Source organism: Lathyrus oleraceus, chromosome 6 (genome assembly GCF_024323335.1).
Source record: "Lathyrus oleraceus cultivar Zhongwan6 chromosome 6, CAAS_Psat_ZW6_1.0, whole genome shotgun sequence".
Taxonomy (NCBI): domain Eukaryota; kingdom Viridiplantae; phylum Streptophyta; class Magnoliopsida; order Fabales; family Fabaceae; genus Lathyrus; species Lathyrus oleraceus.
Window position 1 is genome coordinate 144,852,691 of NC_066584.1, and position 72,089 is coordinate 144,924,779.

Genomic DNA, 72,089 nt, shown 5'->3' on the forward strand with positions numbered 1-72,089 from the left:
AAGCTGGCAGAACCCCAAAATGCGATTATACACTACAGAACCTCCAAAATCATCCTAAATTCGACCCCAAACATCCAGAAACTTATAGCACATGAATACCACACAATAACATGTTAATTCCTATTAATGTAACATGTTATTATACTGATTTAACTAAAAAAACAGAATTATTCATGCTTTAAAAATCCCAATCTCGAAACAAAACTCATGTTTATGAACATATAACATACAAAATAATTACCCCAAATAAAGTACACGAATTCGTAAGTAATCATAGCAGAACTAAAAATCATGTTATTCATCATATTTATTATAACCCAAAGGAAGAACAAACCATATGGGAGGTTAAGGGTACTGAAGCTAGCAGAAATATACTCGAACATATCGCACGGTCGAACATACAACAGAGTCGCCATCGAACTTTATTTATTCCAAAAGGAAAGGGAAAACATCGATAAAACCCGGGGGAAAGAGATATGTTGGGTAAGGAAGTCGGTCATGCAAGGGGAAGGTATTAGCACCTTTGACATCCACGGTACTCCATGGGAACCGTTTTGATTGTTCTCGCTCAAATAGGTGTGATATCTAAGATTACTCACAAAAGAATGGGGAAAAAGGGAAAGAAATAGATAAAGTGCTCGGTGAGGATTGGGGCCCTCATGCCTACGTATCCTCATAGTGCAATGAGGAATTCAGAGCTTCGTAGTTCAAGGAACTAGAGGTGGAAGATGAAAAGAATTGTGACCAAAGTATGGTCTGAACCAAAGAATTGTGTTGTTTTGAACTCCAACAAGGGTGACACACTAACCCAAGAGTAAACAGGTATGAACCAACAAGTGAGGGCCTACAACACAGTATCACTGTATTGGAACAATCAGAAAATAAGGAATTAAGTGTTTGGGTACAAGCCAAACAACTCTTGATTCACAAAGAGATACAAGATGGAGCACAAAGAGATCGTGTATTTGGCTCAGAATAGGGAATATTGAAGGAGAAGGGCGATCCTAAACGCAACGGAATATAAAATTTCTCCTTTAATGATCCTTACGAATGGGCATGATCAGTGATAGAATTGTTACCTCTTGTGGCGATTGTAACCTTTGATGCAGATCTACGGAGCGATCACGAACGTTGAACGATGACAACGCCTCTATTCAGTCCACACGAACGGATTCCTTCAATCTCAGTGCTAGCTGCTACGAATGAAGGCTTTGAGTGAGAGAGAGAGAGAGAGAGAGAGAGAGAGAAACGAAATTGCAACTGCACAAATGCTTCTACACAAGGGTTCTATTTATAGAACCACTTGTGTGGGGTGCAAGCTAAAAAGCCCACTCAAATGTATGTGGCCCATATCTTATAATATGCCAATATCACTTAAGTGCGTGGTACCTTACCATATTTCATATTCTATTTAAGTACACCGTACCTTACGATGTTCTACAATTCACTTAAGTGCACCGTACATTACGATATTCCTTAGTTACTCCATCTCTCATCAATCCGTCCTTTTGTGTGTGACCCTGTAGGTTTTCGCGGCATTGGCAATTATATTAAATCACGTATTTAACATAATAAATAGTGAGTGGTATCTAGCAACACATCACTGCTACCCAAGACACGAAAATGTCATGTGATCTGACAAATCCTTCTGTGATAATACTTATGTGTATAATTACCCTTTTCCCCTTATGTCTATATTGAACACAAGGCATAGACTGTGTCATCCTTGTCCAGTTCAATATTGGGCCCATAGACATTTATCCTGTTACACAGGATGGGAAAATTCCATCTAGGTCACTTATGTCCCTTAGCATGCTTCGTGGAGTACCCATCAACTGTCTTTATGGTCATCCAATTACGGACAATGTTTGATCAGCAATAAGGCACTCGACTCTACATCTAGGGTCCATAGTGGTTTCAGGTCGAAGGGTGGTATACACCATTATCACCATGAGAATAACTTATGACACTGTGCATAACATTCTATATAGTATTCTCATAGCGGGTCAATCCAGTATAAATATTACTCTTAATATTCATACCTATGTTTAAGACTTGATAACTCCTTATCCATGATCCATGAGATGTGATCATCAGTCTATATACATAATAGTCTTAATGCTTTAATGTTATCCCACTTCACAATAAAGCTCGATGACGGATACTTTAAGAATAGTGTCCTTATGTTTAATGTGATCTCATGATTAAGTGACACTTGATACATTAAACGGACTATCTATTCTAGGGACTTTATTAAACAAACATAATAAAGAAAAAGCCTTTTATTATTAATAAATAATTTAATACAAGTACCAAAAATATTGGCCTCTAGGGCTTAAACCAATAAATATCACATGAAGTGAATGAGGATAGAGTATGAATGCATCATGGAGATGAACGGAATGAAGTGACCAAAGTCACAGAATTGAATATTCGGGAATAAGTGACTGAAGAAGTATTATTTTAAATCGAAGGTCAGATATACATCGGAATCCATAAGAGAAATGGAATTTGTACCATAGAGAGAAGGTGGCACGAACTACAAGTGAGGGCCTACATCACTGTATCACTATATGGTTGAGCCGAAAAAAGAAGGAATTAAATGTTTGGGGATATTCCAAACAACTATAGGTACAAATGCAGACTGTCACTATATCGCCCTTAAAGGGTATATATGGGTATCCAAAGAAATATGTATTTTGGTTTCAAAGAAACAATATGTCACTAGGTGAATGGTTCGATGATCGAAGATAGATAATGGATCATGAAAGGTATGAAAGGTGCCCTAAGGAAGAAAGAAGAAGAATAAATAAGTATGCTCGAGGAGGATTCAAAACCTCGTGCCTACGTATTCTCATCGTGCAATGAGAAAATCAGAGCAATCGTAGTTCAGCCTACTACAGCTGAAACAAAAGGGAACGAGATTGATTTCCCAGGGTCCAATACCCTTCAAGGATGAAAAGGAGTGCCAAGGTTCATGACCTTCAAGGTAAGGTATGACTACCAGAGTTTATTACTGATGGTGTCAAAGAATTTAATTTCCAAGGTTTAACACCTCACAAGGCGAAGATAATCAAGTGCCAGAGTCTATGACTCTCAGGGCTGAGAATTGAATCAAATAACCAATGTTTAAAACCTCACAAGGTAAAAGAGATAGATATGCCAGAGTCTATGACTCTCAAGGCGGAGAATCGAATAGGATAGCCAAGGTTTAACACCTCACAAGGAGAAGAGAGTTAGATACCAGAGTCTATGACTCTCAAGGCAAAGATCAAAATCGAAGAGCCAAGGTTTAACACCTTACAAGGCAAAGAAAGTCAGATACCAGAGTTTATGACTCTCAAGGAAAAGATCAAAATCGAAGAGCCAAGGTTTAATACCTCACATGGCAAAGAAAGTTAGATGCCAGAGTCTATGACTCCCAAGGCAAAGAATTGGATTGGAAATCCAAGGTTTAACACCTCATAAGGCAAAGATAGTTAGATGCCAGAGTCTATGACTCTCAATGCGAAGATCAAAATCTAAGAGCCAAGGTTTAACACCTTATAAGGCAAAGAATGGGATTAGAAGAGGGTGTAAGACCACAAGTTGCTGATAGAAAAGGATGCTCCACTATTGGGGTGTTGGAAGATTGATCGATAAAATAGGATAGATTGATAAATAAGGTAGCTCGCGAAGAATCTGGATTCTCCTACCTACGTATCCTTATAGTGAAATAAGGAAATCAGAGCTTTCGTAGTTCAGCCTACTACGGCTGAAACAAAACTGATTAAGGAGGCAAAAGAAAAGATGATAGAATGATTGTATGAAATAGTGGAATAGACTTGATAGTTACTTGATAAGAATCACACTAAAGTCTATGAGTAAAGGTGGATACGATAAGCAACAAGCCAAATGTCTCGCACCCAAAGATATCCAGAATGAGTATAGGAAAGCTCCAGTCTCGTTCCTCATTTACTACTTAAGGCTCATGGCATGTAGTTCTCATCCTAACTTTCAAGTCACGAGAGGAGAATCTTTATTGTTCTTGTATTGATGAAGACCTTATCAATCGTTTGATAGAGGTGAGTACAATGAGCATTGGGTCATTCGTCTCATACCCAAAGATATTCAGAATGGGGGTAGGAATTATCCAGTCTCACTCCTTCTCCATTTCTTAAGGCTCGTGTCGTACAACTTGATTCATGATTGATAAGTTGTTGATGTAGTACTTGCTTGTTGTATTACTGCTTTGTGAAGAGAGACTTTCCAATCGTATGATTCGAATTATGTTAAAGTCTATGAATAGGGGTGAATACGATGAGCACTGGGTCATTCGTCCCATATCCAAAGATATTCAGAATGGGGGTAGGAATTCTCCAGTCCCATTCCTTCTCTATTGCTTAAGACTCATGTGGCACACTTTGAATTACGATCAACAGGTGTTGATACCTTTGTTTTGCTTGAGAAGTAGTCCACTTTGCTATCTATGCTTGATTGATGTTGACTTGAAGTCTTGATCTTGCATTCGAAACTTAAGGTCATGAGCGTATGAGATTCAGCATATCCACGATAGCTTGAGCATAATGAACTTGCCATATCAAGTGACCAAGGGCCTTTTAGTCACTTGAATTAAGCTAGGAGTTTACAACACGATTACAAAGGATTTGGTTGACCAAAGTATCCTTTGGTCAATGCTAATTAATAGGATTAAAATAATAGTTGAATTATATATAATAATATTATTAAATTAATCAACTAAATGACATTAGATGATTTAAAACCCTAAACTAGGGGAACAGGCATTAAATCAAGAGTTTCTAATTAAGAGTCCTAAGTTAAGGGAGCATGTATTAAAATCAATATTTTAAGTCTAGGGGTAAAATGATTAATATTGAATTGAAATTTTAATCATGAAGATCAACAAGCATTAAAAGCTAAACAAATCTTATTATTCTAAAAAATCTAGAGAATTCTCTAGTCTGATTATAAACATAACAAGCTAAGTAATCTCTACTCAAAAAATAATAGTTAATCAAAACACTTCCTTACAATTCTAAAAAAACTATTAACTAATCGAATTTAAGATTTAACTCTAATTAATTCTAATCAATTAAAACTGATCAAAAATTAATATTTCTAAAAACAAACTAATTAAACTAAACAAGATGACAAATCTTAGCTAATCTAATTGAATCTCTAATCAATCTAAATAACACACAAATGTAAAAATAAAATAAGTAATGGGGAAAACCACAACATGGGCTAGAAAAGGGGGTGCAGGCCCAGATTTTGGTTGTATGTTTGGTATATTCGGACTTAGGTATGAGGTATAGGCCCAGAAAATAAGATTAGAGAGGAGGTGCAATCTCGAATATCTGAGGTACATGTGCAAGAAACGTTTGGGCCCGTTTGGACTCAAGGCCCAAGCTCCCACCAATGCAACTGAATCTGAGTCCAACGCTTCTCCATACTGCAAAACAACTTTGGCCATGCTTGTATTACAAACTCTAACTCCCTTTCAATTCCTTCACGATCTCTCAACGGCAAACACGAGCAAGGCCGAAACCGGATCTACCAAACCTATTCGTTCCGCACTTTCGTTTTCCAATGAAGCCATGAGAAACCTCAAATCCGGAACCATCATCATCCAAATTCCAGATTAAAATCCAAATCGATGGAGAGCAGATGAAGAACAAGGTGTCGAGGTTTAATCGATTTCTGAAATCAACATCTATATCTAAATCGGTTCATTATTGTGCGCGCCAAATCGAAAGACGAAACGAGGCGAACGACACAATGAACCGTGACGCAACGAATCAGGGATCGCGAGGAGTTGTGGAAGAGAATTTACCGGACTTCGTGGTGCGAACAGGTACCAATTTCTTCTTCTTTTCTTTGTTTTGATTCTCCCTTCTTCTTCTACATTTCTGCGAATTCTGAGTTCATTGCGTCATGGTACATGGTGCAGAATTGTCGTCGAGTTCTATTGGTGTGGTTCCCTTTCCTTCTTTCGAAGCCTCCTGCTACCGTGCGTATTGAATCGTTTGCGTGAGTGAGGTTAAGAGGATTGCAAGTCGTTTTTCTATTACGTTAATCGCTCATTCTTCTGCTTTGTTGATTCTGATTCGATGTGGGTGTGGTTCTTTACAGGGTGAAGGAGGCTTGGTTGCAGAATCTGGTGAGATTTGGTTGTGGCGATCAGTTGCGGAATGGAGATGTAAAATCCAGAATGAAGAGGAAAAAGATAATTGAGGAAGAAGATGAGGATGATTGAAAATTCTGCAGAATGAAAGGTGAAGTACTATTTATATCTTTCCAAAAATCAGTTAGAAATTCCAACTCAAATTCATCTAAAATTCAACTTAAATTCAGAGTTGGTTAGTAAATTCAATAAGTTAGTTATAAGTGAAATTTAAATTCAAGATGAAATGAATCTAACTTGCATTTGGTTTCAATTTTCTTGTGTTTCCTGAGTCTGGGTGAGTGGTCTGCAAGTGAAGTGTTCTGGTTTTGCTGTAGGTTAGCAGGTTTTTTCAGTTTCACATTGCTGCATTGGAGGCTTGGCTGCAGAATCTGGTGAGATCTGGTTGCGGCGTTCGGAATGGAGATGTAGAATCCAGAATGAGGAGGAAGAAGATGAGGATGATTGAAAATTCTGCAGAATGAAAGGTGAAGTACTATTTATATCTTTCCAAAAATCAATTAGAAATTCCAACTCAAATTCATCTAAAATTCAACTTAAATTCAGAGTTGGTTAGTAAATTCAATAAGTTAGTTATAAGTGAAATTGAAATTCAAAATGAAATGAATCTAACTTGCATTTGGTTTCAATTTTCTTGTGTTTCTTGAGTCTGGGTGAGTGGTCTGCAAGTGAAGTGTTCTGGTTTTGCTGCAGGTTAGCAGGTTTTTTCAGTTTCACATTGCTGCATTGGATGCCTACTTGCTAATGGATATCCAAATTTAAAGTGGTGACCTGGACTTATTAATGGATGTTGGTTGTATTAATGGACATGGTTTGGATATGGATATGAGATGGATTGGATTGTAAATTGGTTTATGGATTATTGAAGGATATTTGAAATGTTAATGGATACTTGAATTGCTTAATGGATAAATGAATATGGACTCAAAAATAATCCAAAGTTAATCTAAATATTAATTTAAAATAAAAAATCAATCAAAATCAATTTGAAAATCCAATAAACATCCATTCATATTTAAAATTAATTTGATGCTAAAGTTCGATAATTTAAAATTTGGTATTAATTTGATATCAATTTAAGGAATCTAGCACTCATTTAAAAATAAAAATCGATTAGAGTTTGAGTCGTTAGATTGAAGATCAATTAGGATTGAATTGAAATTAGATTTAAAAATCGATAAAAACTGAAATTCAACAAAGAAATCCAGAGCACTGTGATCCAAAAAGCCTAGATAATGATCGTTACTAAAGTCGAGACAACATGGACTTAGGAATGGATGGTTAACTTCGGTCAATCGGTTGACCAAGAAGTCAACAATCGACCTCAATCAACCAAGAGGCGTGAATTATGGTTTATATTAACATGAATGCATGATGCATAATGGATGAATGCAGATGAATCACAAGTCATAGATTGAATGAAAAATGTGAAAAAGAGAGGGCAAATTTTAGGGTACGACAGGTACCTCCACTCTACCCCTCCTGCTTTAACACCCATTAGAGAAGTGCATCTCCCCTTACCTTGATTTCTAGCTAGAATTATGAATTGGATGATGTTCTTCTCCTTCAAGCTCTAGCTATCCTCTTGTTCTTCTCTTTTCCCTAACTCTTCCTCTTTTTTTTTTTTTCTCTTTTTCTACGTACTGATATCACTCCCTTCTACAAACTCTCTTTTTAAAATAAAAATCCAATTCCTTCATTAGGATATTCCTACCTTACCCTCGTCTTTCTCTCTAATTCCCAACTTGCCCCCAAAATATCTACAAACTCTTATTCCTTTTTTTATTTTATTATTTATTTAAATAATAAACTAAAATATTATTTTAATTAATTAAATAATTTTAAATAAATCTACCAATTATCAATTCAATTAATTACTCTCCACACTCACATTACACTTATTTATTTATTAAATTAAAATATTCTTTATTCTAATTATCAAGATTCTAAATAGTTTATGTAAACTCCAACAAATCATAACTTATTCTCTACACCTCTATCTATAGGACACACACATACCCTCTTATTTATCTATTCACACACAATAATTAAATAAAACACACATAAATCACAATTAACTTAACTAAAATAATTTAATAAATATTGGGGTGTTACAGATTCAACATGAGAAATCTTGTCGAAATTTGCCGAATCTACCGCCAATTGAATGCAATACGCAACCTTTCAATCTTTCCTCTTTGCCTCCTTGTTTGTGACTCTTTAAGCATTATTTGCATTACTAGCAAGCTCAGGGACGCCATTAGTAACCACTTCAAGGGTTTCATGAAAGGAAAACAAAGATTGCATCTGTTTTCTGTAACACCCCGATTATCGTTAGAATAATTTAAATATTATTTAATATGATTATTTGAAGGTAAAAAGGAATTATTAAATAATATTGGGAATTATTATTATTATTATTATTATTATTATAGGTGTTATTTATTTTAATAATAATTAAATAATAAAATAAATGGAATATGAAGAGTGGAAGGGTAAAAGTGGAAATTTGATAAGAGGCCAAAGGGAGAACTCAGAGTTTTCACGTGTTGTTGCCTCAGAGTCAGAGAAAGGGGAGAAACGCTGAAGAGAAAGAGAAGGAAGAGGAAAAGGCCAAAGATTGCTCAGAGCTTCCTTCAATCCAAAGAGGTAAGGGGTCTGAACCTTATTAAACAATAATATGCTGAAAATGGTGAAATATTGGATGAACGAAATTAGGATTTTAATCGAAGGAATTCGTAGAAATATATGCAATGATGTTAGGATTTGTGAAATCGAATAGGGGACTATTGTATTAGATGATATGAGTGATTTTGTGTGAAATTTGGACTGTGGAGGGATGAATTTGGATAGATCTCGTAGCAGAGGGAGCCATTGCAGATCTGGAATTCTGGTTTCTGGTCATACGCGTATGGCACTAGGCAATACGCGTAAGAGATGGCTGGTACGCGTATGGCGCTAGGCAATACGCGTATGGATGAGGAAGATGATGTTTTGAACGTGTTTTGGTCTCTGTTGGTACGCGTATGGGAATGTGATACGCGTAGCATACGCGTATGGACATGGGTAATACGCGTATGGATTTGGTCAGGCGTGGGCAATACGCGTATGGGCATAGGCAATACGCGTATGTGCAGAATTGTGGTCTTTCCTGGACTGTTGTTGTGCAGTTTTTGTTGTTTAGGCTGAGCGAGGTAACTTAGCTGATGCATAGGATACGAGGGATCATTTCCCGTTGCTTTGAGTGGTATAGATATTAGTAGAGTGTGATAATACTGTGTTTGATTATGTGGCATGATGTGATATGCTTTTATGATAGAATGTGTTAATGATGATGATAACATGACTATATGATGCTGTTGTTGCTATGTTGATTATGATGCATGCTTGGTGTGCATGCATTCATGAAAGGCCGATGCCTAGTGATGAACGGACTGAGTTCCAATGATGTTGTTGACTCCGGGCTTGTTGAGAGGCTTGGTTCCTTACGGGGAACTCGGATTCTATGGTGATGAATCTGGGAGTGGTGATCCTGTAGTTGGTCACAAAATGGGTATACCGAGTCGTGTTGAGTCATGCATGGGTGTGTGCATTGCATTTGATATGTTGTTTTGTTGATGTTCATGAGTATGTTGATTATGATGATTATGATGAACTGTGTTGGCATATGTGAAATATATTTATGTTTATATTTCTGTCGCTATACTATTATTTAATAATGTAATTCTCACCCCTTCTGCATGTGTTTATGTTCATCTATGATGAGCAATGTGCAGATAAAGCGGAGTAGATATTGTTGAGGTTCGAGGAATAAGTGTAGAGTTATTCTACAGAGTCGAGTCAAATGCTCTGGTCATGTGACACCGGGATTATGGGATTCGATAGATACTATAATATTTTTTACGTTGTCTATGATGACTAATGTTGAAATGTTTTGTTTAGATAATGTTGAAACATTATTATGAATTGTTATATGATGAATTATAATATTTGTGTTGTTGTCCGCTGCGAAGATTTAAATATTAAATAATATATGTTATGTTGAAATGGAATAAGTGTTATGTTGTAAGGAATGTAAACTCTTCTACATGTTGTACTCTGATAATATAATTAAATATGTCGTTCGGGTAGAAGGGTGTTACATTAGTGGTATCAGAGCATGGTCAGTCCAGTCGAGTCATAATGTGAGGTTTTCCCTGTTGGTCGATTAGTGTAAATGACACTGTCGATATTTAACGGTTGTGGTTGTGTTGTGCAGAGTATGGCTGGAGAAAATGACCGTGCGATTGCTGAGGCTTTGGCTGCTATGGCGCAGGCTATGCAGGCGCAGCAGAATCCGCCGGTCGACGAGTTTAGGAATTTGGGAAGGTTTCTGAAGAATAACCCTCCTACATTCAAAGGGCGCTATGATCCAGATGGTGCTCAGATTTGGCTGAAGGAAATTGAGAAGATTTTCCGGGTGATGACGTGTACTGAAGCACAGAAGGTGCAGTTTGGTACGCATATGTTATCTGAAGAGGCTGAAAACTGGTGGGATAACACTCGCCAGAGAATTGAAGTACCAGGTGCTGAGATGACTTGGGAAAGGTTCAAGACGGCCTTTCTGGAGAAATATTTTCCTGCTGATGTGCGATGTAAGAAGGAGATGGAATTTCTAGAACTGAAGCAGGGTAACATGTCTGTTGCTGATTACGCTTCGAAGTTTGAGGAGCTGGTGCAGTATTGTCCTCATTATAATAATGCTGATGCTGAGGAATCCAAGTGTGTCAAGTTTGAGAACGGGTTGCGTCCCGAGATCAAACAAGGCATTGGTTACCAGGAGATTCGTAGGTTTCCAACACTGGTTAATAAGTGCAGGATATTTGATGAAGATAGCAAGGCTAGAACTGCTCATTACAAGAGTCTTAGTGAGAAGAAGAATAAGGATCGTGGTAGTCCTTATGCATCTCCGAATGGTAAAGGTAAGCAAAAAGTGGTAGATGAGAAGAAGCCAAGTGGGGGAGGATCTCCCATAGCTGGTAAATGTTTCAAGTGTGGCGAGCCAGGCCACCGTGCTGATAGCTGTACCAAGAAAGTGCTGAGATGTTTCCGATGCGGTCAGGCTGGTCATAGAGTTACGGAATGTAAGGATGCTGGTCCGACATGTTTTAATTGTGGCGAGAAAGGCCATATCAGTTCGCAGTGCTCGAAACCGAAGAAGGCGGCTACTGCAGCTCATACTACTGGTAGGGTGTTTGCTCTGAGTGGGGCTGAAGCTCCTAAAGAAGATAATCTGATTAAAGGTACTTGCTTGATTAATAATGTTGAATTGCTTGCTATTGTTGACACTGGTGCTACTCATTCGTTTATTTCGTATGAGTGTGCGACCAGGATTGGTGTGATTATGTCGTCCCTAGGCGGAAGTATGGTGATAGATACTCCTGCTAATGATTCTGTGAAAACTTCTGTTGTCTGTCGAGGTTGTCATTTGACGATCTTTGAGAGAGAGTTCGTGGTTGATTTGGTGTGCTTGCCCTTGCACCAAATTGATATTATTCTGGGAATGAATTGGCTAGAATTCTATGGCGTGTTTATCAACTGCTATAGGAAGACGGTGCGGTTTTCTGAAGTTGGTGAGAATGATGAGGCAAGATTTCTATCTGCTAGGCAGGTGGGGGAATTTGTGAAAGATGAAGCTCAGATATTCGCTTTATTTGCGTCTCTGCAAACGGATAAGAAAGTGGTGAGTGTAGATTTGCCTGTTGTCTGTGAATTTCAGGATGTGTTTCCGGAGGATGTAAGGGAATTACCTCCAGAACGTGAAGTCGAATTTGCCATTGACTTAGTACCAGGTACGAGTCCGGTGTCGATGTCTCCTTATAGAATGTCGGCAACTGAATTAGTTGAATTGAAGAAGCAACTTGAAGAATTGCTTGAGAAGAAGTTTGTGCGTCCAAGTGTTTCTCCTTGGGGTGCACCAGTATTGTTAGTGAAGAAGAAAGAAGGTACGATGAGGTTGTGTGTCGATTATCGGCAGTTGAATAAGGTGACTATCAAGAATCGGTATCCATTGCCGAGGATTGATGATTTGATGGACCAGTTGGTTGGAGCGCATGTTTTCAGTAAGATTGATTTGCGGTCGGGTTATCATCAGATCCGAGTGAAGTCAGATGATATTGCGAAGACTGCTTTCCGTACGAGGTATGGTCATTATGAATACACTGTGATGCCGTTCGGTGTGTCTAATGCTCCAGGTGTGTTTATGGAATATATGAATCGTATATTTCATCCGTACCTTGATAATTTTGTTGTGGTGTTCATAGATGATATATTGATATATTCTAAGACGGAAGAAGAGCATGCAGGACATCTGAGAATTGTTTTGCAGGTGTTAAGAGAAAAGAAATTATATGCAAAGTTATCTAAATGTGAGTTCTGGTTGAAGGAAGTGAGTTTCCTTGGCCATGTGATTTCGAGTGGTGGGATTTCTGTTGATCCGGCTAAAGTTGATGCTGTATTACAGTGGGAGACTCCGAAGTCTGCTACTGAGATACGCAGCTTTCTGGGGTTAGCTGGTTATTATCGCAGATTTATTGAGGGCTTCTCTAAGTTGGCATTGTCGTTGACGCAGTTGACTAAGAAGGGTCAAGTGTATGTGTGGGATGCAGCTTGTGAAGCGAGTTTTGTGGAGTTGAAGAGGCGGTTGACCAGTGCTCCAGTGTTGATCTTGCCTAATCCTGGTGAGTCCTTCGTTGTTTATTGTGATGCTTCTTTGATGGGTCTTGGTGGTGTTTTGATGCAGAACGGTAAAGTTGTAGCTTATGCTTCTAGACAGTTGAAAGTTCATGAGAGGAATTATCCTACGCATGATCTAGAACTTGCAGCTGTTGTATTTGTGTTGAAAATGTGGAGGCATTATCTGTATGGTTCCAGATTCGAAGTGTTCAGTGATCACAAGAGTCTGAAGTACCTGTTTGATCAGAAAGAGTTAAATATGAGGCAGAGAAGGTGGTTAGAATTACTGAAGGATTTTGACTTTGAATTAAGTTATCATCCCGGTAAGGCTAATGTAGTTGCAGACGCGCTGAGTAGGAAGTCTCTACATATGTCTATGATGATGGTTCGGGAGCTTGAGTTAATTGAACAGTTCCGTGATATGAGTTTGGGTTGTGAAGTTTCCGCTGATAGTGTAAAGTTGGGTATGCTGAAGTTGACTAGTGGAATTCTGGAAGATATTCGGAATGGTCAGCAAGTTGATGTCGCTCTAGTTGATCATATTACTATGGTTAACCAGGGTAATGGTGGTAATTTTGAGATTGATGAGAATGGCATCCTGCGATTTAAAGGTAGAGTTTGTGTTCCTGAGGTGTCTGAATTGAAAAAGAGTATTCTTGAAGAGGGCCATAGGAGTGGATTGAGTATCCATCCAGGTGCAACTAAAATGTATCAAGATTTGAAGAAGTTGTTTTGGTGGACTGGTATGAAAAGAGATGTTGCTAAGTTTGTGTATGCCTGTTTGACTTGTCAGAAGTCAAAGATTGAACATCAGAAACCGGCAGGTATGATGCAACCTTTGAAGATTCCTGAATGGAAGTGGGATAGCATTTCCATGGATTTTGTGACGGGATTGCCGAGAACAGTGAAAGGTAATGATTCTATTTGGGTGATTGTGGATCGATTGACTAAGTCGGCGCATTTCTTGCCGATGAAGATTAATCACTCTTTAGAGAAGTTGGCAGAGTTGTATATTGAGGAGATAGTGAGGCTGCATGGTATTCCATCCAGTATTGTGTCTGATAGAGATCCCAAATTTACTTCTAGATTTTGGGAAAGTTTACAGAAAGCGTTGGGAACTAAGTTGAGGTTGAGTTCAGCTTATCATCCTCAGACTGATGGTCAGACCGAAAGAACTATCCAATCCTTGGAGGATTTGTTGAGAGCTTGTGTGTTGGAGCAGAGTGGTTCTTGGGATAGTTATTTGCCGTTGGTGGAGTTTACTTATAATAATAGTTTTCATGCTAGTATCGGTATGGCTCCATATGAAGCATTGTATGGTAGGAGGTGTAGAACTCCATTGTGTTGGTATGAATCAGGTGAGAGTGTTGTACTCGGACCTGAGATTGTGCAGCAGACGACTGAAAGGGTTAAGATGATTCAGGAGAAAATGAAGATTTCTCAGAGTCGTCAGAAGAGTTATCATGATAACAGGAGAAAGGCACTTGAGTTCCAAGAGGGAGATCATGTGTTCTTGAGAGTTACTCCGACGACGGGTGTGGGTAGAGCTTTAAAGTCTAAAAAGCTTACTCCGAGGTTTGTGGGTCCGTATCAGATTTTGAAGAGGGTTGGGGAAGTGGCGTATCGGATAGCTTTACCGCCGTCGCTTTCTAATCTGCATGATGTGTTTCATGTATCTCAGTTGAGAAAATATATTACGGATCCTTCGCATGTTGTTCAGTTGGATGATATCCAGGTGAGGGATAATTTGACCGTTGAGGTGTTGCCAATTCGGATAGATGACCGAGAAGAGAAGACCCTGAGAGGTAAGAAAATTGCTCTAGTGAAAGTTGTTTGGGGAGGTCCAGCTGGTGAGAGCTTGACTTGGGAGCGTGAAGATCAGATGAAGGAGTCGTATCCGGCTCTATTTGCTTGAGGTATGTTTTCGAGGACGAAAACTCTTTTAGTGGGGGAGAGTTGTAACACCCCGATTATCGTTAGAATAATTTAAATATTATTTAATATGATTATTTGAAGGTAAAAAGGAATTATTAAATAATATTGGGAATTATTATTATTATTATTATTATAGGTGTTATTTATTTTAATAATAATTAAATAATAAAATAAATGGAATATGAAGAGTGGAAGGGTAAAAGTGGAAATTTGATAAGAGGCCAAAGGGAGAACTCAGAGTTTTCACGTGTTGTTGCCTCAGAGTCAGAGAAAGGGGAGAAACGCTGAAGAGAAAGAGAAGGAAGAGGAAAAGGCCAAAGATTGCTCAGAGCTTCCTTCAATCCAAAGAGGTAAGGGGTCTGAACCTTATTAAACAATAATATGCTGAAAATGGTGAAATATTGGATGAACGAAATTAGGATTTTAATCGAAGGAATTCGTAGAAATTATATGCAATGATGTTAGGATTTGTGAAATCGAATAGGGGACTATTGTATTAGATGATATGAGTGATTTTGTGTGAAATTTGGACTGTGGAGGGATGAATTTGGATAGATCTCGTAGCAGAGGGAGCCATTGCATATCTGGAATTCTGGTTTCTGGTCATACGCGTATGGCACTAGGCAATACGCGTAAGAGATGGCTGGTACGCGTATGGCGCTAGGCAATACGCGTATGGATGAGGAAGATGATGTTTTGAACGTGTTTTGGTCTCTGTTGGTACGCGTATGGGAATGTGATACGCGTAGCATACGCGTATGGACATGGGTAATACGCGTATGGATTTGGTCAGGCGTGGGCAATACGCGTATGGGCATAGGCAATACGCGTATGGGCAGAATTGTGGTCTTTCCTGGACTGTTGTTGTGCAGTTTTTGTTGTTTAGGCTGAGCGAGGTAACTTAGCTGATGCATAGGATACGAGGGATCATTTTCCGTTGCTTTGAGTGGTATAGATATTAGTAGAGTGTGATAATACTGTGTTTGATTATGTGGCATGATGTGATATGCTTTTATGATAGAATGTGTTAATGATGATGATAACATGACTATATGATGCTGTTGTTGCTATGTTGATTATGATGCATGCTTGGTGTGCATGCATTCATGAAAGGCCGATGCCTAGTGATGAACGGACTGAGTTCCAATGATGTTGTTGACTCCGGGCTTGTTGAGAGGCTTGGTTCCTTACGGGGAACTCGGATTCTATGGTGATGAATCTGGGAGTGGTGATCCTGTAGTTGGTCACAAAATGGGTATACCGAGTCGTGTTGAGTCATGCATGGGTGTGTGCATTGCATTTGATATGTTGTTTTGTTGATGTTCATGAGTATGTTGATTATGATGATTATGATGAGCTGTGTTGGCATATGTGAAATATATTTATGTTTATATTTCTGTCGCTATACTATTATTTAATAATGTAATTCTCACCCCTTCTGCATGTGTTTATGTTCATCTATGATGAGCAATGTGCAGATAAAGCGGAGTAGATATTGTTGAGGTTCGAGGAATAAGTGTAGAGTTATTCTACAGAGTCGAGTCAAATGCTCTGGTCATGTGACACCGGGATTATGGGATTCGATAGATACTATAATATTTTTTACGTTGTCTATGATGACTAATGTTGAAATGTTTTGTTTAGATAATGTTGAAACATTATTATGAATTGTTATATGATGAATTATAATATTTGTGTTGTTGTCCGCTGCGAAGATTTAAATATTAAATAATATATGTTATGTTGAAATGGAATAAGTGTTATGTTGTAAGGAATGTAAACTCTTCTACATGTTGTACTCTGATAATATAATTAAATATGTCGTTCGGGTAGAAGGGTGTTACATTTTCTCCATCGGATCCAATTCTTGCCGTCAAGAATTGAAAGAGAATTCAGAATACCATTAGTACCATTCATCTTTACAACGATTGATTAATAACCCACAATTTCAGAAACACGATCATTGACGTGTGATTCTTGAAAACACGATCAAAAACCTAACCGGAGCTCTAAATACCAATTTGTTAGTGTGTGAGGCACTTTTAGTAAGGAGAGAGAGAGAAAGAGAGAGAGAGAGAGAGAGAGAGAGAGAGAGAATAAAAAAATAAAGATTACTATTATTGAAGAATGATTGTGATACAAAACTGAATTACAAATTATCTATTTATATACACCTAAGTGACTTGACTACTAAGTAATAAATATAACAACCCTAAACCCTAATTATCGTTTGAGCTTTGGTCACACACAACTTGAATTATATTATATCTCAACATATAGAGCATAGAGGTCAAATGAGAACCCCCACCTACGTAGCAATCATTATAGCCTAAAAACCCAACCTTGGTGCAAGGGTATGAAAGAAAGAAATATTTTTTTTCCGTGTCTAGACAGACCAGAGTCAAGGAATGAAATCTCTTTGAACAGTGTCATCCTTACTACTCCTCGTTAGGCATCACAAAAAGTTAGAAGCAAAAGTTGCATACCCCGACACCAAGTTTGGTTTTTTGGGCTTTGACGGCTGCTGCATATGTGTGGGATTGTGTACGACCTCTACAATCTACACACATTCATTCAACTCTCTAATGACTTCTACATGTCTATGGATTGTTACCAACGTACCTTTTAGGAGAACTTTTGGTTCTTGATCACCGTTGAATAGAAGAGAACCTCTAGAATCTCCTAATCATGGAAGAGAGCCCCTTGATTTCGGGAATGGGTCCCTCCCCTCTAAGATTGAAAAATAGATGATCATTAGTGAATAAGATGCAATTATAACGTCTTGGTGTGGGTGTATGTTCCTCCACAATCTCATTAGTCACATTATGTCACTGATTTTGGTTTATGGAGGTCACACATGCCACATGTCAATATCGTCATAAGTTCTCCATTATATCCAAAACCAAAAATGGTCATGGAAACGTTAAATTCATTTCCCAAAGACAACGCCAATGATCCAATCAAACTAACATTGATCTATAACATTCTGAGACGTGGTATACCTACAAACACTCTAGCAATCATGTCAATGAAAATCGTGAGTGTAAGATTTACGATTAGAATTGTGTGTGAGTCATAAGTTAAGCTTTAGCCAAGTCTAATACCGTTTAAGTTTTAGTCAAGTCCAAAACATTATATATAATTTTTTAATATTAATTTTCCATTCATAATTATACGTTTTTAAATAAATTTTATTTTAATTCATAATAAACACATTCATCATTAAATTTACCATTCAATTGAAACACATACATAATCCAAAATCTGTCACTACATGGGTAAAGAATGAAACAATCTCTCAACATTTTTTCATAAAGTCCAAAATATTACAAAAACAAATGGCTTAAGCAAAATGAAAGCCCATCTAACAAATCCAAGAAATAGTTAATGCGCGTGACACAATGACCCTTAAAAATGAACATCACATGTGGTGGGTTCAAATGCATTCATTAGCTTGGTCCCATTAGAACAAAAAGGAACATCAATCCCACATTTAATGTTACTCTTATTATCTCCAAAAATATAATCACCAAGCCTAAACCTCATCTTAGTGTATAATTTCACATCAATATGAAAAACTCCTTCTTTCTTGTCATGTTCAAAATCAGAAACTTGATCTTGATCAAAAACCACAACACGTTGCCCTGAGAAAACACCACTCATAAGGTTCGTGCTTTTGGTGTATTGACGGAACGAATTTAACCACGTTATAATGTCGGTTGAAGCGAACCTTGTTCCGTGGTAGGACACATGTCCCTCAACTTCATCGTAGTAAAAGTTGAGTTTTTTGTTTGGGTTACGTGCCGTGAAGTTAAGTACGAGGTTGTAACGGAGTGTGTTGGTGGTGGTGGTGTAGTTGAATTGGGTGAGTTTTGCTTCTTTGACACTGAATTTGAAGGCTCGTGGTTGGACGATGAGGGAGAAAATGAGGTATATGAGACCAACGAGGATGATTATTGCCAAGAGAAGCTTCCAAATTATGCTGAAGAGGCAGCAACAGCATCTTCTACATCGGTTGTGCGGCTGCACCGGTGCCATAAAACTGCTGAAAATTATGAAATTGATAATTTTGATAAATTATGAAAATTATTAAAGTGTGCTTTGTGGTGAGTGGGATGGTGTATATATAAGCATGTAAACAAGTGGGATAAAGGACGTTGAAAAATTTATTGAAGTAGGTGTGCTGTTTAGTTATTTTGTTATGCAGAAATTGAAGCTTCTATGTGTTGATCTATATAGGGTACAGACAGTTGATTACAATCTCCTATTAATATTGGTAAGATATTATCCTCCCGCACATGTAAATATATTTGATAAGTTATAAAATATATTTAGATTCATGTAAATATATTTGATAAGTTATAAAATATATTTAGATTCAGTGATAAATTTGAAAAGAATTAATTAATCATGAAATGTATTTAGGTTCGTTCTTCTTTCCTACTTTTTACTTTTGTCTATCTAATAGAAAAGATATTTATCTATAAAATGTTATCTACAATTTGAAAGTCTCATTAATGTTCTTCATACATGATCTCTATAAATATTAATTTTAAAAATATAATAAAAAAATATATATTAAATTTAAAAATAAGGATTTAAATTACACGTAATCCAATGGAAATTCCACCGGAGACCATCTATTCCCATAAAATACTATCTACAATTTGAAAATGTAATATAATATTGATTTCTACATTAACCATTTCATTATATTTTTTATTCAAAATTGAAGTTCTATGACAAACTTAATCGAATTTGTCATTGACATTTCAATAATAAAAAAACTTAATGAAATTTAAGGAGACTTATATATACATATGTAATTCTAAGGGTTCGGAGTTTTGATTTTCTATTTTTAAAAATGATTTTATAAATCAATTTTAAAAAATTGTTTTTAAAAAAATTAATAGAATAAAATCTGTTTGGTAGCTCTGTTTTTAAAAATCGTTTTAAAAATTAAAAACTTAAAAATTTGTTTGGAGAAATTGATTTTGGTTTCTAATTTTTTTTAAAAATGAATATCTTAAAGATCCTAAAATCTAATCTTTTAGGTCTTATAGTAAAATAACTCTAATACAAATCACAATTATATATAATTTTATCAATCGGATAAGATAAGTTAATAAAAAATCTGAATATTTAAAATTTTCTATTTTAATATTTTATTAATCATTTGAATATATATATATATATATATATATATATATATATATATATATATATATATATATATATATATATATATATATATATATATATATATATATATATATATATATATATATATATATATATAATATCGTTAAAAATTAAATGACTCTATCTTAGCAAAACTCATATATAATATATTTATTTATAATTAATTTAATTTTTTTATAACATTCAAATCAATGTTATTTAATTTATTTTAGAATCTACAATAATTTTTAAAATAAATAAAATATCAAAATAAAAATTAAAGTACTAAAGTATTTGGTACTGTAATATAACGGAGCAACATAGAACCAATAAAAATTAAGGGATCTAAAATAAAATTTAAATATAATTAAGACTTTAAATAAATAATGCCAAATAAAAGATATAATAATTTTTATGAGTCATCAAATATGGACTATATTAAAAAAAGATAAACTTTACCAATTTAAATATATTTTTATAAATTTTACTTTTGATTAAAAATAATCAATTGAGAGAGTTCTATATTAAAGTGAATTTTTTTCTACGATTAAAAATGGATAAAACGTTTGATACAGTAAAAAATTTCACAAATATGTTAAAACAAAATTAGAAAAACACAAAACATGGTTATCTTGATGCTGTATTAAAAAAATTCACTTGCAAAAACAAAATAAAAAATAAAAATTTTAACATATTTACGGTAATGCCATTAATGAAAAATCATTATTTTCCGAATATTTTCAAAACACCAAATAGAAAAGAAAAACATCTAAAAGATGTTTTCACTTTTTAGTTTTTAAAAACAGAATACTAAAATTAATTTTGAAAACTCTATGATAGAAAAGTATTATCAAACAAATTTTTAGTTTTATAATTTTTGAGAACTAAAATACAGTTTTTGGAAATCAATTCAAACAGGTCCTAAGTATTTTAAGTTGTTTCAACGCACAAAAGCACGAGAGAAAAGAAAAAAAGGAAATTATATGGTTACTATAGATATATAATCCATTAAATAACAAAAAAAAAACACATTGTGAGCTATTAAGTGAAATACATAAAAGCTTCAAATAAATACATTGACCAAGCTTTCAAAAAATTTCGCATAAAAAGTATAATTCTAGTTACTTACAATTTATTAATTTATATTACATGACAATAAAATGATATTAATTAATGAATTTACATTATATGAGATTAATTTGCATTACATTGTCAAATAATACTTATAAAATGCGCTCATTATACAAATATGCTAATAATTATTATTAACTGCATGACATGACATTATAATGATATTTTATACTAATTGTTACAAAAAAAAAAAAACTTTTTATAATTACCGTTTCTTTCCTAATAAATTTTTTTGCACTAAATTTGTTTTACACTACAAATTTATAAGTTATATGTGATTCTATTTATATAGAAAAATATTACACTACAAATTTATTTAGACTTTTACACCTATGAAATTAGTTAGAATTAGAGGACAAAAACAAAACAGAGTAAAATTGTAGAATCTAAGCATAAAACTCATTAGAATAAATAAAATTCAGAGGGAAATCGTTAAATTTCAGATTCTATAATCCACTAATATATAAACTTTTCAATACAATAATATTCACTCATTTCTCACAATAATGCATAACAATTCATCACATTCTTGAAAATTTATACCATATTACTTTAATATTGAACTTTGGTAAACTGAAATTCTATTCTAGTTTATACAACAGTTAATATAATATAATTGCTCAAAGAAAAAGAGAAGTCCACTTTCCATATGCATTGATTTTTACGGTCCCAAAATTAGCATTGGTTAAAGTTAGGATCCGTTAAAGTTAGGAGATCAATTTTGTTCTTTCTAGATTCAAGTGTAATAGCGACCTACTATTTCATTTTTTACGATAAATAAATATAACTCATTAAAAGATAAATTGCATAAAACTACGTGGATAACGAAAAGGAGATACCATTCGATTAGGTGCATTTGTTTGATGAAATTCCCACTTAACACCTATATCAAAAGATGTAGTCATTGATATTTCCCAATTGATGTAGGTTTACCACTTAACACCTATATCAGAAGATGTAGCCATTGATATTTCCCAATTGATGTAGGTTTACCACCAGGACCATAGGTTATATCAATACTTCCATACTTATTTTCAATCTAGCTAGCATAAAGAAAATAACATGTCCAACCTAATGAAAACTATGAATGAGAGAGTGAAAGAACCTACACACATAAAATCAGACCAACGCATAACAATAACATAATATACTCTGACATATGTGAGTCATCTATGATGCAAAATAAAATTGATCAAATTGAGCTTAGCAAAATATTAGGGATACACGTAGAGATGCACATTTCACTTGATCAAATCGAAACACTGTCGAGTCCATAATAATATGAGATTAGTCAGAATCTTCATATATATAGCATCCTGAATTACTTCAGAATTGTCCACTGTTCTGTTAAAACCTTCATACAGAGGAATACTTGAACATACACACATAAAATCATACCAACACGAAACATCAACATAGTCAACTCAGACAGATGTAAGATAGAAAATAGTAGCATTTAAAACAAACAAAAAAAGATATTTTATGTTTTAAGTAATCAGTACCTTAATAATTCTTAAGCGCAACTTAAAATAGAAAAAAGTAGCATTAGCATTCTCATAAGTAAGGGGTGTATATGCATTCATTATTGAACAATTATTATCATATGTCAATATGTTGAAGGCTCTGCAAAATATTAAATAGATATACACATTATGCTCTCAATGTCAAAAAAATCAGCATAATACATATGGTACTAAATTTTTAGTGAATGCACTAAATTAAATGTCTATGTTATGCTCTCAATGTCAAAGATTCAGCATAATACATATGGTGGAAGTATGATTTGCACTCAATGACCCAATCATATATCTATGTCACTCAATGACAAAACCTCAACAAAAACACACGTTCTATTCAAGCAATGGTGTTCTAACAATAACGATGGTGGAAGTATGTTCTATGCATTAATAAGTCATTCCAATGTATTAACTAGTCTTAATAAAAAAAGAATAACGCAATCTAACAAAAATGCAGGTTTGATTTAAGCAGTGATGGAAAAAAGCATTCACCAATTCTCAAACTATGTATTTCTATCTACAACAGTTAGTATGTATATTGTCATACCCCAAAATTTACTTTTCATCTAACCTATAACTTGAGATCCATCTATACTCATCCATTTCTCATTAATGTGCATCATTCATTCAGAATTAATATTTGCTAACAAGTATCATAGATTCAAGGTTTGTGGCTAATGAAAATTAGGGTTTTGGCTTGAAGATTATGGTATTACTCATCATGTGGGTTGGAACCCTAATTGCTTGATTCTTTGGGACTTTGACTCTTGAAGTTTATATATCTGGGAATCCAAACTCTAATTCTTGACTATGCTACCATGGGACATTGTGATTGTCTCTTCAACATTGATTTGATCATCTAAACCCTAATTGTGTACCACCTTGGTGTGAGTTTGCTTTTGAGTCTTGTTTCCTGCTTTGGGTAATCTTGGGAATCATATTTCCTTGTGGTCCATTTGTCTGAAGCATTGTCACCCATTTTGACATCTTTGGACCATATGATTTGCAACCCTAAGTCCTTGATCATCATTTGACCTTGTGCTTTTCCCAATAACTTTGACTTGAGCATAAAACCCTAGCTAGAGAAGCTCAACATTGTGACTTATACTTTGATCTTGTGATTGTGTATGGAACCTTGATTCATGGACTAGTTTAGTTGGTCCATTTGGTTTGATTGCTTGACCTTTTTTTTATGGTCATTCTGACATATTGCTTTGTTTCATCCAAGTTTGTTCATGCTTGCATTCATAGTCTTAGTCCATTGATTCTTTGTTTAGGGTGCATTTGTGGACTTAAGTTTGTAATTCCTTAATTCATCCATTGGATTTGTGGTCCATTACATTCCTAGGTCCTGATTTCATCCATATTCATTAATATGGTTCAAATCCATCCATTCAAATTCATGGCGCATGTTTCAAACTAAAAATATATATTTGAACTTTGGTTTTATTTAACTAAAAGGCCATTGTCTCAATTTATATACAAATATACCGTTTACAAGTGCATACAAAGAAAATAATACAAAAATATCATTTTAACCCAAAAGGTTGACTTTGGTCAACAGTTGACTTTTTAGTCAACTTTGACCAAAGTCAACACATGTTTCCTAAAGTCTTGAACTTTATAATCTTCACTCTTCATGCTTCATTCTCCATTTCATCCATTTTCCATTCATGTGGTTTACCATTTCAAGCAAGCATGTTTTTGCTCTTAACCATGACCATGGTGAAGCTTCGATTCAATGCACATCAGCCCTCATACAAATCAACAACCCAATTAAGATTCATACAAGCCCATAACCATGTACATGACATTACATTCAAAAGCAACCATGGCATGTAACAAGTAATCACGAACAGTCCCAATGGCATGTAACAAGTAATCACAAACAGTCCCAATGGCATTCAATCATACATAACAAGGTGCTTACTAACATTGCATATTTAGCAACATCCAACAAAACAACCATTCAAACAGTACATTAGCACATCCTTTCATTCACTCATAACAATAACATCAACAAAATGTGCATCATAGTTCTATCTGGTGTATTTATTGCACAGTAGAATAATGAATACAATGCAGCCACGTGCCAATTTGAATTCAGGACAAGGAAATATGAACTTCATTCAAGGAACTAACATTAGCTTCTTATCTTCACAAGCTGGTACAACATTCCTGCAGCATACAATACAACAACGGCAAGGCATTTCCAAACAACTAGCAGAATTTTCATCAACCAATAAACATAACCAAAACCATTTCAACTTCATTCTTCTAACCACTAGATAAAACCAATTAACCTTTCACTGTGAATTAGTAAATCACTAGTAGCTAACCTATTAACACTAACTATTACAATTAACAAGTTAACTTGATCTAATGGTTCAAAACTTACAACTAACTAGCTCTCACTTCACAACTAACAAAAGGTTCCTAACAGATCCAACCTGCAAAATTTGATAAAAACTCAGTCCAAATCGATTAACACATTGCATTTCAATAGTCTGCATAAACTAAAGCAGTTCAAGATAGCATTTTAATTCCACATACATTTTAATTTTATTTGGCATTCGAACAACATTGCATTTCAGAACTTCATCACCTTTCAACTTTATAGAACAAATTTTGTGTCTATTGGAACAGATGCATTTCACTTTCATTCCATTCAAACTTCATTTAACACTTCAAATTCATTAAAATAGATCAACACACAAAATAGCATTGACATTTCATTACAATTTCATTTTGAATTCCAATTTAATTTCGCACTAACAACTTGTTTGCATTTGTAACTAACTACTAACCAATTGATAATTTCAAGTGAATTTCAAGGGAATTTTCATTTTCATCTCGACCTGAATTTCTAACAAAATTTAACAGAACTGCTAACAATTCATTACTCTAACTAATTCCTAATTTGTAACCGACTCATTGTGAATTTCAAGGGGAATTTAGAATTCATTTCACTGACATTTAGGTTAAATTTCTAACTATATTCGGAGGGAAGCATGCTATAAATACTCACCTGGTGTAGATTAGAGAGGGATCGGTTTTTCAACAGAGAAATCCACAACTGAAACCTTAAAAGTCCTTCACTCTCTTTGTTCTCCATCTTCACTGAGAGTACCATAAACACCATTAAATCTTTTCCTGGCAGCTTCAACCCCACCCTGCATCATCTTCTGACTTCCTCACTTCTAACGATCCTGCATCTTCAATATTGAGCTTGCAATTCCACAAGCATGTCAGTCAGCACACTGGACAATCTGCGACAAACAAGAAGTGGAAGAATAACGGAGGAAGAAGAAAAAATAATCACTACCTGTGAAGCCATCGTCTCCGCGTCGAAGTCCGTAAGTCCACATTCTTGCATCCATCCGTGTTTAGTTAAACTTGATTTGCCTGAACCGAATCCTTGACGTGCAAACGCAATGATGTTGAGATTGAATCCACGATGCGATGCTGACGCGAAGATGTTGGTGAATCCAAATCGTGATGCTCCACGACGCCACAACACCCGAAGTTGAGATGATGATAAATGAACGTGATGAGATGCAAACCATGGCTGATTGAGGAAGATCGTGAATCCGTGAAGGACCGTTGAACTGCGACGTCAATGTTGCGCTACCTTGATTCGAACGCGAGGTCTGGATTTGAATATGAGGTCGTGAAGACGAAGCACAATGTTGTGTTTTATTCGATCTTTCTTCTTTCTTATACTGAAACGACGTGAACCATGGCCGCTACGAGGAAGACGCGAATCCGTGACGATTGATGAACGTAGAATCTAAAGAGCAAAAATGCATTATCGTGACGTGATTGCTTCTTCTTGTTGGAACCAAAGCCTCGTTCGAACACGATTGATGAGGAGGAAGCGACGCTGAGATGGTTAATGCGTGTTGCAGCTTATTTGGTTGATAGGCCTAAGACCCATGATGTCGCCATTCACTCCCCTATTCAACTTTGCACCCCCTTCACAAGGTTGGGCTTAGATTGGGCCTCTGAGCCCATTCCCTTCACAAACCCTTGTTCTTTTAATTTTGCACCCACATTAGACTTTAGTTTAATTAGGATTGATGTTTGTTAATTTAGGTTAATTAATTTCTTAGAATTTCTATTAGAGTCTTAGAATTTTAATTAGGCTTTAGAATTTTAAATAGAATTTAGGATTTATTAGAATTTAGAATTAGTTTAGTTTTAATTAGATTTTGATATAGAATTTTAGTTAGAATTAATTAGGAAGTAATTAGATTTTGATTAATTTTAGAATTTAGGCAATTTCTAGACATTCGCTTGAAGTAAATTCTAGGACTTAATCGTTTTAGGCTATAGTTAGATTTTAATTAGAATTAATTTGTGCTTATAATTGGACATTAATGTGAAATGATCATTTTACCCTTAGGGTTATTTTTGTCATTCTTAGCCATATAAATACATGTTCCCTTAAGAACTAGATTTGGACTTAGAATTAAATAGTTTTAATCAAGTTTTGATTAACAAATACATGTTCCCCTTAGGAATAGCTTGTGAATAATTCAAACCTCTATATTAGGATTAATCATAATTTTCAAGTCAATCTAAACCCTCCGATTCAAGTTTATCAAGAGTAATTTTGATCAATTAAATCATTTGATCGTGTATAATCCCACAATCCATTCAAGTGATCAAAAGTCACTTGATCACTTGATATGACTAATTCTAACACTGTGGATCTCCAAGCTGTAAGTCCAGACTTTCACGCATGGTATCCCAGTCACATCAAGCAGCGGATTATATAAGATACATCAAAGGTCAACACTTGGTAAATATGATTCAAAGTGTATGTCACGAGTCTTAAGTAATGAGGAATGATGAGACAGAATTTCTCCTACCCTTGTCTAGATTGACTTTGTGTATGAGGCGTAGGCCATATTTATTCAAAGCATTCGCCCTCATTCATAGACTTTAATACAACGAGAATCATACAAAGTGTCAAGTCTTCTTCATACAAAGCAATATAAACTCAAGCAGCGGCAATAAGGATTCTTCTCCAACAACTTGTCAGTTATGATAAGTATCATGCGCCACGAGCCTTAAGTAATGAGGAATAATGAGACCGAGTTTCTCCTACCCTTGTCTAGAGTGACTTTGCGTACAAGGCATGTGCCCTAGCTATTCAAAGTACTCGCCCTTATTCATAGACTTTAGTGTGATTCTTATCAGACAACTATCAAGCATTCTTCATTATCAATCACTCCTTTTGCCTCAATCATCTTGTCGTCAACCCTAGTGAGTTGAACTACAAAAGCTCTGACTTTCTCATTGTACTGTGAGAATACGTAGGCATGAGAATTCATATTCTTTGCGAGCTACCTTATTTATTAACCCATAACTCTTCATTCATTCAATTAATACCATCTTTTTGAGATTGAATACATTTCTCCTTGAATTCCATAATCAATGCTTTTATGTGAACCAGGAGCTATCTGGCTTATATCCAAACACTTAATTCCCTTTGTTTCTGGTTTTGACAAGAGTGGGTATGCGGAGGTCCCTCCACATCTTAGTATATACCTATTTTACTCTTCGGTTCAAAATTTACTCCTTCATGGATCCAATATAATATTTCTCTTTGATCTCAAATTATATGTTCCCCAGCAAGTGATATACTATTCCTTGCACCCAAAAACACTTTCTTATGGGTCTCATACCCATACTTTTAGGACACTTGTCCACCTTCGTGCCAAGAGATATTTGTCTTGATGCCAAACACCTAATTCATCCTTTTTGGTAAGACAATACAGTGGGTATGCCTCTGTCCCTCCACATATTAACTTGTACCTTGTTACTCTTGGGTTCAAAGCTAGTTTGCCTTTATGGTTCCCATGTTACCATTATTTTGGTGCAAGTTATATTGTTCATCACTTCAATCATACCCTTGAATTCGTTTGTCTTGTTAGTCCTAGTTGCTTAGGCAAATACTTCCTTATCTTTCCTTTGTTTTCGTGGTTCCACGAACTACAAATGCTCTGATTTTCTCATTGCACAGTGAGAATACGTAGGCACAATGATGCAAATCTTTGGCGAGCATAATCCTAATTATTCCTTCTGCCTTAGGACACCATCCATATCTTTCATAAGCCATTACCTACCTTCAATCATTATCACTCACCCCAGTGACATACTTTTTCTTTGAAACCAAATACCATTTTCCTTTGGAATTCCATATACACCTTTTTAGGACATTTGTCCACCTTTGTGCCAAGAGATGTTTGCCTTGATCCCAAACACCTAATTCATTCTTTTTGGCCATGACAATACAGTGGGTATGCATATGTCCTTCCACGTCTTAGTCTATACCAATTTTACTCTTAGGTTCATATTTTCATCCCTTGTTGGAGTTCAGATCATATTATTATTTGGTTCAAACCACATCTTTATCACCATTTCTTTCACCTCCCACCATTAGTTCTATGAACTACGGAGCTCTGAATTCCTTATTGCACTATAAGGATACATAGGCATGAGAGCCCCAATCCTCACCGAACACTTTATCTACATTCTTTCTTTTCCCCTTATTCTTTTGCGAGTAATCCTTAGATATAACACCCATTCGAGCAAGAACAATCAAAGTGGTTCCCATGGAGTACCATGGATGTTTGGGGTGCCACTACATTCCCCTTGCATAACTGACTTCCTTACCCATCATATCTCTTTCCCCCAGGTTTTATTGATGTTTTCCTTTTCCTTCTAGAATAAATAAAGTTCGATGGTAACTCTGTTGTATGTTCGAGTATATTTCCGCTAGCTTCATATACAATGTAACATAATATTTTTAAACCAATTTTCATATTCAAATCACCAAGTAACACTTATGTGAGACCCTCAACGACATCTTGTTTAGTCACATTTGTATTGATTTCTATGCCATTGTGGTATGAAAATATGCTTTTCAATCCAAATATCTCACCAACCACTATAAGATAATGGTAAGAAACATTCACATGTGTAAAATGAAGAATAACGATTTGGACTAATTACGTGTTCAGTAGTTGGATCTTGATTATCATCTTCATTGTCATACCCATATTATTAATAAATCTAACATGAACTGAAAGATAAACATAAAAAATATGAAAACCCTAACATATATATATATATATATATATATATATATATATATATATATATATATATATATATATATATATATATATATATATATATATATATATATATATATATATATATATATATCATAATCTAATAATCAGGTGCTCATGGTCTTTGATTTGATTTTGATAACTCCGCCTTCAACTCTAACTCTAGATCTCACATTTCTATTTTCCGAACAACTTCATTTCTCTAATTTGCAATGTTGAAATATCCATAATGACATCTAGTGTTATACAAGCGAAATCGCCAAAAAAAATCAGAAAATAACATAGAAATGCTTAGTAGAATAGGGGAAGAAGAAGAAGGTAAAATAGAACGTAAATCATATACCAACAAAAGTGTTTCTATATTAAAATCATCAACATACTATATATTTTTTTCACAGATAAAATGGTTGAAAAAAATTTCACTGAGAAACATGATTGAATCAGTTTACATTTGATGCAACACAGATTAAACAAATGAAAACATGGATCTAGGTAAAAGATATTAAGGATCTAGGTAAAATAGATTAAGGGGGTGGCGGAAGATTTAGGGTTTGTGGAGGAAAATAGAGCAAACAGAGAGTGAGAGAAAACATGAGAGACAATTAGAGAGAATCAGAGAGAGAAGGTTTGGTTTTGGCGGGAAGGGGGATATACTTTTATTTGAGAGAGCCAATGGTTGCTTGACATTTTGAAAGAAGATAGAGGTTTGGTTGAGATTCATTTTGACATTTGTTGATTACTTATTTGTCTGATTAATAGTGTAAATAAAAATTACGGGAAGGGCAATTATGTAAGATCATGCAATAAGATTTTGAAGGGTTGATAATCAATTACAATTAAATATTTAATATTTATTATTTGGAATTAATCAGATTTATGATTCCATAATTTGTATTTGTTTCATGATGCTTTAAATGTTACTATTAAATTGATTAAATATTTCTTTGTTGTTCAACATGGTCTTTTCTATTAATTTTTTATTAAAAAATTGCTAAGTTTGTCCTACTTGGTATTAAATGTGACTTTTTCTTTTCTTTTAGAGGGCTTATTGTGACTTAGCATGGGCGGATGTATCACCTTTCTTACATAAACATCAATCATATATTTCTATCATTTTTTAGGGTTTTTTGTTCATCTTTCTTCAAATTTTGTTTGCTTTTTACCCAAGTACCTCACGATTTTGTTGTTATCCACATTTGTTGATTTAGAATCTTCCTTCATCTCATGATTTCATACAAGTCATATTAATCTTCATCTTCTTATTAATATTCAAAATCTTGAGTCCAATATGTGTTCATTTGCATGTCCATCATATAAGTCGTCCTAGAATTTAAGATCCAACTGTAGTTCGTAGCAAACCAGCCAAACATTTGGTTATGTTGAATATGTACTGAGAAGACACAATAGGAGTGAATTTTACTGTCATGAGAATAGTGTTCTTCGATCTGAATTCAACATTACAAATTTGAATTTTGGTAAAAAAATATTTAGGGTTGTAGAAACTACAAAAACCACATTCACAAAGGATGTAATTTATATAAGTGGCTCAAAGATGACATTATTGTTGAAAGGCATTTAAAGATTGAAAGGTTAAATAAGACACTTTTTAAATTGGAGAATGAGTTGGACAACATATGAAAATGGTTGAAGATATTAATGATATTTTAGACAGTCAAATTAGGGATGAATTTGGTATTAGTACCAATGTTATTGGCTAGGGCAAATCTTTTTTTAGGGGGGGGGGGGGGGGAGGTTTCCACATATTTAAAATAGTGGCTTGTACCATTATTTAAAATTAATGTTAGTAACAAATTTATTATCGATGTGTCTTATTCTGGACCGACCAAAGGCCCAACTGACTAAGATTCAATCCATCTCAAATGCACTCCACTTGACTCAAAGTTTAAAATCAGTTCACACACAAAAAGTAAGGGACAATCTCTGATCTCCATTTTTCACTACACACATCTTAAATATTGGACTAACTTAAACATTGGAGTGCTAACCATACAGGTCCACCATGCGCCACCATAAAGAAGATCGGAGACACCGTTCAAGATCATCAGTTTTCCAACTACTTCAATTTCTGGGTCTCAAACGAAACAACAGAGTCGTCTACTAGAATTGATATTTGATTCTCGCTAATTTCCATCTTCAGGTCAATCTTGATCTGAAATCAAATATGTAACCATAACAAAAGAAGAGAAAAAGGTAACTCTTGTAGTTATGTCTATAATCTCCAGTACATCTTCTGAATCTAACGTTCGCCAAGTATCACCTATTGAAGAATTTCGTGATATTACATCATCTAGCACTTATTATAACACCCCGTTTTTCTAATTAGATATTTTAGTATAATTTATTTGTTAGAATGATATATTTTAATGATTATTTTATTATTGGGTGTTGGTGGGGTATGTATCCTTGAATTAGGGGTATATAGGGATGATAGAAGTGAGTAGAATAATTTAGAATTGTTTTAGTAATTAAAAAGTAATGTTTGACTATTTGCATTCTATTAAATAGGAAAATATGAGGTTATTTAATTAATTGAGTAAATAAATTTTGGAATAATAAAATAATAAGAAAAAAGGGAGTGTGTAGAGATTTTAAGGGCAAGATAGTAATTATAAGGTTAAGTTGTGGGTAGTATAGAGAAAGTCTAATGGGAGAAATAGGTTTACTAGAAAAAGAGAGAATTGGGAAAAATAGTCAGATTTCATCGTACGAAGAAACTTGGGGAAACGAGAAGAAATGTTAGGGCAAGAGGCTAAAGTTGATCTAGAGGAAGAGAGTGAAGGTTTCACTTTAGATTTTTGCAAGAAATTCAAGTAAGGGTGGGAAACTATTTCAATAATAATGGGTATGATGGAAGGGTAGAGTGGAGGGACTCATAACCTTCCATAAGGTTTGTTATTATTTTGATTGATGATGATAGTATTGTTTTTATATGCAACAATATGAATTATAACCATGTGTACTAATATGTTGCTTTTGTGATGTGTTTGAATCAAATTAATCATGTTGAATTTGATGAAAATTTGATGATTTAGAGATGATGAATATGATGATATTATTGTAATATGTTGTTGATCCATGAACCCATGAAATAATATATGAGTTTAGGGTGTGATAGCAGTAGGAATTAGGATTAATATGATAAATTTTCATAAAATAAGTTGTTGTTATATAAGGTAGTGTTAGGATGATTAAAAACTTATTTTTAGACAAAAAATAGCAGTATGTGTCAACCTATGCAAGTCATGTGCCGACCTATTCTATGCATGGGTTAGCTTGTATAGGTCATGAGTTGACACATACAATCGGAACATCAAACAGAAGCTACATGCTTTAAAAATGAGGTAAATGAGCTGACCTATAACTTCTATGTGTGGACACATAGGAAAACGTTTCTTCTATGTGTCAACGTATAGAACGTATGTGTCGGTACATAGACTATTTTTCCCATAAAAACTTGTTTTTCATGCATCACTACGCCAAAAACTGGAATAGACAGCGCACCTTAGAGGGCGCTTTCTTAAAGAAGCGCACTCTAAAGTGAAGAGAAAAATAAGGAGGAATAGACAGCGCACTTTAGAGGGCGCTTTTGTAACAAAGCGCCCTCTAAAGTGAAGCAAAAAAATAATGAGGAAATGGAGGGACACCAATAGAGGGCGCGTTTATGAAAGCGCCCTCTAAGGATACCCTTAGAGGGCGCTTCTAAGAAAGCGCTCTCTAAGTCCATGTACAACAGCGCACTTTAGAGAGCGCTTTTGTAACAAAGCGCCCTCTAAAGTGAAGCAAAAAAATAATGAGGAAATGGAGGGACAACAATAGAGGGCGCGTTTATGAAAGCGCCCTCTAAGGATACCCTTAGAGGGCGCTTCTAAGAAAGCGCTCTCTAAGTCCATGTACAACAGCGCACTTTAGAGGGCGCTTTATTACAAAAGCGCCCTCTAAAGTGAAGCGAAAAAATAATGAGGAAATGGAGGGACAACAATAGAGGGCGCGTTTATGAAAGCGCCCTCTAAGGATACCCTTAGAGGGCGCTTCTAAGAAAGCGCTCTCTAAGTCCATGTACAACAGCGCACTTTAGAGGGCGCTTTATTACAAAAGCGCTGTCTAAAGTGAAGCGAAAAAATAAGGAGCAATAGACAGCGCACCTTAGAGGGCGCTTTTTTTCCACAAGCGCCCTCTAAGGTCCCCTTTAGTAAACATTAAAATTATAACATACTGCGCGTTTTGTTATTTCACTCTCTGTTATTTTCGTTCTTTTTCACGTTAGGGTTCTAAGGCGTTCTCCTTCCACCTCTGTTAGATCTACGACGTTTCCTCCTTCTGGCACCAAAGGTACGTTTGTTTCGTTTTAGCTTTGCCCTATTTCTTGCTTTGTTTTAGCTTTGCCCCATTTCAGTTTTATGTTATTGTTGTCTATGCTACGTTTGTTTCAACCTGTAAAGTTTCAATATTCATAGTCATTTTAAATATGATAGCGCATGCGTAAATTTCAAGCCCTACGTTTGTTTGGGTTTATTAGGCAATTGACGGTTGGTTTTTAGTGACCATGATAGCGCATGCAATGGGACTACATTACCCAGTAGTTAGGGTTATACGACCTATGAATATCTGATTTTGTGTCAACACCAGTATCATTAGAAACCTAGGTCTGAATGTGTTTGAACTCTTCTGAAATTGTTTTTTGTTTATTCTAATTAGTAATGGATAATACATGGATGTCTTCCAATCGATTGTCGAGAGAGTACGAGAATGGGGTATTAGAATTCGTTAAGTTTGCCGTTGCGCACGCCGAAGACCCCAGTAGAATGATATGTCCTTGCTTGGGTTGTTGTTATGGGAAACGGGTTGACGCAGTTCAGTTGACATCGCATCTAATGAGGCATGGAATTGATCAAAGTTATACATGTTGGAGTTTGCATGGTGAGAAAAGTAACGAGAATGTTGAACCGGGGGATAGTACGACCTATGCCTCAAACTATAGTGGCGCAGATACATACGATTGTGATCGAGTTGAAGAGATTGCAGAAGCACTTGAAGGAGATCTTAAGGATTGTCCCGAAATGTTTGAGAGGTTGGTAAGTGATGCAGAGAAACCTTTGTATGATGGTTGCACTAAATTCACAAGATTGTCTGCGGTATTAAAGTTGTACAACTTAAAGGCGGGCAATGGGTGGTCGGATAAAAGTTTCACAGAGTTATTAGCCCTTTTGAAAGATATGCTTCCTGAGGATAATGTTCTTCCCAATCGAACATATGAGACCAAAAAGATGTTGTGCTCTATTGGCATGAGCTATGATAAGATACATGCATGTCCAAACGATTGCGTTTTGTTTCGAAATGAGTATGCATCGTTAAATGAGTGTCCTAAATGCGGTGTCTCGCGATATAAGAACAAGTTGTCTCCAGCAAAGGTCTTGTGGTATTTTCCTGTTATTCCGAGATTTAGACGCATGTTTCGTAGTGAAACCGATTCAAGACACTTGACCTGGCATGCAGATGAAAGAATTATAGATGGAAAGTATCGACATCCGGCAGATTCACCACAGTGGTTGAAAATTGATAATGATTATCCTGAATTTGGAGAAGAATCAAGAAACCTTCGCTTGGCATTATCTACTGATGGAATGAACCCACACGGTATCCAGAGTATCTCACACAGTACATGGCCTATGATTATTATGATTTATAACCTACCTCCATGGCTATGTATGAAGCGTAAGTACATGATGTTGTCTATGTTGATTTCTGGACCTAAACAACTAGGGAATGACATAGACGTGTACTTGAAGCCCTTAATCGAAGATTTAAAGATTTTGTGGGAGACCGGTGTGGAGGTTTATGATGGATATAGGAAAGAAAGTTTCAACTTGAGGGCGATGTTGTTTGGCACAATTAATGATTTTCCAGCATACGGAAATCTATCAGGGTATAGCATAAAAGGTCAATGTGCGTGTCCTATTTGTGAAGATAAAACAGATTGGAAGCGCTTGGAGTTTGGTCAGAAGAATGTCTTTCTCGGTCATCGGAGATTCTTAAATTCAAATCATCACTACCGTGGATGGAGAAAGGGGTTCAATGGAGAGACAAAACAAGGAAGAGCTCCACCTATATTGACGGGTGATCAAATTTTTGAAAAGGTGAAAGATTTGGATACTCAGTTTGGCAAGCCTTTTGCCCACACACTTGTCAAAAGTGGGTGGAAGAAGAGGTCAGTTTTTTTTGAATTGCCGTATTGGAAGTCCTTGTATGTGAGACATTTTCTTGATGTTATGCATATTGAAAAAAATGTATTTGAAAGTGTTATTGGCACGTTACTCAATATACAAGGAAAGTCTAAGGATGGCCTTAAGGCAAGAAAGGACTTGATAGCGATGGGAATAAGAACTGAATTAGGACCCTTGAAGAAAGGAAAACGAACATATCTACCGCCTGCTGCTTATACTCTATCTAGAAAGGAGAAAAAAACATTGTGTAAGTTTCTAAGTGAAGTTAAAGTTCCAAAAGGGTACTCTTTAGATATTAGAAGACTTGTGTCTATGAAAGACCTCAAGTTAAAGAGTTTAAAGACCCATGATTGCCATGTTATAATGGAACATTTTCTCCCAATAGGTATACGTTCTATTCTTCCAGAAAAAGTAAGAAGCTCTATAACTAAGTTGTGTTCTTTCTTCAAGTCAATTTGCAGTAAGGTGATCAATCCTGCGATCTTACCAATGTTGCAAAAAGAAATCGTTATTACTTTGTGTGAGCTTGAAATGTTTTTTCCTCCATCATTTTTTGACATAATGGTACATCTAGTTGTTCATCTTGTGAAAGAGACACAATTGTGTGGACCAGCTTATATGAGATGGATGTACCCTGTTGAACGTTATATGAAAATATTAAAAGGGTACGTGAAGAACCGAAGTCGACCAGAAGGTTGTATGGTTGAAAGATACATTGTTGAAGAAGCGATTGAGTTTTGTACTGAATATTTGTCTAATGTTCAGTCAATCGGACTCCCCAAGTCTCAGCTTGTCGAAAAGAAAGAAGGAAAAAATCTAATTGGAAATAAAATCGTGGCAGTATCAAGGGTCGAACGGGATCAAGTGCATTTGTATGTTCTGCACAATGAGAATGAGGTTGAGCCGTATGTTGAAATTCACAAGGATGTTCTCCGAGGTTTAAATTCCAATAGAAATGAAAATTGGATAGTACGAGAGCACAATCGATGTTTTATACCTTGGTTTAAGGATCATATTTATTCAAAGTATTATTCAGATCCCGCTTCAATAACAGAAAGGTTGAAATGCTTAGCATATGGTCCAAGTTTCCATGTTTTTTCTTATAGCGCATACGCGATTAATGGATACACATTTTATACCAAAGAACAAGATGATAAAAGTACTATGCAGAATAGTGGTGTCACCGTGGTAGCTGAAGCAATGCACATATCAAGTGTGAAGGACTTAAACCCCAAATTTGCAAATCTGTCGTATTTTGGTGTTATCGAGCGCATTTGGGTGTTTGATTATGAGAAGTTTCAGATTCCTATATTTGGTTGCAAGTGGGTTGAAAATAATAACGACATTCGAATGGATAAGTCAGGATTTTTGCAAGTGGATCTTAATAGGGTGGGATACAAAGATGAGTCTTTTATTCTAGCCTCTCAAGCTAGACAAGTGTTCTATGTCAATGATCCGAAAAGTACGAAATGGTCTATAGTTCTTTTTTCCAACAAAGTAATTGATGAAAACACTGGAGATCAAGGTGATATTGATGTTGAGATTGAATCGTTTACCAGAAATGATCAAGATGAGAATAATATATCAAATGATTCATATATTAGAAATGATCATAATGAGGGTATTTGGATCAATCCAACCGTCCGTGTTGTCAAGAGACATGTAGAACATATTCCAACCAAGAAAAGAAAGAGAACTTAGTGAAAAAGGTACAGGTCAAATGATTTTAATTGTTTTCTTTATTACAGGTAAAATGACTTTTATGATTTTAATTGTTTTTACATTTGTCATCTGATTTTAATTGTTTTCTTTTTTACAGGTAAAATGGCTATTATGAAGTCAATCATTCGTGCAAGGGGCAAGGGATGCTCGAAAGTATCAATTGATATTTGTTTAGATGGAGATGCTCTATTATCGTCAAGCCTCATTCGCGTAGATGATGATGCTGGATATTTGAAAGTATCCCTCTACGACAATGGAACATGTCCATCTAAACATATATCAATTCTATCTTCAAAAGATAAGGGTTCAATGTTGGCAAGTTACATTGGTTTCCTTGTTCGACAACATATTCCGATTACATGTGATAATTGGAGAAGTCCGGACTTGAAGGTTGGCAAAGAAAAAATATGGTCGGAGATACAGGTACTTACCATATATTGTTATATGTTTTTTGTTGCATCAACTTTGCAGCCTTGTATTGTAGGCAGAATTTAGGACTTCTCAAAGTTGATTTCTTGTTACTTTGTCGTTCATAAAATACACCACTAAATTCTCTGCGTTTAATTTTTAATTTTTTTTCATCAGGCTTGTGTCTCAATAGAGGATGGGTATCTACCTAAAGTTACTTTTGTAGTGGTCCAAAAGAGACATCACACCCGTCTCTTTCCTGTCAACCCCAAAGAGACCGATAGAAGTGGAAAAATTATGCCAGGTTTTTTCAATATATTTCTCAACGCAGCTGGTATATATTATCATTTGAATTTATCACTTTTTGCTGATTTTGTTGTTCTAAATTGTCAAAGGAACCGTGGTAGACACCGACATTTGTCACCCTAGGGAATTTGATTTTTACCTTAACAGCCATGCAGGAATTCAGGTAATATTAGCTATGTCATTTAACTTTATGCCATTGTTTACTATTTGTTGCTCAATCGCCTTTTGACAGTTCTGTGTTATTTGCATTTGGACGTGTTCTTTTTGCAGGGGACTACTTATGCTGCCATCTGTTGTTTTGGTTGAGCCTTATTTTGTATGGATGTGCGATAGAACTACTAGACAGCTTTTGGATATACAGAACATGTTTGCCACCATGGGTGGATGGGCGTTTTTGTTTAGTATTGGTTAGAACTACTAGACAGCTTTTGGATACAGTGGTCACTGGGTGTTGGTTGCTATGTTTTATTCTCTTAATTGTAGTACTTTGAGAATATGTTGTTGTATATTGTTGATCAAAGAATCATATATTAATGTTGTATATATGGAGGATTAATGTTGTATATAAATGGATTCATGTTGTATATATCAATGGATTAATGGTGTATAACATTGGATTAGAGGATGAAATCAATATGAATTTTACACTTTTGCAGCATGCGAACAGGTTACCAATTAAATATATATCCACTGTTTTTCAAACAAATTTTTTTAAAATAACTAACACTTTAGAGAGCGCTTTGTCCAGAAAGCGCCCTCTAAACACTTTACATTGACAACTTTAGAGGGCGCTTTTTCCTGAAAGCGCCCTCTAAACACTTTACATTGACAACTTTAGAGGGCGCTTTTTCCTGAAAGCGCCCTCTAAACACTTTACAATGACAACTTTAGAGGGCGCTTTTTCCTGAAAGCGCCCTCTAAACACTTTACACTGACAACTTTAGAGGGCGCTTTCTGCCCTCTAAGGTGTCCCTGTATGGACCACTCCAGAGGGCGCTTTTTTCTTAAAGCGCACTATAATGTGGCCACTTTAGACAGCGCTTTCTCCAGGAGAACAAAGCGCTATCTTTACCTATGCCAGCGCCAGATTAGAGGGCGCTTAAAAGCGCTGTTATAGGCCAAAATAAGCGCCCTCTTTTCCCTTATTTGGCGTAGTGCATGGAAACTTTTCTAACTCATTTCAAGATGTTTTTATGCTTCTGAATGCTAAGGTCCAGTCACATTAGTCAATTATCTACTGTAGAGATCTTTGTGATGACTTGTATGATTGGTTAGTGAAATTTTTATGTTTATACAATGACGTGTTGTTGTTTTGGTGAAGTGACATGAATGAATACTTATGGAATCATGTTTGATGAGTTGATGATGTTTGTTGATGTTATTGATGTTATAACATGAATTGATTGTTGCGCATGATGAATGATGTAATGTATGAATGGTGAGATGTGTATGGGGATCCTTTTGGTGAACCTTATTATGACAATGCATATTGTTGAGAGTCATGCATCATGGTGTATAGGCTTCGGTCTAGTTTTGGTGTGCACTGGTCCTATGGTGATTGGGAGCCAGTAGTCGGTTTCCGATGGGAATCGGTGAAGTGTTACCTATGGTGGTGGTAACGATTTGGTGTCCTCTAGTCCTATGGTGGAGATCAGGAGCGAGATAAACCTGAGTGTTCATGAATGGTACCACATGCACATGAGTCGTTTTCATTGTCATGAGTCACATAGCATGAATGAAATGTATCCATGGAATATGACTATGTGTGATGATAATATTGTTGCGTATGATGTTGATTCTAATTGAGATGTTGTTGTGTATGATGTTGATGTGACTTGGGTATGAGAATGTGATATGTTGTTGTGCATAATTGTGTAGATGTTGTACTTTATTTTATATTCTATACTATTTATCATTGAAATGAATTATCACCCCTTCTGTTTGAATGTTGTCTTTACATGGACATCATGCAGATACTCAGGAGTAGATCTCACGGAAGTGAGTGGAAGCTAGATCTTGGAGCTACTTCTTAGTTTATCATTTAATTAGAAATGTCTTGCTTTAATTATGTAACATCAGGTTGGGAATGCTTGTTTAGCTTCTTATGTCATGTTTATGTTAAAGTATTACAACTGATGTAGTTATTGAGATGATTTATTTAAACTCTTTTACTTGTTATAAAAGTTGAAGTTGATACTAAATGGTATAAGTGCAATATGGTTTTTGACTGCTTTAATTATGATTCTGTTGTGATAGTACCCGATGAGTTGGATGTCGTGTAAATATCCTAAGTGCAAAAGTATGCCTTAAATTGTTTTGTCGTAATGAGTGTTATGGAGCATGATGTGTTTGTAATGTGTGTGACACCCTTGTGGTTGTGATTTTAATTAAAATATCTGATAATTGTATGTGGGGTTTAGAACGGTGTTACACTTATCCTTCATCAAATCACTTTATACTCGAAACTGATACAAATATTCAGCGAAGGAAAGATTGATTGAAATTAGGATTTCTGGATCGAGATAAAAACAATGGACTTCCAAATGTTGATCAACCTCTAATTCTTGCGGTCACCGTCGATGATCGCAATCTGACCGGATTCCTCATAGACGAAGGAAGTTCGTGTAACATTCTCTACTTAGAAATAGTGGATCTGATAGGAATCACGCAAGAGGATCTTAAGGAACTAGAGATTTGGCAGTGACTATTGGAGAAAGAGTGTGCGAAAGAAAAGTAATCCTCAATTTTATAATAATACAATGTAAGAGCTTCTTTAGAGGTATCCTAGGGAGATCATTTCTAGAGAGACTAGAAGATGTGGCATCCTTGGTTCATCTGAAAGTGAATTATCACGACGCCGAAGGAAGGTTGGTTTCAATGAATGCCAACGTGTATGAAGTAAGATAGGTCAAGGAAATCTTCCAAAAGGATCTTTTGACGTCATCCATATCCTTAGAAGTTAAAGTAAGAGGAGAGCCATGGAAACTCATGCGTTCAACTTGGATACTTATGAAGACGAGGCTTGGCCGATGCCAGATGGTGATTTTGAGTTCATCCAGCTCTACGGAAATTCAGTCATATTAGTTAAAGTGGGAGTTGAACTTCCTTTGGAAGTAAGAGCTTCCCTGATTGAATGCCCTCATGTTAACATCGACTTTTTCGTTATAACCCTACATGAGATGCCCGAATTGATCCTAGTGCAACGTACCACCAACTGAATATGGGTTTCAGCGCTCATTATGTCTTTCAGCGTCGGAGAAAATAACATCCAAAAAAATAGTAAGTTACCGCTTGCACAGATAAGGGCTTGTTGGATGCCCAATTTATTTCTGAGGCCAAGTATACATTGTGGTTTTCTAATGTCGTGTTGGTGAAGAAGGACTCGAGGAAATGGAGGATGTGCATTGAGTATACAAATCTTAACAAGGCATGCCCTAAATATTCTTATTTTCTTCCAAACACTGATAAACTCGATGATAACTCAACTTGATATCATTTTCTTTCATTTATGGACACCTATTAGGGGTATAATAAGATACCTATGTATGAGCAGCCGGGTAAAAACATACTTCATGACCGAGCAAGATAATTACCAATACAATGTCATGCCCCTTGTATTAAAGAATGTCAATGCAACCTACCAGAGGATGATGAACAAGATCTTCCAAGAATAGATATGAGAGACTATGGAACTGTGCATGGCTGATATGATCATAAAGCCTAGCCAAAAGGAGATTCATGCCCAACACCTTCAACTGGTGTTCAAGAGGGTCCAAAATTTTAATATGTGTCTCAACCTGGAGAATTTCACTTTCGGGGTAAGGGATGGAAAATTCTTAGGTTTCTAATTGACCGAGCAAGGAATTGAAGAAAAGTCAGATAAATGTGAAGTGGCGATTCAAATGAACTCATCGAGTTCGATGAAGGAGGTTCAGAGGTTAAATAATATGTTGACTGCTTTGAATAGATTTATTTCAAAGACTGCACAATAAACTTTTCCTTTCTACAGACTGTTGAAGAAAAAAGCTGATTTCGAGAGGAAAACTGATTATGAATAAGTGTTTAAATCTTTGAAGAAAATATTAGCCATACCCTTGGCACTTAATTGGCCGTGTCTAGGGGAAGTCTTGTACCTATACTTGGTTGTTGTTGAAGAAGTTGTAAGTGTTGTTCTAATTAGTGAATTTGATGCCCACCAGATACCAAAAGATCGAAACGGAAGCCTTGGTGTAATAACAACATCTCCTAAGCTACGACGATACTTACTCACACATTTTATAATAGTCCAGACATATATGACTCTAAAACAAGTGTTTTACTGACCAAATTTGGTCGGGTGTCTAAATAAGTGGGTAGTTGAGTTGTTTGAGTTTGAGGTGTCCTTTGAAGCAAGAAAAGCCTTGAAAGCTCGATTTTTTATGACTTCCTAGCCCAAATGACTCCAGTGCCCATATAGCCAAACTGCACATAGGTAGTCTTCATACACGAGTCATCCAATAGCAAAGGAAGCAATGGTGATGTAATTTTAAAAAATAACTTCGATTTAGTAGTGGCATTGTCAATAAGGTTTGAGTTACTGACCACCAATAACCAGGCTGAACATGAGGTCGTCATCGCCGGGATCACACTCGCAGAAAAAATGGGGGGTGAATGCATTAAGCTACAAACTAACTCTTAATTGGTTGTTTCAAAAATAAGAGGAGAAACCCAAGCAAAGTATCGTTTGCTCCAGAAGTACCTCAAGTTGGCCGCTGAAAGTTGACAGGATTCAAGGCATTTAGATTAATCATGTAACTTGGCAGGAAAACACCCAAGCCAGCATACTATTTCAGTTAATTAGCCAGCATTATAAGTTAGAAAGACCTCCAACACCGAAACTAAAGAGAAATTGGTAACAATGGTAAGTAACTTAGCTCCACCCTCTTGGATGATCCCGATTGAGCAGTATATCGAGTCTGAAATCCTTGCGGCATATCCATCCGAAGCAGTGCTAGTTAAAAGAAGTTCAGAAGGGTACATCGTGGTTGGATGAAATTTATACAAAAGGGAATTTTCCACGCTATTCATGAGGTTCTTTGGGAAAGCAGGGGATAATTGTGCCCTCTTGGAGGTGCATAAAGGAATCTTCGGGCACCACCTAGGGGCAAGGGTGTTAGCTAATAAAGTTCTAAGAGTTGGTATTACTTGTCGACCATGATCCAGGATGCCCAAGAGTACGTGAAAAAATGAGACAAGTGTCAGAGACATGGCGACAATTTTAATGTCTAGACTACCGAGCTACATATATTAACATCTCCATGACCGCTTATGCAATGGGGGATGTATATCCTCAGACTCTTTGCTCTAGCATCGGGATAACTCAAGTATCATCTTGCTGTTGTCAATTATTTAATGAAATAGATTGAAGTCGAGGAGTTTGCTAATATCACCACAACAATCATCATAAAGTTATTTAAGAGGAACATATTGGCTAGGTTCAGAGTGCCCCAAGTCGTCTTCATAGACAATGGGACACACTTAATTGACAATGGGACACACTTCATCAAGAAAATACTAAAAATTAGGAAGCATTTCACGTAAATAGAGCATCCAGAAACAAACGTCCAAGTCGAGGCTGCCAATCGCCTAATAGTTAAAGGTTTGAAATAAAGATTAGAAGAAGGCAAAGGCATTTGGGCTGACAAACTACCGAATATCTTATAGGCGTACCGTACCACACCCAAGTCGACCATAAGAGAAATCCCCTTTTGTTTAAGTTTAACGTATGTGCTAAATTTTGTTATTCTAGTAAAAATCGAAGAGCTAAGCTGGATGACGCCAATTATATTTCCAGCAAAAACTAATGAAAAATATATTAGAGAAGAAATATACCTTTTGGAAGAAAAGAGAATGGAAGTGGTCTTCACCAGCATTGTCGTTGAGGAAAGCACGACTTCAGGATACAACTGTTACATCGAGCCCCGAGAATTGCAAACTAGAGATTTAGTGCTTCAGAGGGCAGATATTAGAAATAAAAATTTAGGGATGGAAAACTAGCATGTAATTGGGAAATTCCCTATTGCATTCATGCTAGCACCGAAGGAGAGCAGATACCAAGGACATGGAACGTCACTAAATTGAAGCAGTATTATAGTTAATAATTTATTTTAATCCCATATCTATGTAATTAATTGAATCAAGTATGAATGAAAAGATTTTCCTATTATTATCCCTTTATTACTATTTTTGTGGATCTCATTTTACAGGACAATAAAGATAGAAATTACATGATTACGTATGTCATACAGACTAAACTCATTCCAGATATGGCTTAATTACATCCCTTACATGATGGCGTATCTGATACACACTAAATGCATTTCTTCGATTTTGATATGGCTTAAACTCATCCCTTACATGGTTGTATATTTGATACACGCTAAACGCATTTCTGCGATCATGATAAGGCTTAAACACATTCCTCACATGAGCTTACTACACGCATTTTGGCATAGTTGTCGCACCCCCATTAGGATCTATCCAATCCAATGGTATAGGTAGTGGATCCTGAAGACATCCGCCTTGACCCGAGCTAAGTCTCGGGGGGCAGGGATGGAGATCCTACCCATAGTTCCTTTTGGTTGGTTTCATTAGATAAAACAATATATGTAGAAGATGCATTTTAAGCAACATGTGGAACAAGATGTGTCAGCATGTGTTCTAGCATCTAAGTTTATTGATAAGAAGAGTTGTTCAGGTAAAATTCTTGACAAAACCAGTTAAGCAAGAGTGTTCAGCTAAAGTGATTGACAGAACCACTTAAGTAAGAGGTTCCAAGATGCAGCTAAAATGCTTGACAAAACTAGTAAAGCAAAAATAGTCAACATGTGAGTATGTATCATCTTGGCATAAGGTTTAGGTACTGACTATCTTCAGATGTCCTTCAGAAGAGTGGTGGTGCAGACTTCTTCAGAATATGCAAAGGTTTACTTTTGGGAAGAAGCTTGTGTTGTTAATCTAAAATTTATTTGAAAATATTTGGATTTGTTTCAATCAAATAAGATTTGATTGGATGTACCTTGAAGGAAGATTTGATCCAAGATTTACTCTACAAAGAAGTCTTATATGAAGATAGTTATTTTGGATGTACTGGTGTAATATGTGGAACACGATGTTCCGACATGTGTACTGTAACATCGGGCCTTTGACAAATGTTATTACAGTTGTGCTATAAGATCTGGTCTTTGACAAATGTTATTGCAGTTGTGGTATAAAAGGGTGTGTTGTAACGCCTGGTCTATGTCAACAGACAAATGTTATTGCACTTGTAGTGAACAAGGGACACATGTGGAGCACGTTGTTCTAATATGTGTGCAACATCTGGACCTGGTTTAACAGGCTGATGTTGTTGCATTTTTTTAGCGAAATTCAAGTTGATATTCAATCAGATTTGTTGATATGTTTCAACAATGCGTTTGTGTGATTTGTTTGACAACTTTTGAAGATCAAATCAATTTAAATGTAGATTTAAATTTGAATTTATATTTAAAAAAATCATATATTTTGTTGGAGATTTTTGTGGAATAAATCATATCCAGAAATATCTGCATTTATTTTGGACGAAATTAAATCAAATGACCATTGGAAAAATCCCACAAGAAGCATTTCTATTTAAAGAGACTCAAACCTAACTTTTGAGGTATGCAAGTTTTGAAGATAACTAGTGTTAGGGTTTATCATTTGGGTCTTTATTTGTGCACCACTCTAGCGTCTCCTTTCATATCTTAAGGCATATAGTTTGGTTGGAAAGTTGAGTTGTAAAACTTTGTTGCAAGATATTAAGTCTATAAGCTTGAGAACAAAGTGTTTATGTTTCTTGTATTCCACGCTAATGTCATAATAAGGATTAGTGTTGAATCTTTTTGTATACCATTCTATGTTTCAGTAAATTGGCATAGTTGTTAGCTTGCTTAAGTAGAGTCGTAATTTCAATAATCAATAGACTTGTTATTGAGGTTGATCACTAGGGGTTAGTGGTTGAAGAAAGTGACTAGGATTTTATTATTCGTTTATTTATTTATTTATTTTATTGATTAATTAATTTATATAATTATTTTATATGATTTATGACGTGTATGGTCAATGTCGGCATTCATGGTGAATTATGCTTAATTAATTAGTTTTGGTGGTATTTAATTAATTAATAGAAATTTGAGAGAATGGTATATATTGGGGTAAAAGGTGAAAATAATATAAAATGAGACGGTTATTAATGAAAAGCTTATGTTTAGTTGGGCCAAGAGTTTAATTAAATGAAATTAAATTAGGTTAGTATATATTTTAAGAGAAATAGAAAATAAGTGGTGTTGGAGAGCATTTGTGAAAAGAAAAGAGGAAAGCAAGAACTTTTGGGAGAAAGAGAGACTTAGGGCTTGAGGAAGGAGACCCCATAAAGATTGCTTGCTTGCTTTTGCTGGAGTTATAAGGTAAGGGGGGAAAATGGTTTATATATATGTGTTTGACATGAAAGGATAGAGAAGAGAGACCCTTACTCTCATTAGGAATTGTGTAAATTTTGTTTTAATTTGTTGTTGTTGTGGGATATTCTGAAAAATTGATGATTATTTGTGTTGTTATGTGATTTTTATGACTGAATTCATGTGTGTATTATTCTGTTTATGATCATGTGATTCTCTGTCATTGTTGGATATTTTGAGCTTTGAGCATGAATATGAATTTGATGAAAGTGATGAATGGATTGTGTGTTCAATTGCTATGATCCATGACTTGATATGTGCGTTGTAACATGTTTGATAATGATGATATTGTTGTGTGTTATTCAATTTATGTTAGGGTGTATTTGAATGTGATAATGAAAGTTGAGATGATGTATGGAGGATAAGGAATAAGGAAGATGAAGTTCATATGAGAAAACTATGAATTTTGGGATTTTGGCTGATGTCAAGATGTCAATTGATTGCCTGTGTATAATTTAAGAAAAATATGAAAAATTTAGCCATGACATTCTATTTGTGAAATCTCTAAAGGAATTATATTCCTTTCACTTTTTTAGTACTTAATACTTTGCCTTTTTATTTATGAGTTTATGTCATATTTTTGGTTAAATTATTTTCACAAAGAATTGTTTTGATTAAGATGTATATATAAATGTATAGACACAATTTATACATAGTCTGACAATTTAAAAGAAATAAATTGAAATTTTTACTTGTAACTGAAGCTAGTGGAAATATACCCAAACGCGTTGCACGATCAATCATACAACAAAGTCTCCACCAAAACTTATTTATCCCAAAAGAGGGAAAGGAAAATATCGATAAAACCCTAGGGAAAAGAGAAATGGGTAAGGAAGTCGATTATGCAAGGGGAAGGTATTAATACCCCTCACATCCATGGTAATCCATGGAAACCATTTTGATTTCTCTTGCTTGAATGGGTGTTGCTATCTTCATGTACCTGAAAAACAAAAAATTGGTTAGAAAAAAAGTTCTCGAAGAGGATTGGGACCCTCATGCCTACGTATTCTCATAGTGCAATGAGAAAGTCAGAGCCTCGTAGTTCGTGGAACCAGAGAAAGAAAGGGAAAAAAAGCAAGAAGAGTGCTCTCCAAGGATTCACATCCTCATGCTTACCTATCCTCATAGTTCAATAAGGAAATCAGAGCTCCATATTTCGGAGGACTAAGACTGGAAGAAAGACATGATCGGGGTGGTGTTTAATCCGGAAAAGACTAGAAACTGACTGAAGCGGTGTTTAAACCAAGGTAAAAAAAGGTAGAGAAATGGTGTCAAAACCAAGAAAGGGGTGTTAACCATGAAGCTGATTAACTCAAAATGTGGTGTCATAACCAAGAATATTAAGATAAAAGGTGGTATCAAAACCAAGAAAAGGGGTGTGAACCATGAAGGTGATTAACCCAAATTGTGGTGTCATAACCAAAAACAGAAAGATAAAAGGTGATGTCAAAACCAAGAAAGGAGTGTGAACCATGAAGGTGATTAACCCAAATTGTGGTGTCATAACTAACAAAAGAAAGATAAAAGGTGGTGTCAAAACCAAGAAAGGGGTATGAACCATGAAGGTGATTAACCCAAATTGTGGTGTCATAACCAAGAACAGAAAGATAAAAGGTGGTGTCAAAACCAAGAAAAGGGGTGTGAACCATGAAGGTGATTAACCCAAATTGTGGTGTCATAATCAAGAACAGAAATATAAAAGGTGATGTCAAAACCAAGAAAAGGGGTGTGAAACATGAAGGTGATTAACCCATATTGTGGTGCCATAACCAAGAACAGAAAGATAAAAGGTGGTGTCAAAACCAAGAAAAAGGTGTGAACCATGAAGGTGATTAACCCAAATTGTGGTTTCGTAACCGAGAACGTAAAGATAAAAGGCGGTGTCAAAACCAAGAAAATGGGTGATGTCCCATGAAGGTGATTAACCCAAATTGTGGTGTCATAACCAAGAACAGAAAGATAAAACTAGTGTCAAAACCAAGAAAAGGGGTGTGAACCACGAAGGTGATTAACCCAAAAAAGGAAAGCAAATGATGGTGTTTAAACCAATAGGAACTTGAGATGGTGGGCCACAGGGCTAACTGCATATTTGACAGTGAATTAACTTGAATTGCCCTAGAGACTATGAATAAAGGTGAACACTCTGAGCAATTAGGTCATTCATCTCCTACCTAAAATATTCAGAATAAGGATAAGAATGTTCCCTCTCATCCCTTCTCTATTACCTAAGGCTCATGACATGCAATCCTTGTCAATGTATGATAAGTTGTTGAAACAGGTTCTCAAAGATGTTTGTGGGGATGTGGCTGATGGCTGATGCCTTGATTTGAGCTTGAGGTCTTATACTTTTTGGGAAGCTTAAGCTCCAAGGTAGCATAGACAAGTCCCATAAAGTGACCAAGAGACTTACGGTCACTTGAAAAAGACAAAGAGAATGTGCGCCAAGTCAAAGGATCTAGTTGAACAAATTGAATTTGATCAAGCTAAATCAAAGGGAAGGAGATGGATAAAACACACAATGCATGATCATACAAATACTAGCCTAGGGTCTCATTGTTAGGTAGCCTAAGAGTAATCCATGTGTTGTAAAAGTGTACTAAGCCTAAGTCTCATTGTTAGGTAGCCCAAGAGTAAGCCATGTGGGTGAAAATGTGTGCTAACCTGAACAAATGAATGTGATAAGCAGAGGTATAAGGAAATGAACAATAAACAAGATGACAAGATTATAGGTTCAACAACTCAACAGGTGAACAAGGTGTAAATGATCAGGAGGTCAATGAGTCCAAGGTCACTCTAGACCAAGCATAGGTCTAAGTCCTTAGTCCTTAGTCCAAAGTCCAAAGTATCACTCCAAGTCAAGCATGGGTCTTAAGGATCAAGTCTATCCATCTTATCATGTTTTAATTCATTGAGATTGCCAAGCAAACCAAACACAAGATAAGAAGCAATAAGATGAATAAGACAAGATGAATAATGCATGAAGTGAGATGATGAATAATGAGACATAAAGTTAAATTGCACGAATATAAATTAGAAGAATGTAAAGTGCACAAAAGTAAATTGCATAAAGTAAATGTTAGGAGTTAGAGTAACAAGTTAGTGATCACAAGGCAAGCAATGTATGTGGCAATCATGTTAGAGTGTTGATACAAAATCAAACTCTCAAGGAATGAAGCATAATTGTTAAAAACTCAAAGAAGAAAGAAGAGTAAAAAAGGCAAAATTAAAGAAAACTCAAGTGTTTGACTTAGGATCCACTATCAAACAAGTTAAGGGACCCAAACATTATAAGAAAAAATCTAGTATCTGCAATTTGTATCTAAGATTTTGATGATAACAAAGGATGAAACAAAAATGGTACCCTAACAAAATTTATCTAAGTGTGTAGGACTCTAATCAAAATGGTCAAATAGACATTCATCATATACAGATACTAGTCAGAATAATCACTTAGAAGATACTCAATAGAAGCTCTGAGTCTGATCAAGGAAGTGTACCAAATAAACAGAGATCAGACACTCTGAAGCGGAAGAACGCACTCTAGGATCTGAAGCTTTTACACTCTGATTGGAAGAACCTTTGAAGACAGTCAGCCACAACAAACTATCTGAAGGATACACTTGTTGAACAGAGAATCTGATATTTGAACCTTCTGATTCAGAATCATATTTCCAAAGACTTAGCTATGAAGACTTCCACGTATAGAAAGAATCTAATTCAGGAAGAAAAGTTATAGCGCCTCAAAACTGCTTTGGAAAGAACACAAAGATTAATGACTTTAATCTGAAGGAGAATTGCCATCCAAGGCGCACCAGAATTTAAAAATTTCTCCTTTAATGATCCTTACGAATGGGCATGATCAGTGATAGAATCGTTACCTCTTGTGGCGATCACGAACATTGAACGATGACAACGTCTCTACTCAGTCCACACGAACGGATTCCTTCAATCTCAGTGCTAGCTGGTACGAATGAAGGCTTTGAGTGAGAGAGAGAGGGAAACGAAATTCCAAGTCTTCACTTGAGTTGAGTGTGAGTGACGATGCTTCTACCCAAGGGGTTCTATTTATAGAACCACTTGTGTGGGCTTCAAGCTAAAAAGCCCACTTAAGTGTATTTTGGCCCATATCTTATAATATGCCCAAATCACTTAAGTATTTGGTACCTTACCATATTTCATATTCCACATAAGTGCACCGTACCTTACGATGTTCCTTAGTTACTCTATCTCTCATCAATCTGTCCTTTGTGTGTGACCCTATAGGTTTTCACGGCGTTGACAATTATATTAAATCACGCATTTAACATAATAAACAGTGAGCGGTATCTAGCAACACATCACTGCTACCCAAGTCACGAAAATGTCATGTGATCTGACAAGTCCTTCTATGATAATAATTATGTATATAATTACCCTTTTGCCCTTATGTTTATATTGAACACATGGTATAGACCGTGTCATCCTTGTCCAGTTCAATATTGGGACCATAGACATTTATCCTGTTACGCAGGATGGGCAAATTCCATCTAGGTCACTCATGTCCCTCAGCATGCTTCGTGGAGTACCCATCAACTATCTTTATGGTTATCCAGTTACGGACAATGTTGGATCAGCAACAAAGCACTCGACTCTACATCTAGGGTCCATAGTGGTTTCAGGTCGAAGAGTGGCATACACCATTATCATCATGAGAATAACTTATGACACTTTGCATAACTCTCTATATAGTATTCTCATAACGGGTCAATCCAGTATAAATATTACTCTTAATATTCATACCTATGTTTAAGACTTGATAACTCTTTATCCATGATCCATGAGATGTGATCATCAGTCTACAAACATAATAGTCTTAATGCTTTAATGTTATCCCACTTCACAATAAAGCTCGACTACGGATACTTTAAGAATAGTGTCCCTATGTTTAATGTGCTCTCATGATCAAGTCACACTTGATACATTAAACGGACTATCTATTCCAGGGACTTTATTAAACAACCATAATAAAGAAAAAGCCTTTTATTATTAATAAATAATTCAATACAAGTACCAAAAGTATTGGCCTCTAGGGCTTACACCAACATAATCATCCATCATTGCCAAAGATCCTGTCACTCAACGGTCTTCTCATCACTCCTATATAAAGGATGGAACACTTCACTAAGAAGACACCGGAAAACACACGAGAATACAACACTAATTTCAGATCCATTATTCATTCTCTTTCTCACACGAGTTGCTGCTCTAAAAGTGTGAACATTTCTTTCTGCTTTTACCTTATGTAAATTCTACTTACCTAGAAGCACTAAGCATTACTATAATTATATTTATTTGTTGATTACTCCTCAAGTGACTTGTGAAGTCGGCAAACTTGAGAGGACTAAGATTTTTATCCTCTTAGACGATCCTTTTTGTAATCTTTCAAGATTAGAGGATTAAGTCCTTATTGAAGGCGAAATCACCTTGGTCGGGTGGACTGGAGTAACTTTGAATTTCAAGCGAACCAGTATAAAAATTCAATGTTGATATTATTTATTTATATGTGTGTCTCATTTCCAGAAAGATTTTTATTATCGGTAAAACGATTCAAACCCTCCTTTCTTGTTTTTCTCTACCTTCAATTGGTATCAGAGCTTCGGCTCTATTATTGATTTTCTAATTAAACACTTAACAGTGTAGGGAGATCCAGCGTGAGAAAAACACTATGGCCAACACCAATAAAAGAGATAGTTACAATGCTAAACCTTCAATCTTTGATGGAGAAAATTTGATTACTGGAAAGACAGAATCGAAAGTTTCTTTCTGGGTTATGACGCTGATCTATGGGACATAGTTACTATTGGCTACATACCTCCTGTATCTGATGTTGGTATTGCTATTGCCAGAAAAAAATGATAGATGATCAAAAGCGTGACTTCAACAATCATCACAAAGCCAGAACAATACTGCTGAATGTCATTTCCTACAATGAATATGAAAAAATTACCAATAGGGAAACTGCCAAAGAAATACTTGACTCCCTGAGGATGACTCACGAAGGAAATTCACAAGTCAAAGAAACAAAGGCTTTGGCTCTAATTCAGAAGTACGAAGCCTTCAAAATGGAGAACGATGAAGCTATAGAGGTACTATTTTCTAGATTTAAAACTTTAATTGTAGGACTTAAGGTTCTGGACAAAGGCTACACAATTGCAGATCATGTCTAAAAGATTTTCAGAAGCCTGCCAAAGAAGTGGAGACCCATGGTCACTACATTAAAATTATCAAAGGATAAGAACAACATAAGCCTAGAAGAATTCGTCAGCTCACTCAGAAGTCACGAGATAGAACTTAAGGAAGATGAGCCCCAAAAGAAGAACAAATATGTAGCCCTAAAATCCCAATCTGAGAGACGTAAACTAGAAAGGAATAAAGCCCTTCAAGCTGAATGTAAAGAAACAGGTCATTACAGAAATGAATGCCGAAAGCTTAAGAAAGAAAGCTCCAGAAGAGAAAGTTTCAAGAAAAACTCCGTTAAAACTAAGAAGGGACTCATGGCCACCTGGGACGACATGGAATCTGATTCCTCTGAATCAGACTCTGAAGAACAGAAAATGTAGCATTCATGGCTGTAAGACCCCAATTTTGTCCCTAAGATCCCTCATGGCATCATATCATACCATGTCATTGCCTCAAGGATCTTTGTACACCTTTGCTTCCCTCCTAGTGGGTGGGTTATCTTGTGAGTGTGGTTCTTGATCACCAAGCATGTTTTGCATTTGTATATCATTGCTTTTCATCTGTTTACTAACCAAAAGTACAAAAATATTGTCATCTAACCATGTTACTTGCAGATGAAGCAAGCTAGGTCAAATCAGTCAGAACAGTCATTAAGCAATAGATGATGGCCATTCTTGAAGAATTTGGACACCATGATCATTCATCAAGAGTTCATATGAGTTGTGACATCATTTTGAATCAAGATATCAAGTGGTAGGGGCTTGGAATTCATCAGAACATGGTTCAGTCAACCAAAACCCTAGCAAAGTCAACTGTGGTCAACTGTGCATTTAATCAGTGATTCGATGGTGGGAATTGGTCTGAGAGGTCTCATTCATGTCCATATAAGCCTCATATAACATGTCAAACATCCACAGTGAAGAATTTGAAGTCAGACAAGAAATTTCCAAAAATAGAAAGTTGACATGTAACTGGAATTTGCCAAAAATGGAAAGTTCTTCTCCTCTAAATTACATCATCATACAAGCTTCAAATGAATTTTTGTCCAACATGAAAGTTGAAGATCTTGTTTTCCCATTTCCAAAAAGTCCAAGAACACTCATTTCTCATGTGTGGTTGGCAAGTTATGATCAAATCTTTCTCAAAAATTTTTGAACTTCAAAGTGAGATAACTTCCAAACCATTTGGCCAAATTGAGTGAGGTTTTTTGCTACAAGTCATATTTGATGTGCTCTATCCAAATCCTTCATCACATTTTACCAAAAATCTTCCAATCAAAATGGCCTTTTTCAAGTGCATTGAACTAAAAAAGGGAGGTGAAAAAGTGACTTTTCAAATTAACCATTTCCAATACATTCTACCAATTGTAAATGTTCAGAAATCTCATTTGGGATGTGTTGCCTAAGCCCATTTCGCACTGTAGAGCCATGCACATGCAACTTAAGTGAATTTCATTAATTGGCAAAAACACTTCATTTGAACTAAATCCAATTACCATTCCACTAACCAAGCTTAGCATTGTTAATGAGAAGTATATATTGCACATTTCTGATAGAAAACCCTAGCCACTATTCACCAAACCAGATCTAAAAAAATCATTTCCTCTCAAAATTCTCATTCTTCATTTTTGGAACTTTTCTGAAAAATCTCAAAAGAGCTCGTGCCTTGTTGATTGTTTCATCATCTGCAAACCTTTTTGAAGCTTTTGCAAGGATAGATTCACAACTGTAGAGCTGGAACCGCACTGTTGCATTCACATACCTTCCATGGCAGTCGAATTTTGGAGCTAGAATCAAAGCAACGGAGCTTGCAATACTTGTCCATTCATCATCTGGAACATATTTGTGCATCTGTTTCAGCTAATCACGGCCAAAGGACCACGAATTCCATACTGTTCTTCAAGCAAGGTAAAAATTCGATTCACACTATTGTCCAAATCATGATATGCTTATTAAAGATCTCGCCATGCTGAATATAATGAACTTTAAATCATGGAAAATGGTCGAGTATTTTGAGAGTTATGTTGTCATGAAGTTTCACATGTGAATGTTGTGTTGTTTATTTCTTCCTTGTTAGTTCGAATTAGGGTTAATGATGGTTGTATTGATGATGTACGTGATGAGATGAATACAATGGTATGTTGATTTTTGATTTTTGTTGCAAAAAGTTCTTGCTGAAAAAATCTGGAAATGATGATGATGAACTGTAGCGAAACCCTAATTTTCCTGGCCAAATCCCGTGTTTGATCGTTGCTGAACCATCCTTGCATGTTTTTTACTGTTTCATTGCCATGTGACCATTGGCTGCGTGACACGTCCTTAAGTGAAACGCAGAGTTTCACTTAAGGGACCGGCTATTTACAGTTTTTCCACTGCCGGTTTTATTTTTATTTAAATTATTTCCATTTTCATTATTTATTTCATTTTGTGTCCAAATCTTCAAAAATTCATAAGTCACTCATTTTTTATCCAAATTTGATGGGATTTTTTGTGAAATGCTCCTCATGATCTCTAGTTTATTATGATGATTTTTCAAGATTTTTTGCACGTGTGGATTTTAAAATGTGCTAGGGTTTGTTCATGTTGTCCATTTTGTGTATGCCATGCCAATTTGCTTGGGAAATGATGATACTTAATCCAATGCCTCTGAAAATTTGTGTGCTTAAACTAGACATATTCATGGTGATTTTGGTGTAGAGTTTGTGAATTTATCATTGCTGGTTGATGAGATATGCTTTTTTGAATAGGGGTGTGACAATTTGTGTCACACCATTCATGTCCAACTTCATGATTTTAATTACCATGCTTATTGAACTCAAAATGATCTTGATTTTTGCATGAACATACTTATGGATGTTGAGAATACATTTGATATTTTCTGGAATTATTGATGGCATTTCTTATTTGATTGGGATTTTCTCCCCTGTTTGACCAAATTGTTGACCCCTTGTGCTACATGTTTGTATTTGGTTTGTGAAATTCTAATGCCTAATTGGATGGACTTGAAATTTGACATGTGAAATGTAGACATCTTAAAGTTTGTCATGGTTTTAGTCCCACTCATTTATCATGTGTTGTCACTGTTTTATGATTTATTGAAGTTGGTGCATGTTTTGATGCTTTGTATGAGTTTATTTGATTTTGCTTTGACTTTCTGATTTTCATTGACCTACTTCCTTTGATCCAAATGAGCTGAAATTTGGTATGATTATCATGTTATGGTTGATGTTTGATCATGAATTATTTGAGATTTTTTTGAAATGTTTGTGATTGGATTTGACTTGAATCTTTCTGTTGACTTCTTTGAGGTTCTATATGGCATGCTTTGACCTAATTTGTTTGTGAAATGATAATGATGAATGATATGAACATGAAATAACTTGGGTTTGATTCTTAATTGTTTGAACTTGATTTTGGATAGCTTTCACTTGCTGTTTTGGATTTTTTATCTCCTTTTGACCCTAGGCTTGTCCTAGTGGTCTTGTTGCTCATGTTTGAGTTTGGTTTTTCAGGTTAAGAAGCAAATGCCTTCAAGGAGATTAATGCAAGTTGCTTGAGTTTGATTGATTATCATGAACTAACTTGTTTGTTTTGTAGGATGCTTAGCTCTTATGCTTTGAGCTTTGTGCATTACACATTTGACTGATTGTGTTGATCCTTGTCTTATATTGGTTTTGAATTTGAGTTGTATACTGATTTTATTTGATTGATTTCAGGTACCTTTAGTTGCTAATAGTTCTTTGAGAACTTGCATTGCTTTGATTGATAGCATTTGCATTGAGGTAGAATCCTTTTTCTTCATGTAGTCTGGAAGACCTGGCCTGTTACTTGGCCAGGCAACTGTCTGAAGTCCTCCTTAAGAGGCGATGTTTATGCTTGTTTACTTTTGTCCCAAGCAGGAAAAGTCCTTTGAATAAGGCAATTGGTAGATAAAAGAGATACGTAGCCTATCTCCTACTATTCTGTGAGTCACTCACCTTGCTCACACTACTTGTGTTGATGCATAGTGAGTAAAAAACCAAGATCTATAGAGTCTAATCTGTGGAGAGAGTTCCATCTTTCTGAACTCCCACACCTTCTGATATTCAAATGCTCTCCCTGACCAGGGATAAGAGCAATGAGGCACACCCCTCATATCCTCTCATCTGCTTCACCTTGGCTCTCAATGTCAAGGTTAAGAGCACCATTAACCCTATTCCAGTTGGCTTCAATGCCTAACCCTTTTGTATGAGCCTTATTGCTTGGTTATAGTGGGTGTTGAATGACTTCATTTGATTGATTGCTTATTTCATATGCACATGTTTGCTTGTATGATTTATGCATTTATCATCATTAATTGCTCATTAGTGCATGATCATTTCATTTGTCTTTGTGACATATCTTTGTTGTTTGCCCATTGAGGACAATTGTAAGACCATTTATTGGCCATTGTTCCTATGATATGGAAGTGAGTATAAGACCATTTCATTGGCCACTCATCTTCTCTTTGCTTGATGCATTTGTTTGATTTATGTGAGGATACAATTGTAAGTCCATGTAATTTGGCATTTGTTTCCCATGATCATATGTTGGAGGTTAGAGTAAGCCCAGATAGATTGGCATCTGACATCCAAATGTTTGCTTTGTTTTGTTGGAGATTGGTATAAGCCCAGATAGATTGGCATCCGGTATCCACTTTTCATTTCTTCGTTGAGGAGATTAGTATAAGTCCATAGAGTGGCCTCTGATATCCAGTTCTGTTTAGGAGATTGGTATAAGTCCAGTGATTGGCATCCGGTATCCGCTTTTGTTGACTTTCTTCTTTTGTTTTGCTTGTTTGTTTTTGCTCATTGTCTATTCCAAAGGACACACTTGAATCATCTTCTATATGATTTCAAGAGGTGAACCTTCTAGGAAGTTTTACACTCCATCTTCATCCATTCATCCATTTTGTCCTAAACCTTTTCACACTTTGCTTTCAAAACTTGAGATAAATATTGTGCAAACATCTTCATGCTTTTAAATTAAAAACCTGGACCCCAAGTCCTTGACTTTTTCAAACTCCATTTTCATAGTACTTCTTTTGAATCAATCTTAATCATACTTTGACCCTCCTTTTGTGAATAATCATAATCAATTAACTTCACCCATTCAATTATTTTGTGGCTTTGTCCATTCTTGTTAAGCTTTCATACATTAGCCGTAGGTTTGATTTATCCTAGTTGGTTGATGTTAATCTCACCTATTTGTCCTTAGTTGATTGAATTGTAAGTCTTCCTTGCTTATTATAGGGTTAACCCCTCACTAGCAAGTTGAAGCTTTTCTCACATGGTGGACTCGTTGTTTTATAAGGTTGAGTTTTCTCCCGTGGATAACGTAAGACCTTAGGGCTTGTGTTTAAAATTGAATCCACTAACTTTTGGAAATCTTTTAGCTGAACTACGGCGTCTTGATCCTTACCTTTGATGGGAGGTACGTAGGCAACGGGTTCATCCGTTCGAACACAAAAACAATAAAAATTGTATATTCTTTTCTCATCATCCCAATCATGTTTGCACAATAAATATTTCATAACAAATAACAATTTTATACAACAAGTGTGAAAAGGGCTCCCTAGGAGTACCTAGGACGTAGTGGGTGCCTAACACCTTCCCATTGCGTAATTTACCCCTTACCCAGACTCTCTGATCTTTTCATTAGTTTTCTATGTGTAAAACTTCTTAGGCTTTTGTTCGCTTTTTAGCCAGTCCTTTGGATAAATAAAAGTGCGGTGGCGACTCGATTCATTGTATGCTTTGCTTATGGTTTAATCAATAAATCATATAGCGACGAATACACCGCTACAGAAAAGTGGCGACTCTGCTGGGGAATTCCTTGGTGGTATTGCCTACTTTTCACCCTTGTTGTGTGCTATATTGTTATTTGTTATATGACATATTTTTGTACCATTTGGGATAACTGTATTGATTGTAATGTTTGAATTGCTTGATATACAATTGTTGTTCGCTTTGGTGATCTGTGAGATGAGTTCTGTACCCGAACTCGAGTGCACTCTAGGATAGGAGAATGGCGTAGTCTTGTTAACTGGTGTGGAGTATTCCTTAGCCAGTTGACTTGCGAGGCCATTCACTTGGTGGAGGTCATGTTGGATTAATAATGTCACACAAGTTATTTGTGGTTAGGCATTATTCTTTCAATCATGTGCCGCAGAAGCCAAGGACCATAGTTTACCAAGCCCATCTTGGCCTTTTTCTTAGGACGTAGTGCGGAGGTCGTTCAGATGTAAGTTCTGATGCGATTGTTACGCGATACTACACTCATAAGAGTCTCTCTTGAGAATATTTTTGGAATACGAGTATTCGTTCCTCCGATAATATCCGAGAGATGGGACGATGATCATGGGAACCTCTGGTAGAACATGTCTGGCAGGTTTAAACCCTAGTACACTCCCTTTGGGTGGTCCTTAACCGAGACTCCATGCTCGTGACTCTCAGCAAACCCGTGATTCGTGGTTGAGTCGTTCAAACATCGTTAATATCAATGGAACTTGGGTATTGATAAGGTGTAAAACCTAAATCTACTAAAATGGATGATTGATATTAAGGATGTTAGAGCCGGTTCATGTACCGTTAATATCAATGGAACTTGGGTGTCGATAAGGTGAAAACCTAAATCCACCAAAATGGATGATTGATATTAGGGATACAATGAGCTTTCCCACGACCTTTGTTTGGCATGCCTTGCTTGATCCTTGAGTGTAATTGTTGCATTCATGCATTCATGCATTCATCTGGATTCATGTCATCGGAAAAAAGAAAATTTTCAAGGAACTCAAAGGAGTTTATTTGCAAAAATTTTCAAACATGGAAAAAACCGGGAAAATTTTTTCACCTGATATATTTGATGAGATATTCTCATATATGATCTAAATGCTTAAATATTTCAAAGTTTGCAAATAAAACCCTTGAGTTTCTTTGAAAATAAAAAACAAGCATATGCATAAACACTTCATGCATCATTTGCATAAGCGGGTGTTTTGTTCCGGTCTCCCGTCCTGTGGTCTGACCCTGCGATCTTCATTTATTTTGAAGACGCACTTCGCCGGTACTACACCAGAGCCAACTCTGCCAGATTGATGGACCATTCTGAGCAAGAGAGTTGTGAACTCAAGGAGGAATTTGCCAGACTAAGTGCTTTTGATGGATTTATTCCTGGTTAACCGATCCCAGGCTGGCATTGGTTACTGTTCTGGGGCATTTAATGAGCAAGGTTTGTTCAAGAGTGGAGGGTTCATCCATGATGATCAACCTGAGGAGGAAGCTGCTGCTATCTTGGAAGAGGATGCAGAAGACGTGAACAACTTCGTTATTCCTGGTGGTGTCTGCCACAATTGGGTCGCTGTAGATGTTCCTACAGTCATCCATAGATCAGAGTAATGGTTCACTTTGTTTAAAAACCCTTCTCCCATGCCAAAAGGAGAAGTGATGACATTGTTGGCAGCATTTAATACAATGATGTTTTCATTCAATTAATGCATTGTTAAACATTTGTTTTTCCATTTGTTTTCACTTTTTGCTTTTTGCATGAAATCAGTGATCACAAAAAACCTGAAAAACAATAAAACAACATTTTTCATCTGCATAAATGATTTGCTTGTTTAAATATCAAAAGCTTTTCATTATCCAGAATCATTATGCAGGGATTTCTAAACCCATTGAACATAATGATCCAACGCCATCTCCCAATCTTGAATTCCTTGTATTTGAGGCAGAGGAAGATGATGTTGAAGGGGATTCCTGACGAGATTACCCGTCTTCTTGAGCACGAAAAGAAGCTCATTCAGCTGTATCATGAGAATCAGCAAGACAGTTAAACCGGGGCATTACAAATGTAACGTATAAAAAAAAAAAAAAGAGGGTAAAAAAAAAAAGAAAAGGATGAGAAAAAATCAAAAATCAGAAAAAAAATTTCAAAATTTTTTCAAAAAAGAAAAAAGAAAATTTATACCCTCAAGTCCCTAGTTGACTGATGCTGAATGGATTCAGAGTCGTTACGACCAATTGAATTTGATTGAAGAGAAGCGATTAACTGCCATGTGTCATGGTCAGTTATATCAGCAGAGAATGAAGAAAGCATTCAATAAGAAGGTCAAGCCTCGTGTGTTCCGAGAAGGTGACCTCGTGCTCAAGAAAGTTTTGTCTTTCGCGCCCGATTCCAGGGGCAAGTGGACTCCGAACTACGAGGGTCCATATGTTGTTAAGAGAGCCTTTTCAGGCGGAGCTTTGATGCTTACAACAATGGATGGGGAGGATTTCACTTGTCCTGTGAATTCAGATGCAGTCAAGAGATACTTTGCCTAAAAAAAAAAAGTACATGCAAATGAAAAAAACAGAATAGCTCGCTAAGTTGAAAACCCGAAAGGGCGGCTTAGGCAAAAATGAGCGTCTCGGTGGAGAACCCGCAAGGGTAATCCAGGCAAAAATTAGAAACTTGAAAAAGAAGAATATTTGCATCCCGCTAGATTGAGTACCTCACTCTGGGGCAATCTAGGCAAATTAGGGATTTGGCAAGTAACTGCATCCTGACAAGACTTTCTGTTTCACCAGCTGTCATTTCGTCAGAAGATTCTCGATTCGTCGTCAACTGAAGCTTCGAATACATCGAGATTCAAATTGGTAGAGAAAGGATTATTATGTTCAATGTAGCCCTCTTCCAATATATATCACTGATTTCAAATTTGTACAGATCTATGGAGTCTTGCCATTTGCAGGCTACCATTCCATCAAATGAATTTGAGCTTTTATCCAATTATTTGCACTCTTATTTGTTTCAATTCAACAAATGTTTTGCATGTTTTAATTGATAAAATGTCATTGTTTTAAACGAACAAATTTTTCAAAAATTTGTTGTTTTAAACAAAGTGAATATTCATAAGGTTGAAAGGATACTCAAGATATCTCAGTGCTCTCCCAAGGGTGGCATGATCTCCAACAGGTAAGACATTTGGTTCATATTCCTGGTTTGGTTGTATCTTCTTTCTCCAGATCTTGTGATGGGGTTGTTCCCCAGCATAGTTGCAAGTAGAGTGTTGTTGAAGACTCAGTTTTCTCCAGCAGCAGTTTTCCCCAGTAGAGTTGCTTATGCAGTTGGATTCTACTTGGATGATGTTCTTCTCCTTCAGTGGGTTATTCCCCGGAGTTGTTTGGAGTTGCAGAACTCTTTGTTTCTCAGTTGATGCTGAGATCCCCTGCGGATCTTTGAGATTTTCTCTTGTTCCCCAACAGATTCGTCTTGGTGGTTGTTTTGCCCGTTGTGACTTTCTGTACCCTGGTTGGTTTGTTTGCTGATCCATCACTCAGAGATTTGGTGTTTCCTGATATCTCTGATCCTCTGCTTCCCCAGCAGTACCCGCAGATCTATGCTTTATAGCATGTAGATCTCCGCAGATTGGCTTTCCAGTTGGTTCTCCCCTGGAAGTATAATACCGGGCGTTTGACTCCTGGACCTGTTTGAGTTAGATACGTCTGTTTTGTCAGCATTCATCAAACATAAATCACGCATATTCATGCATATTCATAAACATTCAGATATTCATGTTGCATTTCTTGCCATATATCTTTTGTTGATTATTCCTTGCTATGGTGGTGCAGATCCCCAATAGATCTCCCCTAGCAGATGTCGGGTGTTAAATCTCTCCATATAGAGTCAGCCCCGTAAGCAGAAAAGTGTCTGTTGTCTTTCCTTCTGCAGTTCCCCACTGAGATATCTCCTCGTGGATGACGGTTTCTTCCGCTTCCTCCCAACATATATATTGGGATGGATTTTCCTATTTGAGCTACATCCTCATTAGGACGTGTCTTGATTCAGTCTGTCTTTTCGGATTATTCCCGAATTGGCTATTTGTCAACTGTCTTGTGCTTCCCAGTGGGTTGTTCCCCAACGGAGTTTTTTCGGGCCTCTACCCTCATACCGGTAGTTGTAAGTCCTATTTTCCTTGCCCTTTTGATGGAATTGGCGGTTATATACCTTTATTCAGCGGCAAGAGTTTTTGATTTTCTACCTAGCAATCGGTAGTTGTAAATCCTTTTTTTCCTGCTCTCCAGCAGTTTGTGGTTTATTATGAGCCCTATTTTGGTTTCCCGTGCGGATTTGTGATTTGTTCTATCCCCACGCAGAGTTGTTGGTCTTCTACCCAGTATTCGGTAGATGTAAACCCTAATTCATAATTATCCCCACCAGAGTATGGCTATTACCCCGTATTCGGTAGTTGTAAGTCCTATCTCTTTTTCCCTAACAAAAGGTAACCTTTGTGGTTCGTCCTGATTGTAAGTGGATTCCTGTTGTAGTGGTTTTATCCCTAACAGAGTTGGTGTCTCCCTGTGGTGATTTCTATCCCCAGTTGAGTTTGTGGTCTTCTACCCCGTATTCGGTAGTTGTAAATCCCAAGTGGTGATTCTTTCTCCCCAGCGGAGTTTGTGCCTTGTGGTACAGTTGGATAATTGCCGGATGCTTGCAATTTATCCCCAGCGGGTCTTGTAACACCCCGATAAAAATAAGATAATTATTTAATTTAAGTTAATATTATATTTATTAATTTAATTAAATAATTGGAATTATTGGATTATTATTATTATTATTATTGGAATAATAATTATTGGAAAATATATATAAGTTGGAAATAAGAAAAAGAGTCCCATTTGGTAAAGAAAGGGTTTCACGTGAAAAGCAGAGAAGCGGCTGGAAAGAGGAAAAGGGCAAAGAGACAGAGCAAGAGGAAGAAGGTTGGAGAAGAGAAAAGCTTGAAGCTTAAAGATTCGCCGGATTAACTCAGGTAAGGGGGGTTTATCGTCGTTTAATGGGTATTATGGGTTAACATGTAATGGGTAGTGATGAACCATTGATTTGACCCTAATTGGGATGTTGAATGCTGAAAAATTGTGTTGGATAAGTTGTGTTAAAACTGAAATTGAATCTGTAATTGGATGGGTAGTGATTTTCCGAAAACGTAGCTTCTTACGGAATTGGAATCGGAGGTCCGGAAGTCCTCCAACGGCGGAAAATGCGGAGAATTCTGCATTCTGCTTCGTGTTAGCGCAGGAACAGCTTTCTGTCTTGCGTTAACCGGTTAACCCAGGGTGTTAACCGGTTAACACTGTTATGAATTATGAAAAATTGCTGTTTTGTCTGCGTTAACCGGTTAACCCAGGGTGTTAACCGGTTAACACTGTTGTGATTTCTGAGAAATTGCTGTTCTGTCTGCGTTAACCGGTTAACCCAGGGCGTTAACCGGTTAACACTGTTGAGTTTTGCCAGAAAGCGTGTTCTGTGTTGCGTTAACCGGTTAACCCAGGGCGTTAACCGGTTAACACTGTTGGAAATTGGAAAAATTAATATTTGAACAATGTGTGCATAATTGGTGTTTGGCCTATATTGGCGTATGATGTAATAGGGATTAATTCCCGCTGTTTTGAGCAGTATAGGTATTAGTGGAGGGTGCTAATACTGTGATTAATTATTTGACATGATATGATGTTTTGATACGTGTGTTGATGAATGTATGATGGTATGCATAATGCTGTGAATGTATATGTTATGTATGCAATTGTGAGTGGACTGTTTATGGCTTAGAGTGTGAGCATATGTCCATTGTGGATTATTGTTGATGATTTTGCACTGCTAGGTGATTTAGCATGCATATTGTGGTCTTTATGGTGGTAGCTAATTCCCATAGTGAGGAATTAGTGAGTTAGTCATTATGGACTGTTGTTGATGTTTGCATGCTAGGTGAATTAGCGTGCATAGCATGGTCCTTGGGGTGGTAGCTAATTCCCGTGGTGAGGAATTAGTGAGTGAGTCACTAGGTCTCAAATGAGTGGGACTAGTGGGCTTGGTAGCCGTATCTGGATTTGATCGGTGAGGTGAACTATATGTTCACGAATAGTCGGTACCGCATGCATGGAGTCTCATTGCATAATGTATGTATGACGTATAATATGAATGGATGTATTCCAATATTATACGTGTATTTGTGTTGGCATTGGGTATGAGTATGAATTGTGTTGGTATTGAGTATGCCATTTGAGTTGATGTGCCGTTACCGAATGTGTGATATGATTAGGGTGATTAATGTGTTATTTACTTAGCATTACATGATATTTTATAATGCTTATTATATCGATTGAGGAACTCACCCTTACACCTATTTTTCAGGTAACGAGCAGTGATTGAGTAGAAGCTAGTGCTTGGAGTCTAGTGTAGTCTCCTTAGTGGGTCATGCTCTGATAGATGTAACATCGGGACGGGATGTTTTACCTTGTTGAATAATTTTACATGTAATGTGTTACATGTTTTGCATGATTGATTTGATTTCTATCCGCTGCGTATTGTGCAAATGCTTTATGTTTTGAATTAATAAAAGAGCATGACAGTTATTATGGTGAATGGTGTGTAATGATTGTGTGACACCCTTAATTGCATATTTACTCTGATTGATATATTGTTATTTTAATTAAATATTTGGGGTATTTTAGAAGGGTGTTACATGTCTCCTTTCATTTACCCTTGTATTGGTAATGTTGTTGTTCCCTTTGATTGGTCATCATTATATACCTAGTTTGGTATCCCGATACCTTTCTTTTCGGTTGGTTTATCCTTTGTTAACCCAGTAATCGGTTGTGGATAATCTTCCATGCGAGTATGTTATTCACGGTCTGTCGGTAATGAATAATATATCTCATGCACTCTTCAGTCGAAGCCTTTTGTGTTTCCCTGGTCGAGTAAGATTCGTTATTTCCCTTTGCGGAATCGAATTTTTGTTGTGTTGGATAATTGTCGGATGCTTGCAGTTTATCCCTTTGAGTTATCTTTCGTTTACCCGGATGCTTGGTATCGATTGTCTCTCTTTTTGGTTAGTCACCTATTATATACTTCGGTATCTCTGGTGTCTTTTCCTTTCGAGTATATTATTCACGGTCTGCCGGTAATGAATAATATGTCTCATGCGCTCTTTAGTTGGAATCCTTTGTTGATTTTCCCCAGCTGAGCAAGATTCGTATTCTTTGTAGAATCGAATATCCATCCTTAAACCAGTTTGTGTTTTGGATGATGAGTGTTTTGGCATATATAGCAATCCACGTTTTCGGTAGATCACCTATTATATACCTTGGTATCTCTGGTGTTTCTTACCATGCGAGTTTATTATCTACGTTCTGACGGTAATAGATAATATATCTCATGCGAGTTTTCTTATCCACGGTCTGCCGGTAATGGATATTATATCTCATGCACTCTTTGGGTTTGTGTCCCCAGTTGAGTAAGGTTCGTCTTCCCGTTGTGGATTCGAATGTCCATCCTGTAAGTCGATTCGCTTTTTCAAGCCCTCCTTTCGGATGATGAGTGTTTTGGCATATATACCAATTCACGCTTTGGTCGGTCACCTATTATATACCTCGGTATCCCTGGTGTTCCTTCCCTTTCTGCTACCTATTATGACCTCGGTCCCCTGTGGAGTCAGATTTTCCTGAGTTTATGTACCATTTCCAGGTCTTTCTTAGATGTGTGGTTGATTGATATCTCTCACCCTTATACCGGTCTTAGATATTCATTCTTCCTGAGTTTGTTACCCTTATACCGGTAACATCTCATTCTTTGGTACTTCCTAAGTGGAGTTTCCTTTTGCTTCTCCCCAGGAGTCAGCTTGTGTCTCTCCAATGATTGTTTTTCCTTTGGAATTTTCTTTTCCCCAGTGTGAGTCCTTCACTCCCCAGTGAGGTCTCCAGTCTGATTTCTGTTACCCTAATCAGAGTCGTGTCTTGTTCACGCCGTGTCAGTTTTGTTTTTCCCCAACTTGAAGTCGTGTCCTGCTCACGCATTCTTTTTCTTTTACTATCCCCAACAAGAGTCTTGTTAGAGTCTCTGTTCCTGGTGAGTGTATTACTCCGATGGATCGTCTTTTCTTCTGTGTGAATCATATCCCCCACATAATTTGTGTCTTTTGCATACATGCATTTGCATCATGAGGTCTCTTAGGGACCAAAATTCGTCTCATTACTATTATTTAAGCCCATTCTACCGCGTCGAGATGAAGATTTCTAAACTTCACTTCTCCGGCTAGAATGACCTTAAATAGGGCCATCTGTAAGACCCCAATTTTGTCCCTAAGATCCCTCATGGCATCATATCATACCATGTCATTGCCTCAAGGATCTTTGTACACCTTTGCTTCCCTCCTAGTGGGTGGGTTATCTTGTGAGTGTGGTTCTTGATCACCAAGCATGTTTTGCATTTGTATATCATTGCTTTTCATCTGTTTACTAACCAAAAGTACAAAAATATTGTCATCTAACCATGTTACTTGCAGATGAAGCAAGCTAGGTCAAATCAGTCAGAACAGTCATTAAGCAATAGATGGTGGCCATTCTTGAAGAATTTGGACACCATGATCATTCATCAAGAGTTCATATGAGTTGTGACATCATTTTGAATCAAGATATCAAGTGGTAGGGGCTTGGAATTCATCAGAACATGGTTCAGTCAACCAAAACCCTAGCAAAGTCAACTGTGGTCAACTGTGCATTTAATCAGTGATTCGATGGTGGGAATTGGTCTGAGAGGTCTCATTCATGTCCATATAAGCCTCATATAACATGTCAAACATCCACAGTGAAGAATTTGAAGTCAGACAAGAAATTTCCAAAAATAGAAAGTTGACATGTAACTGGAATTTGCCAAAAATGGAAAGTTCTTCTCCTCTAAATTACATCATCATACAAGCTTCAAATGAATTTTTGTCCAACATGAAAGTTGAAGATCTTGTTCTCCAATTTCCAAAAAGTCCAAGAACACTCATTTCTCATGTGTGGTTGGCAAGTTATGATCAAATCTTTCTCAAAAATTTTTGAACTTCAAAGTGAGATAACTTCCAAACCATTTGGCCAAATTGAGTGAGGTTTTTTGCTACAAGTCATATTTGATGTGCTCTATCCAAATCCTTCATCACATTTTACCAAAAATCTTCCAATCAAAATGGCCTTTTTCAAGTGCATTGAATTAAAAAAGGGAGGTGAAAAAGTGACTTTTCAAATTAACCATTTCCAATACATTCTACCAATTGTAAATGTTCAGAAATCTCATTTGGGATGTGTTGCCTAAGCCCATTTCGCACTGTAGAGCCATGCACATGCAACTTAAGTGAATTTCATTAATTGGCAAAAACACTTCATTTGAACTAAATCCAATTACCATTCCACTAACCAAGCTTAGCATTGTTAATGAGAAGTATATATTGCACATTTCTGATAGAAAACCCTAGCCACTATTCACCAAACCAGATCTAAAAAATTCATTTCCTCTCAAAATTCTCATTCTTCATTTTTGGAACTTTTCTGAAAAATCTCAAAAGAGCTCGTGCCTTGTTGATTGTTTCATCATCTGCAAACCTTTTTGAAGCTTTTGCAAGGATAGATTCACAACTGTAGAGCTGGAACCGCACTGTTGCATTCACATACCTTCCATGGCAGTCGAATTTTGGAGCTAGAATCAAAGCAACGGAGCTTGCAATACTTGTCCATTCATCATCTGGAACATATTTGTGCATCTGTTTCAGCTAATCACGGCCAAAGGACCACGAATTCCATACTGTTCTTCAAGCAAGGTAAAAGTTCGATTCACACTATTGTCCAAATCATGATATGCTTATTAAAGATCTCGCCATGCTGATTATAATGAACTTTAAATCGTGGAAAATGGTCGAGTATTTTGAGAGTTATGTTGTCATGAAGTTTCACATATGAATGTTGTGTTGTTTATTTCTTCCTTGTTAGTTCGAATTAGGGTTAATGATGGTTGTATTGATGATGTACGTGATGAGATGAATACAATGGTATGTTGATTTTTGATTTTTGTTGCAAAAAGTTCTTGCTGAAAAAATCTGGAAATGATGATGATGAACTGTAGCGAAACCCTAATTTTCCTGGCCAAATCCCGTGTTTGATCGTTGCTGAACCATCCTTGCATGTTTTTTACTGTTTCATTGCCATGTGACCATTGGCTGCGTGACACGTCCTTAAGTGAAACGCAGAGTTTCACTTAAGGGACCGGCTATTTACAGTTTTTCCACTGCCGGTTTTATTTTTATTTAAATCATTTCCATTTTCATTATTTATTTCATTTTGTGTCCAAATCTTCAAAAATTCATAAGTCACTCATTTTTTATCCAAATTTGATGGGATTTTTTGTGAAATGCTCCTCATGATCTCTAGTTTATTATGATGATTTTTCCAGATTTTTTGCACGTGTGGATTTTAAAATGTGCTAGGGTTTGTTCATGTTGTCCATTTTGTGTATGCCATGCCAATTTGCTTGGGAAATGATGATACTTAATCCAATGCCTCTGAAAATTTTTGTGCTTAAACTAGACATATTCATGGTGATTTTGGTGTAGAGTTTGTGAATTTATCATTGCTGGTTGATGAGATATGATTTTTTGAATAGGGGTGTGACAATTTGTGTCACACCATTCATGTCCAACTTCATGATTTTAATTACCATGCTTATTGAACTCAAAATGATCTTGATTTTTGCATGAACATACTTATGGATGTTGAGAATACATTTGATATTTTCTGGAATTATTGATGGCATTTCTTATTTGATTGGGATTTTCTCCCCTGTTTGACCAAATTGTTGACCCCTTGTGATACATGTTTGTATTTGGTTTGTGAAATTCTAATGCCTAATTGGATGGACTTGAAATTTGACATGTGAAATGTAGACATCTTAAAGTTTGTCATGGTTTTAGTCCCATTCATTTATCATGTGTTGTCACTGTTTTATGATTTATTGAAGTTGGTGCATGTTTTGATGCTTTGTATGAGTTTATTTGATTTTGCTTTGACTTTCTGATTTTCATTGACCTACTTCCTTTGATCCAAATGAGCTGAAATTTGGTATGATTATCATGTTATGGTTGATGTTTGATCATGAATTATTTGAGATTTTTTTGAAATGTTTGTGATTGGATTTGACTTGAATCTTTCTGTTGACTTCTTTGAGGTTCTATATGGCATGCTTTGACCTAATTTGTTTGTGAAATGATAATGATGAATGATATGAACATGAAATAACTTGGGTTTGATTCTTAATTGTTTGAACTTGATTTTGGATAGCTTTCACTTGCTGTTTTGGATTTTTTATCTCCTTTTGACCCTAGGCTTGTCCTAGTGGTCTTGTTGCTCATGTTTGAGTTTGGTTTTTCAGGTTAAGAAGCAAATGCCTTCAAGGAGATTAATGCAAGTTGCTTGAGTTTGATTGATTATCATGAACTAACTTGTTTGTTTTGTAGGATGCTTAGCTCTTATGCTTTGAGCTTTGTGCATTGCACATTTGACTGATTGTGTTGATCCTTGTCTTATATTGGTTTTGAATTTGAGTTGTATACTGATTTTATTTGATTGATTTCAGGTACCTTTAGTTGCTAATAGTTCTTTGAGAACTTGCATTGCTTTGCTTGATAGCATTTGCATTGAGGTAGAATCCTTTTTCTTCATGTAGTCTGGAAGACCTGGCCTGTTACTTGGCCAGGCAACTGTCTGAAGTCCTCCTTAAGAGGCGATGTTTATGCTTGTTTACTTTTGTCCCAAGCAGGAAAAGTCCTTTGAATAAGGCAATTGGTAGATAAAAGAGATACGTAGCCTATCTCCTACTATTCTGTGAGTCACTCACCTTGCTCACACTACTTGTGTTGATGCATAGTGAGTAAAAAACCCAAGATCTATAGAGTCTAATCTGTGGAGAGAGTTCCATCTTTCTGAACTCCCACACCTTCTGATATTCAAATGCTCTCCCTGACCAGGGATAAGAGCAATGAGGCACACCCCTCATATCCTCTCATCTGCTTCACCTTGGCTCTCAATGTCAAGGTTAAGAGCACCATTAACCCTATTCCAGTTGGCTTCAATGCCTAACCCTTTTGTATGAGCCTTATTGCTTGGTTATAGTGGGTGTTGAATGACTTCATTTGATTGATTGCTTATTTCATATGCACATGTTTGCTTGTATGATTTATGCATTTATCATCATTAATTGCTCATTAGTGCATGATCATTTCATTTGTCTTTGTGACATATCTTTGTTGTTTGCCCATTGAGGACAATTGTAAGACCATTTATTGGCCATTGTTCCTATGATATGGAAGTGAGTATAAGACCATTTCATTGGCCACTCATCTTCTCTTTGCTTGATGCATTTGTTTGATTTATGTGAGGATACAATTGTAAGTCCATGTAATTTGGCATTTGTTTCCCATGATCATATGTTGGAGGTTAGAGTAAGCCCAGATAGATTGGCATCTGACATCCAAATGTTTGCTTTGTTTTGTTGGAGATTGGTATAAGCCCAGATAGATTGGCATCCGGTATCCACTTTTCATTTCTTCGTTGAGGAGATTAGTATAAGTCCATAGAGTGGCCTCTGATATCCAGTTCTGTTTAGGAGATTGGTATAAGTCCAGTGATTGGCATCCGGTATCCGCTTTTGTTGACTTTCTTCTTTTGTTTTGCTTGTTTGTTTTTGCTCATTGTCTATTCCAAAGGACACACTTGAATCATCTTCTATATGATTTCAAGAGGTGAACCTTCTAGGAAGTTTTACACTCCATCTTCATCCATTCATCCATTTTGTCCTAAACCTTTTCACACTTTGCTTTCAAAACTTGAGATAAATATTGTGCAAACATCTTCATGCTTTTAAATTAAAAACCTGGACCCCAAGTCCTTGACTTTTTCAAACTCCATTTTCATAGTACTTCTTTTGAATCAATCTTAATCATACTTTGACCCTCCTTTTGTGAATAATCATAATCAATTAACTTCACCCATTCAATTATTTTGTGGC

At 36.1% G+C, this 72,089-nt stretch overlaps 1 protein-coding gene and 2 long non-coding RNA genes across 5 annotated transcripts; 1 reads left to right on the top strand and 2 right to left on the bottom strand.

Moving 5' to 3' along the window:
- Positions 1–5,445: 5,445 nt before the first annotated feature.
- On the top strand, positions 5,446–7,097 carry LOC127092801 (uncharacterized). 2 transcript variants are annotated; one of them, XR_007792287.1, is made up of 5 exons: positions 5,446–5,854; positions 5,951–6,039; positions 6,133–6,275; positions 6,502–6,651; positions 6,878–7,097. It is a non-coding gene; the product is annotated as an uncharacterized LOC127092801 (long non-coding RNA). The 2 variants fall into 2 exon arrangements; XR_007792288.1 differs by having other exon boundaries at positions 5,447–5,854; positions 5,951–6,030.
- Positions 7,098–18,112: 11,015 nt separating this feature from the next.
- On the bottom strand, positions 18,113–19,168 carry LOC127092802 (NDR1/HIN1-like protein 10). The gene has a single exon (XM_051031698.1). The coding sequence runs from the start codon at positions 18,869–18,871 to the stop codon at positions 18,242–18,244; it is 630 nt and encodes a 209-aa protein (XP_050887655.1). The 5' UTR covers positions 18,872–19,168; the 3' UTR covers positions 18,113–18,241.
- Positions 19,169–24,092: 4,924 nt separating this feature from the next.
- LOC127092803 (uncharacterized) lies at positions 24,093–26,579 on the bottom strand. Of its 2 annotated transcripts, XR_007792290.1 has the most exons (3): positions 25,988–26,579; positions 25,691–25,890; positions 24,093–25,112 (listed from the first exon to the last, which is right to left on the bottom strand). It is a non-coding gene; the product is annotated as an uncharacterized LOC127092803 (long non-coding RNA). The 2 variants fall into 2 exon arrangements; XR_007792289.1 differs by having other exon boundaries at positions 24,093–25,890.
- Between the last annotated feature and the right edge of the window lie 45,510 nt (positions 26,580–72,089).

Bases quoted from the DNA above. Each gene is read 5' to 3' on its own strand.
- LOC127092802 (XM_051031698.1), bottom strand. From the start codon at position 18,871: ATGGCACCGGTGCAGCCGCACAACCGATGTAGAAGATGCTGTTGCTGC.